The sequence below is a fragment of the Catharus ustulatus genome, chromosome 17 (assembly GCF_009819885.2).
Source record: "Catharus ustulatus isolate bCatUst1 chromosome 17, bCatUst1.pri.v2, whole genome shotgun sequence".
Taxonomy (NCBI): Eukaryota; Metazoa; Chordata; class Aves; order Passeriformes; family Turdidae; genus Catharus; species Catharus ustulatus.
Genome location: NC_046237.1, coordinates 2,876,557 through 2,946,133, shown reverse-complemented (window position 1 = coordinate 2,946,133; position 69,577 = coordinate 2,876,557). Strand labels below are relative to the sequence as shown.

The window sequence follows — 69,577 nt, the reverse complement described above, 5'->3', positions numbered from 1 at the left end:
AACAGAGGGATGGAGTTTCTGCCTCTGGTGTGTCCTGCACAGAAGCCAATGTCTCCAAAGCCAAGTACAACAGAAAAACATGGCTGTGCCAATAGCAGGGATGGTGACCTAAAGATTACAATGAGAAAAAGGCTGAAGTTCTCAAACCCTCTTTTACACTGATTTCAACAGGCACAAGCAGCTCCCAGACACCTCTGTGCCCCAATTTGACAAGGAAAAAGGCAGTGATGGAGCAGAGCAGGGAAGTGAAGCTGGACAAACTCAGATGGGGCTGGTTATACTGTGCCCATTTTTGACTCCCCCCAGTCCAAGAACAGTGTGGAGAATCAACAGGAGGTTGGGATACTTTGGGTGAAGAGCTCAGGATAGAAATGCAGGGACTGAGGGTGCTGGGCTTGCTTGTCCTGGCAAAACAGAGGCCAGGGACTGGTTTCTGCCTGCACAGCACTGACAGCCAAGTTCAGGGTAGGTAGTGTCATAACACAGAACAAGGAGCCATGGCCATAAATCACAGCGTGGGAGGTTCAGCTGAAAATTAGGAAAAAATGTTACTCATTTTTCAGGCATTCTTTGAAAAGCAAAAACAAAACCCCCTCAAAAACGACAGAAACAACACCCAAGTATGAGTACAGCTGAAAAAGCCAATGGAAAACAAAAAAATTGTCATCCTCTGGTTTCTTCTTATTTCAGATATCTCCTACCTTTAATATTACACAAATTACAGTACTAAACACGTTTAATCATTAGGCATGTTATATACACGTTACCTGATTTTGTTTAAAATTCTTTGTATGCAATTAGCAGCTGACAGAATGCCATTTTTTGTTGAGGAATGAATTCTTTTTCTAAAAACAAACCCAAGTAGTGCTTAATTTGCAATGCAATATTGGCTATCATCTCTGAATCAAAAATCAGCTCTTCACAAAGAATTCATTCAATTGTTTGAGCACTATTGCATCACTGTGTCCAATGGGATTAAAAAGAAATGTTGGAAAAAAACTCAGTTGAAAGGAAACTGCAAAACTCCATTGGCCCAAAAACCATGAGCATGCTAATTAGCCAGAAGCAGTTACTTGAATAATCAAGACAGGTTTTTTCTTGTATTTATTACCTGCACTTCCAGGTATTTGTTACCTCAGCTGTGATATTTATCTAAGCATTGGTTTAGAGCACCACATGTGTGCAGGAGTAAAGGGGTTAATTTTGATCACCCAAACTGCAGATATTCCATTTAAAGAACTTTGTGACACCAGCAAGCTTTCTTTCACCTTTCCCTCAGGATTTTAAATCCACTAGCACTTTCCAGATGGCTTATAGCAATTCTAGAGCTTCCCAAACACAGTTCCAACCATTCAGCTGTTCAGTACCCACTGAGAGAATTGGTTTCCTTCCCTTTGCAACTTTTCAGTTTCCACAGACCAACAGTTAATATTTTCAATACAGACTCTTTATTCAAGAAACACAAAATGTTTACAACATGGGTGACATAATTATCTCTACAGTGGTAAAACCCAAGACATGGATTTGCCTACAGGCAAACTAAGCCTTTCTCCACAGAAAATTTGTAATGGTAAAGATAATGTCTGGAGATATATAAATATAGATTTATGCTTTATTACACTGACTAGTGTTTGAAACTTTTCTTTCTTTAAACCCATTCCTGAGAGTTTACCCCTGTTGTGCTGAGTCCATCAGTTTGGATCTGATTTAACAATGTCTCTGTGCTTCAACATACTGCTGCAAGGACTCATGAGCCCTCACATAAATTTTCTTGATGAGAGAAGCTTTTGTATGAACTTCTTAAAACAGTTGGCAACAAAATATAAGAAACATCTACCACACTTCACTGGATTGGATTAAGGGATGAAAAAGAGGAGAGCAAACACCACAACACTTTGTAGTCCTGTTTGACAACTAAGGGATAAATTGCATCCTGCCTTCTATTCTTAATAAAAAGCATAAGACCTATTATACTTGTTAATCCAAAGTCCACCTAGACTAATATTCTCCTTCTGACAGCAAGAAATAATGGACATCAGAAGAAAAGTACAAAACCAGTGTTCAGTGACATATTCCCAACATGTTTATGACTCAAAGACTTCTGGAATAACTGGTGGGATTTCATATTCAAGGACTTTTGGTGGTGTTTTGTATTCATCAGATTTTTTTTTTTAATGGATTTCATGCACATTTTTAATATAACACTTTCTGTGACAGGGAGTTCCACAGATTAACTACTCATTCTCAAAGATGTGTGTTCTTGAACCTGCCATCTTAGGAGATGAATTCGTTATGATGCTCCTCACTTATGATGTTGGACAAGACACTGAATAATCAGCCTTTTTTCAATTTTGCCATGCCACTAGGTTGAGGTTTTGGTGGGGTTTTTTTCAGAATTTTAACTTATTTACACACTGCTTCCCCTGACTCCTATTGTCATGGATTAGGGAAAGAATGAAAAAAAAAAAAAAAAAAAAAAAAAAAGTGGGTGAAAATTGGAAAAAAGGCAGAATCACTTAGGAGCCTGAAGCAAGATGAAGGGAATTCAGTGCTCAGGATGTTTGCATCTCTGTCTAGGGCAGAGAGTGAGAGCAGGAAAATAGGCTGGGCCCAAACACAGAGGAAGGAGAGTGGAAGTCCCCAAATGCCAGGAACGGGTGACAACTTCAGGCAAAACCCTTTGTCTTGTTTCAATGATACAGGTATTGAGATTCAGAAGGAATTTTGACCAATGGAAATCAGAACTTGGCTGGAAGCCACACATTCCCTATTCCTTTCTTTCCTCCATACTTGTCAGGTCTGCAATCAAATGAAAAAAAATCCAGTTTAAAATTCCTTAACATCTGGGAGTACACAGGCAGGTTTTACCTCCTTTATATCCCTGCAGCCCCACTAATATTTCAGCCCATGAGAACCTGAGATCATAGTTTGGTTTCACAGAAATTCAGTGTGCTGAAGCACACTGAGGAGGCACACCATCTTCTCTCACCACTAGGGAACATTTTTGCCCTAGCTTGACAAAGAACTTGGGTGTCATTAAGATAAAATAGATTATGGAGAATTTGATATACGTGTAAATGCTTCCAGATATTTAATCAATGGGGAAGCAGTGGAACAGGTTTAGGCAGCCTACAGGTTGATGACCTGCTCTGATAAAACCTGGCTGGACTATTGAAGTCATTCAATATCCATCCCTGCTGCAGTTTCTCATGACCAGCTACTTACATGGAACACAGATTCCTGATTTTATTACCTCTTAACTTGCTGCCCTCATACAGGTTATTGGAATAGGATATAAGAAATTAATCTGAAAGCAACCTTGAAGTTTTACCTCTCCAAAAAGACCCTCAACAAACCTCAACAATAAAACACCCTCCCCAAAAAAATGCTCAAAAATCCTCCAACAACACAACCAAACTATTATATATATCAAGATTGGGATGGAGAGGAGGAAACTGGAGGAAATATTGGCTATGAGTCCTATTATATGCATAGACATGAAATCTTGGCTGCCCACTCCATGAGCTAAAAGGTTGGATAGTAACAATGCTCTAGAAAAGATTGAGCCCTGGGGCTTACTGCGAGGCAGTGATGGATTTAATGAGCTGGGTGTGTCTAGAGGGAATGAAGGAGATTCTTCTCAGGACGTGCCTGCACTTGAAACTCTGTGGAGTTTGTGCATCTGTGTTAAATGAGATGAAAAAATCATTGTGTGATCAATGAAACACACACACACCTCCTCAGAACACTGCCCTGCATGCATGATATTCTTATTTCTGTATTACAATCCCTCCTGCAATGCATGATATTCTTATTTCTGTATTACAATCCCTCCTGCAATGCATGATATTCTTATTTCTGTATTACAATCCCTCCTGCAATGCATGATATTCTTATTTCTGTATTACAATCCCTCCTACAATGCATGATATTCTTATTTCTGTATTACAATCCCTCCTGCAATCACAACAGGCTTCTTAGGAGCTTGGTTTAGTTTCTCATCTTGTTTAAACTCCTTTAGTGCTTTATTTCCACATGTTCAGCTGTGAACCATTTCACCCCTTTCCCGGTTACAAATAGAAAGAAACCTGGCAGATTAGCATGAAGCTAAAACAAAAATGCCCAGTGAAAAAGGCTAATGCTATGGTTTTGCCTCTGAGCAGCAGTCTGCATTAAAAAGCACATTTCCATTTACGCAACAGAAGATTTTGTTAGTCAATAAATCCCTGCAATCTCAGAGGAAAGAATTAATCTTACATAATTGGAGTTTTGTTTCAGGAAATGAATTTATACTAAGAGATTCAATCTCTTAATTAAAAAGATTTAGTGTGTTTGTGTTCCACTTAGCAGTTTTATTTGTTCTTTAATTTGCAGGAGTCCATACTGGGAAATAATTGAATGAAAATGCCGAGAGGAAAGGGATGTGCATACCAGGTCTGTGTGCAGACAAGAACCAGGATCTCTTGAACTCTGCTACTAGTTTTGACTTTTAAAGACCTCAGAAAGTCTCTGCACATGTCAGTTGTCTGTCTGTAAAATGAAATTCAGCAGTGGGTTATCTCAAAAAGCTGCTGTTAGTGCTGGAATCCAAAGGAGCAGTTGGTAAATGCACTACTGGTATTACCAATGTAACAAAATCAAAGAGAGCAGGATAAGATTTCACGGATAGGAAATACTCCCTTAACAAGAACCTTTTTCAAATGTCTTCCTCTGCTGACAAAAGATGAGGAAATTACTTGTAAATGCATTAAATTGTATTATACGAGGGGAAAAAAACCCAAGCTGCCAACTTTATATTCTGCCAGGAGGAGAAAACCAGCATTGAGCTGTACTAGGTACAAAAATGTTTGTATATTGAGAGTGATCCTGTGTAGAGTTTGTGTCCCAGTGTGGGAATTTTGTTTGCAAAAGAGCTGCTGGGATTGTTAGAACATCCAAGTCTCTGCACCCCCCTGCCCTTCCCAGGAATTCTGGCTGCTTGGTTTGCTCTTTGTAGCTGGGAAGTCTGAAAAGAGTTCACAGAGGAGCAACAGGATCAGAATTCCCCTCTCACCTTTTGTTGCAGAAAAAGAAAAGGGTTTGATCCAGTCCTCTAAAAACTGAACTGAACCACAAAGAAACTTGTTACACTCACAAAATCATTGCCCTCCTAACTACTGGAATAAAAATTTTTAAACTTGTTGTTTTCAACCAAATACAGCCAAATATCTTTTAGACCTAAGTAAAAACTACTCAGGAACTATCACTTGTTATGACTTAAGTAAGTGTTCCATAGGTTTGACTTTAGCTTCTGTTGCAAAGGGATGTGAGGCACCCTCACCCATGGACACAGGCACATATTTCATCCAACCCACCACTACCAGTTCCAGGTCATGCTGATTAATGCTTTTCACATAAACACACTTCTTATTTCAAATGTTAATGCCTTCTTAGTGCAAGGTGAAAGTCTATCCAACGATAGAATCCCTTAAGAGTGTTAATTAAACAGGACAATAATAATCCACTGGTGATTTATAGTGAGGTGGATTACTAGAGCATAGTGGTTGGTCTGATAGGCATTTATTGCCTACTTAACCATTTAAGTATAACAAAAAAAAATCATTGTGGGACAAAAGGTGATGAATGTTTCTGCTAAAACAGTCCATTAAGATGATTCATTAACATTACAAAGAGGTCTGCAGCCTGTGTGCCACTTGGAGCCTTTAAAAGTCTGGGAAAGTGAGAGGCATTACCATAGGAAATGCTTTATGCTAAAAGTGCGCTGATAGAATCTAAAGTCCACTTTCTGCAGATAACATCACTTTTTACATTTTGCACTACAAGGTCCCAGGACGCTTTGTACTTCTCAATTCCTCGAGAATGTATCTTCCTAAGAGAGGAGAGGAGCAATAAAAGTCCCGATGCTCTGGCATACCCTGGCGTCCCTCGTTTCCCTTTGAACTGATGGGCCTGGAATGCTGAATCGCTGGTTGCACCACTGCGGAATGGCATGGGAGCCGTGAGTTATAGTCACAGCAGCTCCAGCTTTATTAAATGCACACCAAATAAAGCTCCTGTAATGATCTTTTCAGGTCAAATAACAGCAGATGCCTGCTGTGTAACAGCAAGGCGGTGTACCAGCCCTGACTGCTGCAGGAGCTGATGGAGGGTTAAATCAGTGTGTAAAGGTATCCAAAACAGCAAAATAAAGCCTTCAGTATTTTCCTAACAAATTATTCCCTGAAAGTGGAGCTAATGAAGCTTGGTTCTTCATGGGTTTGTGTTGCAGCTCTCACATCTCCCTCCTGGAATAACCCGAGCTGTCCTCCACCATATCCCACCCCAATCCCTCCAGCTCCCTTCATCCCTCACATCCCCCCTGCAAGAACACATGCAGGCTCCCTTATTCCTTGGGGAATACTGCAGCATGCCTTGGCATCTTCTCCCAGCCATGCCTTGACTTTTGTTTTTGATTTGGCAGCTGAACGAAGCAGTGTTTTCACCAAGGAATATCAGAGCAATGTGCAAATCAGTCGAGAGTCTTGCTGCTGTCAAACACAATGAACAATTGCTGAACTCTCCCTTGTCCCTCAGTGGGAGAATTAATAAGGGCTCCTTCCTCTCCTTAGATGCTAATCCTTGCAAAACTGGTAAGGACAACTGGTAAGTGTCTCCAAATCATCTGCATAACCTGTGACAAATGTGTCACCATCTTGGAAACTGGGTCAGACAAATAATTGGATTGTGTAAGTGATTTCCCTAGGGAACCAGACTGAGAGGTGTGATAGGATCTGCACTGACCAGAAGTCAGTAGAATCTTGTTTACAGTGTGTGCAGCACCTGTCCAGACTACCTGCATGGTCTAAAAACAAGCTGGACCAGGTTCTAGGAGCACAACAAGACACTTGCACCAGACCTAATAAATTCTGCCTCTCAGTAGATAATTACCCTGCTTTATTTCTCAGTCAGCAAATTAGCACAGCTACACCAAATCCTGGGCTGGAGATGGCTGAGATAGATTTGTTGTGCCTGCATGGCATGAATTTTCACTTCTAGATACTTCAGTTAAAGGTGAAACACTACAGATACTGAATGTGGACAAGGGAGTGGAGCTGAGGGACACATCAAACACATCAAACATAGCTTGCCCCAATACTGTTCAATATCTTCTAACTGCCTGGGGAGTTGGGCAAGCAACATTTCATGTCTGGTGCCAAATACCCTTGATTTTTCTAGGAAACAAATCACTGACTGCATCCATGATCTGTGACCAGGTCTTATTACAGTGTCCTGTACTGCACCAACCTCACCTACAGAAATGGGATAACTGTTTCCAAGCAGGACTATTAACCCAGTAATCCAAAAACCAGTCTCAGACGTGGTAAACATCTCTCAGAGAGCTCTGCTGATGAATGAATGGAGAGTGCTGGTGGAACACACAGTCCCCACCTCTGCAAACTCCTTTGGAGTCCCCTGGGACACTTGCAAGTCTCAGCTCTGAGTCAATAATGCCCAAGGGTGCCCAGCCTGGGGAAGAGCTTTGGTGGGAGGATCAGGCCAGGGTGTCAGACAGACGCAGGGAGGAAGGAATACAAAACAGTGGGAGGCTGGCAGGAGCACAGGCTAAACCAGAAAGAGAAGCTGAACATGTGTGTCCAGTGGCTTGATGAGATTCAGAGTGGGAACAAGGATGAAAAGATTGGATTGGAAGATCTGTGTTTGCAAAGCAAAGGAGGAGGGTTGGAATTTCGACTTTCAATGCATTTTCTGACTTTTTTGCCCCACATACTGAATTTAATTTCAGTAATAACTGAGACACAGTTACCAACATCTTTTTGTATTTTGCTCTATATATTCCTTACAAAGTTTCCACAAATTTACTCACCAGATTTTATCACCCCAGACTGCACTTCACTTATGATCTCTTCTTCACCCTACAAAAATACCAAAGGTAAACACTTCCCATTTGTCAAATACAGAGCAAGATCTCACCTCAGAAAACCTTTTTGGACAAAGTGCTTTTTTCCATCAGAAAATGCTAACTTGCAAAAACATTTATATTTTTGCTGATTTCCATGGAAATATAGTTAGGTAGGTTCAGATATTTCCCTAAGAAAAATCTGTTCTGAATGAGAATGGAGAAGAAATGCGAGGGGTGATTTATTAGACTCCCAAAGTCAGAAGCATACCCAAATACATGCTAGCACCCTACCAAACTCAACAGAATAACAGTCTATTCTCCATGCAGCTCCTTTATTTTTGTTAAAAAAATAAATAAATAAAATTCCCCAGGCTGAAGAGAAACTGCCTGATGAAACAGCTGGTGACTAAGTCTCACCTACAAAGCCCAGGACTCCAAGCAAGCTCTTTTTCAACCCACTGCAGAGCCCAGATTTCAGTCTGACAAAAATAATGTTGAAAACATTATGTCAAATGTCTGCTCCAAATCCCATAAAGCACTCCTTGGACACGGCCCAAGTAAATACCCTAGCCACTGGATGTTGGCTATTCTGGGATGTCTCATTCTTTCTATTCATGTTTTGTTTTTTAAATCATTCTGTGACAAATCTAAAACAAATGTCAAAACCGTTAATTTTTTTATACACTAGATTTTTTTTTCTGTTTCTGGTCAACTCTAATTCTCAGTGCACCACCCTTAACTCTTCAATTCATTTCTTCTCTTCTGACTTGGTCCAACTTGCTGGCCTTTAGAAGAGTGAGAGATACTTAGCTCCTGCACAGGGAAAATTAATTTGATTTGTGCATTCTGTATTGTCCTATATCACTGATTTTTAAAATGACTTCACAGGCCTTTGGGGCCCATGAGCTGCTTTTACAGGGTTCCAAAAAGGTAAATAAGACACATTGCTTTGGCATGACACAAAGAATTGGCTGCCACCAAAGTCTGCAAATTAGAAAACATCAAAGATCGCTGCTTTATACAAATATACCTGTGTCCTACTGCTGTTAGGATAGTTGAAAGCTTGCAATAAGCTTTTATTTGCACTGGGATAAAAAAACTATTAACATTATTAAAAACTAAGTGAATCACAACATTTTTTGGAAGAGAGTAAGAAGAATACTTTGGCTCAGGAGATGCATGTATAACCAGATCCATCACTTTCAAGAGAAAGCAATTTTACAACAGTCAAAGTTAATATAGAGTTCACATTATTACTTTTTCCTCATGTGCCCATATGAAAACTGGATAAAATTACCTTTTGACACTCTTGTTTTTCATTATAAAGTTAGCACATCTCTAATGTGATCCTTAAGCATGAGGGTGGCTAATCAAAACACTAAATAAAATCTAAACACTCAATCTAAAATCTAAACACTAAATAAAATGGCATTAAACAGTTTAAAATCCCTTTAAATTTTTTTTCTGGTTGATTAATTAATTCCCATAACCTTATTCAGATAGATTTTTAAAAAATTGTTTTTTCTTTTGTCTATCCACTTTGACTTCTCCAAGGCAGCAAATTTTAATTAATATCTTGTTCCTATAAATTTTCAGCAAAAACTGTCTTCAAATGTGCATTTTTGAGAAAACTGTGACAAACTGAATACTGCCCTTCATCCTATCACATTGCAGTTACCATATTTAATCCTGAAAACCAGAGCTACCACACTCTGCACCATGCCTACATGCACATAAATAAGAAAAATAAATTCAGATTGATGGAAAACCAGGCATGAGCTGCTGTGCAAACAGCAGTCTCAGCTTGGGAGAGTTCTCCTCCTCAGAACTGTCCCTTAACAGGAGCATTTTCTCTGCTCCCAGCACAGTCAAGAGACAATGAGCTCTGCAGTTTATGAGCTCCCTTGATGGCCAAATGCTCTTCCATACCTACCAAATATAGCAAACAGCAAATGCTCAGCTTTTTGTTCTTGCCTCAAGGCTTAGAAACAACTTGCAAATCCTCTCAATTCGCTTTGCGTCCCCCATTCCTTCCATTAGACTTGCTAACAGCATCTTTCACAAAGATTCTTTTGTTTCTGCTGAAAATCTCTTAAAGATTTCTTTGACGTTTTTCTTTCTCTCGGTATCCTGTCACAGGGTGCTGGACCTTCATCCTGGGACTTACCCAAATCCTTCCTTTTTCCAAGACGCACTAAACCTTCCATCCCTCTCTTTTACAAAGGAGGAGTGCAGGCACTAACCCTGACCAAAAAACAAAAGCTTAGAGCTATGAACTGCTGAACTCCTCCCAAAAATGGCAGAGTGCCCTCAGACCCCCATCACATCGTCAAAGTTTTAAGATGTCCTGAATATTGTTATTTTTCTCCAAGATTTAACCTTTACTCATTATCTACTTTTTGTCTTAATGGATGTTCTCTCGTCTCCTCCCTCAATCTCTCTCTGTTTCCAAATAAAGCAGCAGCCTGTGCTTTAAGTTAGAAATACCTTTATTAAATCCAGTATTAGAACACAAACCCCGACTTCTTTCAAAAGAAACTGGCATTTCTACTTGCAGATGCAGCCAGTGTAATTCCCGAATTGTCCAAATTAGGGACTTGCTGTCTGACTCGTCATCATTTCCCAATTACAGACAGCAAGATGCTCCGTAAACAGGTTTGTGTTGAAGTGGAAGCTCTCCTGTGCTGTTCTCATGTATTCAGGACATGGAAATAGGGACAGGAATAAGCAGGAAGTGATTCAAAATCTCCATAGCCCTCATCTGTGTGAGGACACCCTGCCTGTGCTGCACGTATCCCTCGGTTACTCAGCTGGAAGAACAGGAGCTTGGTCCTGTGTGCCTTCAGTTTATCATCATAACTTCAATTTCTGTAGACATTAAACAACTGAAACCTTTCCCTTGCTCATGATAAACATGTTCACAAAGAGGATTTTTACCCCCCCCAAAATATTTGAGGATCTTTCTGGAATGTAAAAATTTTAACTTCTCTGGATTTTACGTTTTCATGAGTTTAACAGACAGCAACTTACCCCAAGGAAAAAAGTCAAATTTTTATATGCAACTCTAAATAATCTATTTTATAGCTCCATCATTTAAACAAACAAACAAACAAACATATAAACTGCTTCCTTCTGCTCTTCTCCCGACAATCCAAATATTTAGTACTCTTTATAGGATGCTAACTGTGGAAATCCATGCTTTTAAATTATGCTTTTTTGGGTGCCTCGAACAACAAAAACAACAGATTCTCTCTTGCGGTCAGACCACCAGAGCGGAGTAAAGTGCAGTAACTCTGAGAGTTTCTGCCCCATGTTCTGCTCTGCTTGTCCTTTTCAAAGGGGGCTCAATGAAGAGCCTTGTTGAGACCTCCGCTGGTGCCACTGTTTATAGAGGGGGTCATTAGGAACAGTTTAGTCAGAACAAAAGGGGTTTTGTTTCTATTGTCCCGCTTGCAGTTTGACGATGTCTTAACTGAAAAATTATCTTAATAGTCTAACAGTATATATTCGCCTATGGGGCTCAGACAACTGCAGAAAGGGCTTTGGATGAATGCTGAAAAGATGCACTTGACAAAGCCAACTCAGTGCACGCTGAGCACCATTTAGGAAGCACATTTTTTTCTGACTGAAAACTTAGAAGTGCCAGTCTCGGAGAGATAAACTCCTACAGAGCTGCACTTCCAGCTAAACCCCCTCCAGCAAAGGGGCAGCAGTGACACCAGCACTGAGCACTCAGGGAGCTCCTGGATGGGTGTGAGCACGCACACCTTCTGCTCACACACACCAGTAGAGGAATCTGGTTCTTCAGATTTAAAATCCTCCAGATTGATGATTTTGTGCTGCTGAAGGTCTGGGAGATTGGTTCATGCAGCCACTTGTAATGTGGCAAAGCTGGAACAGACCAGGAGCTGGGGCCAAGCCCTGCTACCCTGCTCTGCTTGGGAGGGGATTTTTGTGGTCAGGGAACTTTAGAGAGTCCAGTGAACCTCCAGCTTCCATCTTCTTTCAGACTGGTTCAGAAATGCTGCTGTAAATCACTGCAGATATAAAGAAAGTTATTTTAGAGGGAGAAGCAGAGATGAAAAAATGCACATTGTGTCTCTGCAGCCCCATGCAGCTTGGAATTGGCAGCTCAAAACTTCCAATTGGAGTGGCCCTGATGTGTATTCAAAATAAACTGTGAATATAATTGTTCCTATGGAAATGAAATATAAATAAAAGTGGGAGCTGAGACCATATAAGATAATGTTGGACCAGATTCTGTTTCCTGCTTATTGAAATGCACAAGATAAGCCTCAACAGGAGAGAAGCTGCAGGGTGCAGCTGTTGTATATAATCCTGCTTCCTACAGACCCGTAAAACCAGCAGTCTCCAAAGATCTCTCTGCTCCAGCAACACGAGTTTTATGATTCAGGGGCATGGTACATATGGTTTAGCATACACACCCCAATTTTCCATGCAACCTCCCCTGTTAGGATTACTAATACTTGTGGCATGAGTAGTTTGTACAGCAGCTGTGCAAGGGTTATGCAAGCATTTATGTACACATTGGAATAAAGGCACAAAATAATGGTTCTTTTGAGGTATTACTCTGCACCTGCCTGGAGAGAAAAAGCAAAGCCATCCAAATTCATCCCATTGCATTTACAGGTCAGGATCAGTTATTTTGTTCCCTTTGAAAAAAAAAAAAATGTTTTCTATGCTTTTTGTTCAGTATAAAAATAGCAAACATCTCTGCTTTTAGTGAATGCAAACAGCAGAAAACTGAAAAAGACATAAATATATGTTAATAAGAAGAATCCTGAATGTCTGTAGGAGCAAAGATCACCCATTTGTTGTAAGAAAATGTACCAACTAAGCAGATTTTCAGGGGCACATTTCCAAGGTGCTGCAGCACGGCTCAAATCCGCTCCCAACAGTGACGTCTGAGCTCGTGCCCAGCAAAGCTTTTCACAAATATAAGCCTGAGATCTCAGACTTCAGATTACAATGTTACCCACGAAGGAAATTCCTTGGGCTTGTGCCAAAAGCGTCAACCAAATCAAGTGAGCACACAATAATTTAATAGCACAAAATGAAATTCGGTTTTCTTCGAGCTGCTTTGGCAATATTGGAGCCTACATTAAACAATACTCCCATGTCTGTATCTGTGCTGCAGAAATATTTTGGTTACATAAAGTTTAAAGAGATTATTGAAGTACACTGCTGTATGCTCATACCAATATATAATCATATATAGAAAATATAGCACAGGCCAATACTCAAATTGTATATAAATGTGTGATAAATGTAACACTGCAGAAGTTTCATTGACATGAACTCATTTCTGTTGTTCTCTGAAGTCAATAGCAATAAAAGGATCCCTGTGGCAATCCATTTCTACGAAGTGAAGGGCTGAACTATGAAGGACTGAACTCTGTCCTTACTCAGTTGATGAATATTAAATTCAGTGCCATAGCCCCATTTCATAAATCCTAAAATTCTATTTTAGCTTTCACTGGCATGCTCAGAAGTAATAATGCCTTTTTCACACCCCAAAATGCAGATTTCATTTTTGCCTCTCCTCTGATCAGTAGCATTGAGAATCATCATTTAATTTTTATAACATGATCAGTACTGTCCAACAGAGCACAGCTCAACCCAGATCTGTTCAAATTTCTGGATTAGAGCTAATATAATGGCTTTATCCATAATATGATTAACTTCACGTTGGTGAATATGTTCTCAGCAATAATGCTGGAGAGATAAGTAGAAACTTTTGGTAAGAATGATCCAACGCAGCATAAAAAATTATGTGAGCTAATTATCCTTTCTTATACAAATAATAATGCCATTATTTTTTTGCTGTATAAATGTTGTTCATGCAAAGGGCATAGACAAACAGTTCAAAATTCTCCAAACACATGCTATTTTAGAGGGACTATTTGGAAGGAGAAAAAAGTTTGCTATAATTTAGGACTTGCACTTTGTTCAAGACAAATGAGAGAAGATGCAAAACAGAATGGAAAAGAACCATGGTTAAAGTTAAAAAGGGGACATCAAAGTGGCAAGACAAGGAGCTTGAAACTGAATCAGCAGAAAAGAGGACAAAATGCTTTGTGTCTGATTTTTGAAAAGTCATTAAATGAATTTCTGAGCAGAACCCACACTTTTTACTGCCCATTTGGTAAAACTGAATGCAAATGGCCAAATTCTGCCCCTGCATAAGCCTCAGATGGGCACATGAGGATGGCAAATTCACCAAGCACAAACCTGCACGTTTTTGTGCATTTCAGGTTTTCAAATCAGCCCCTTTATTTTTCTCCAAAATACATGCTTCCAAATATACTGACTTCCACAGAAACAAAACAAACAAAACAAAACTAAACTCGGGTAAGGGCATGCACACAAAGCTAACAGAAGTCAAAAAGTTACTCAGTTGGTAATGTGGCTTGTGCAGAACCCCAGAAACATTGGGAGTTTGTTTTTATAGAAATTGTCTGAAGCAGCAAGTGCCAACAAACAGGGATTACTTCATCACAAGCATTTGGTTTTCCTTCTCAAGAAGAGGAGGATACACAAAAGAGGTAGAGAAGACTAAGAGGAAAAACTGGTTCCTTAATTGATCCAGGAAGGAGGAGGAAAAAGACAGTGACATGAAGGGGCCAATATTTCAGCAACCTGTGTGGAACTGATCCTGCAGGAAGCAGGATTGGGTTTACACAGCAGGCAGGAAAGGAGGGAAGAGAGAGACATCCATGAGAAAAGGTACAAACTGGATTGCCTTTCTGTTTGAAAGGTATTTGAAATTCAAGCTCAGATCTGAGGGCTGAAGCACTGCAGTTTGACCTGCATCTTCCTTTATTGTATCCAGCAGAATAAATGCTGCTCTTTGTTGTGTCCCAAAGCAAGGTGAAGGCAAGAGCTGAGGACTTCACAGCAAAAAGTTATTCTTTAACAAATTCCCTTTCTCATCCCATGCTCTGGCCTGGTTTGTTCTGCTGTTTTAAGTACCCCCCATTACAAACTATCATGCATTTATTAAAAGGTGTACAGGTGCAGCAGGATCATAGAAAATACTGTATAAAAGAGAAAACCTTCCTGTTAGTACTACAGGATATAGTTGCAACATTGCCCCTCTTTCAAGAGTATCCTGCATTCAATCAGAATGTAGCTAAATGTGGCCTAATCCTGACAAAACAAGAAGGAAATAGTTTCAAACATCACTTTTTCAAGGAATTTGTCAAATCAAGGGTTTCAAGGTTCAGTTTTTGTCCTCTGCTCTTTCTCCAATGACACCCACAGCTCCAAGAGCATTTACCTGAGGTGTTAGCGAGTGAGCACAGAAACCTCCCACACTTTTCCTTTTTGTTCTCTCAGAGCATTCCAGAACACAACAGGAACCTGAAGTTTGGTCAGTTTTTAAGTGGGACCTACAAGCAGGTCGAGTACAAGTAATTTAGGCAGCAGAGACACCTGCTCTCCAGCCCACTGTTCCATCCTTGCAGACTTCTTAATCTCATCTCCATGCCAAAGGCAAGGCTCCTTGTCCTTCTGCTGCTTGATGAAAGGCCAACACTCACAACTCTGGAGAAACAGTCTACAAGGAACAGAAAAGGAAGAGAAATCAAGTTGTCTGCAGCTGAAAGGGAGAGCAGAGAGATCCCAAATCATCTGTCTGCTCTTCCTACTGCAGCACGACCCAGACACCCTCTCCTTGCTCCCAGCTGTGCATTCCTGTGGCCTCCCTCCTTCCACCACAACATGGAGTCAGTCAGAACAAGAAGCTGATCTGGCAGAAAATTATTCCAGAAAAAAAAAATTACACAAATGGTTAAAAAAAAAAAAAATTAAAACCAGAATCAGCTTCCTGACCGGTGTGCAAGTGTTGGTACTGTCATTGAGAGGGGTGGGGTTGCACAGCTGAAGGTCCAGGCTGGGGTGGGATGAGAATACAAAGATATTTCTCAGGGGGAGCCTGGCTTTAAATCAGCTTAAATTGATCTAGAAACCACACCCTTGGCAAGGAAAAATTTAGGCAAATATATGCGTGGTGAGGAGCAGGTTAGTGCTGCTCCTCGGGAAGTACAAAAGATGCTGGAGAGTTTGATCTTAACTGGGCAGCCCAAATTCAGCTGCTGGGGTGTTTCCAGCAGTGGGGAGCACTGGCAAGGTGGCTCCAGGGGGGAATTTTGAGCAGCCCCACCAGCACCAGTGAGTGCTCTCATGTCAGCTAAGGTGGGTATAGCTCCACAACCTCTGTCCCCTCCATCCTCCCAGAGTTTGAGCTGTTCCTAAACATGTGTTAGGTCTGAGCTGAGGGTTCCATGCTGGTTCCACCACTATTTCAATAGCACTGTGAGTCATTTCTATGTGATGCCTCAGTTTCCCTGTTATTAAGAGGTGCACATGCATGCATACAAACACATTAAATCATTCATCATGATTCCCATGAAGTTTTTTTGACTGGCTACCTGCCGTTCACGCCAAGATTTGAAACATAAAAACTAAAATAAGTGATAATAATAGTTTCCAAAAGAGTTGGGGGATCTGGTGCTGGATACTACCAGATACTGCTTGTCTGAAAATATTAAATTAACAATCTATCAAAAAACACCCCCAAAAACGCTGACCTCCTTTGTCCTCTTCTCCCTCCTTTGCCCAAGGAATTAATGTCAGGATAAACCTAATGAATATATGTATGGTTTCTGAGGTTACCTCAGGCTGGATTTCGTGACCCAAATAGACCATCCTGGCTTCCCCTTCTTTCCAAGTAGGATTTGGGAGCATTACTTTACATTTGTTATCTGATAGAATCATTATTATTATTAATTGCTGTTGTAGCAGACATCTACCTGGGCTAATTGGTGCTGGGGCTCCATTACTGTGCATGTTGCACCCACGGAGTTTACAAAGTCACTGTTTTAACAAGCTGGCAATGCATTTCAAGGCAGTATCCCAAAAATGGAGCAGGAGGAAAAGGGAAGGCAAGGGTGCAGGGTAATAGAATGGCATAAACCACCCATGTGCACAGGTTGATGGTTTCAAGTAAATGTTCGTGGTTTTACCATTCTTAGAGAATATCTCCTCTTCGGATTTCTAATGCTTCTCCATTAACTCTCCCCACTGCCAGCTGGAAAAAGTGACCCGGGGCTCTGTGCACAGACACACTTACGTGTCTATGTACGTGAATATACAATCATCACGTTTTTAATTATTTAATGGAGTCGGTTTTGTCACGGACAGTCTCTTCTAATCTGTATTTCTTTTAAGAAAAAAAAAGAGTAGGCAGGGGGAAAAAAGTGTGTACGCGTGCTTGTGCAGACAGCCGATGCACTCGCATCTCTAAAGTCTGTGGGAGTTTGGGCCCCTTCCTTGTGCATAAACCGCCCTCCCTCCCTGGGTGTCTTCTCCTTAATGACGTGCACGGTAATTTAGGCGCTCGGGACCGGCTCAGCCTCTCGCCGAGCCCGCAGCCTCCACAAACATCCTGAAAAGCAACCTGAGCAGACGTCCCTCCTCGAGGCAGTTCCAGGGATTTTCTCTCCCGAGCGGTTTGGAGCGGGCGAGCGAGAGAGAGCGCTTGGGTTTAGCCGTGCCTGCTCCTCCCACCAGAGACACCCTCCCGCCGCTCCCTGCCGAGCCGAGCCGCGCCGAGCCGAGCCGAACTGAGCCGCGCTAAGCCGAGCCGCGCAGAGCCGAGCGGAGCCAAGCCAAGCGGAGCCGCGCCGAGCCGAGCCGAGCCGAGCCGCGCCGAGCCGAGCCGAGCCGAGCCGCGCCGCTCACACGGCTCCGTGCGGGACGCGGCCGCAGCGCTCCGCCGCCGCACGGGGGAAGCGCCCGGGGCTCGTCCATGGCCCGGTGCCGCTGATCAGCCCCCGCCGCCGCCGCCGCCTCCTCGGGCCATGAGCGGGCTGCGGCGCCTCCGCGGGGGCTGAGCGCGGGCCCGCCCGTCCATCCGTCCGTCCGTCCGTCCGTCCGTCCGTCCGGCCCCCCGCGCATGCCGGCGGCGGGGCGCGTCCCGCGGCGGGGCAGCCCCGCGCCCCCCGCGCCGCCCCGCAGCCGCCGCCGCCGCGCCGCGATGCCGGTGGCGGGGCGAGGGCAGCCCGCCTCCTGGCTGCTGGTGCTGGGCGCCGCCGCGCCCGCCCTCTGGCTGCGCTGCGTGCTCGCCGACTTCACGGTGGACAACGAGGTGCACTCCAGCTTCATCCACCGGCGGCTGCGCGGCCCCGAGCGCCGCGAGATGCAGCGGGAGATCCTCTCCATCCTCGGCCTGCCGCACCGCCCGCGGCCGCACCTCCACGGCAAGCACAACTCGGCGCCCATGTTCATGCTGGACCTCTACAATGCTATGTCCGTGGAGGAGGGGGCGGCGGGGGCCGCCGCCGAGGACGGCGAGGGCTTCTCTTACCCCTACAAGCCCATCTTCAGCACCCAGGGGCCGCCTCTGGCCAGCCTGCAGGACAGCAACTTCCTCACCGAGGCTGACATGGTCATGAGCTTCGTCAACTTGGGTGAGTGCCGGTCTCGGCGGGGCTGGGTCCGGGACAAGCGGGCAGGGAACCGTGCCGGGGGGAGGCTGGAGCGGGGACGCGGCCACCGACGGCAGGACGGGGGCTGGTGGCACAGGTGGCCCCGTTGGGAGCTGTTTCCCAGCGGCTCAGGTGAGTGACAGCCCACCTGGGTAAGGAAGGGCAGGTAGCGGCCCTCGGTGACTGCTTTGCCAGGCAAATTGAGTGGCACCGACGGGCAGAGGGCTCTGATGTCCCATCACAGCATTTGGACAGCACGGGCTCTCCCCACGCTCCACACACGCCGACACACCGAGGGCTTTGTCATCTCCCTTTGATAGCTGCTGCATGTCAGAAATGGGATTTGCAGGTAGGAGTTAAAAAGAACGATTGGCAGGTCTGCTCCACATCCCACAGCGCCGAGGAAGGCAGGAGAGCCCGGCAGGAGCCGGACACGGGTCCCGCACCGCTCCCGGGGCCGCGCTGTGCCCGTGCGGGATGCGGAGCCCCCGGCGCTGCGGGGATGGATGGATGGATGGGACTGTTCCCTGCGGCATCCCAGCGCTGCAGGGATGGGTGCATGGCTGGGATGGTTCCCTGTGGGGATGGATGGCTGGGACGGGTCCCTGCAGCATCCCGGCACTGTGGGGATGGATGGATGGCTGGGACGGTTGCGGGGATGGATGGCTGGGACGGGTCCCTGCAGCATCCCAGCGCTGCGGGGATGGATGGATGTGTAATAAGGGTAAAACATAGTTTGTGATGGCTGGGACGGTTCCCTGCAGAATCCCAGCGCTGTGGGGATGAATGGATGGGACGGTTCCCTGCAGCATCCCAGCGCCGCGCTGCTCCCTCGGCCGGAGGGGCTGAGCTGCTCGCACATGTTCTCCTAATGGCTTGGGAGGGATTCCACAGTAAATCCTTATTTACTCCTGGAGCTTTTCCTGTTGACCCCAGTTTGTGCCGCTAACTCGCCTCTTTTCACAAGCACATGTGGATGGGTTTATGCAAACGATAGCAGAGTTGGCACGCTTTGTGTGCGCCTCGCTAGGCCTCTCTAATTGGATGCCACGGCCCAATCTGATTTCTATTTGCTCGCTGTAGATTGCACACCCGTGTGGACTGACTTGGCCGGATTTGAGTAAAACATTGTCAGGGTGCGTGTTCTATTTTAAATGTATAATTATAGACCTGGCTGGCTCTATCCGTTTTTAGACCTCATCATGTGCGGCTCTTAAACCACACACGTACAGATTGGGTGCCTGCAAGTTCAAGGCAGAACCTGAATTGTATTTCCAAAACAAGATCAGCTCAGACTTTATCCCAAACAAAGGGAAATGCCAAGTGCAAGAGGAGCACACCTCTGGCACAAAACCTGCTAGGAATTACAGACCCCCATCTCCAATAAATCCATTAACACCTTTAGGGATGTCACTGTTCTGGACACTTCCACTGTCTGGAACTTCAGAGGCAGCAAAGATTAAATCACCACCTAAACCACCACCTCTCTAATCCCAGCACTTTAACTAACTTGAAAAGATCAGCAGCTGTAAAGGCTCTGTGACACACGTTAATAATTATTAGACACGGTAGCCATCCCGGCACAATTCCTGCATGATAAGGAGCCACGGGACGCTGTGGGAGAGCTCCAGTTTGCATGGGCTGCACCTCCTTATTAACTGCCATAAGCTTCCCAGTGGGAAGCTGGGAATTACATCTGGCCTGGGGGCTGTGCTCTAGGAGGGCTGGTGCTTTCCATTTGGAATTACAGTGTTTGTCTAGTCACTGCTGGATACTTCAGCCGATGAGCAATGATACATTTAAAATCAAATATTTGAGCAGTCAAAAGTAGCAATGGCAGTCAAATATTTGACTTTAAAGATAAGGGTGACCTTGCTAACACTGTTCTCTGTGGTTCTCTGGTCCTACATGGAGTGCAAGGAGAGCCCTGAACAGAAGACAAAAGATGTTGAAATAACAATAGCGAAATTCACTCTTCGCTTTCCATTTCGGTAGAGAGAGGAAAGAACCTTATGAAACATGTAAGTACATAATGGGAGGGAGCTTAGCTCTGCTCCTCAGGTGCAGTAATTTACTGAATCATCAGTGAAACTGCAGCGCTCCTGTCCCACACTGCCGGTGCGAGGAAGAGGCTCCTTGTCAGCTCATGAAAGAGTTATAAGAAAGAATTTCCATAAATGTGAAATAAGTTACATTTTGGCTATGTCTGTGTCTATGTGAGAATTTATTTGGAGCAGATTTCACCTGTATAAGCCATAACCCCGATAATCAACATCCCAATGCACTTTGGTGACTGCAGTGGATATATTCATTCATTTCAACCTGTTTGTTGTCAGCTGAGCGTTCTTTATACAAAACCCTAAATGATTATTTTATTTCATTGCTGTCAGCATGGTCAGGGAGCAGTAGGAGCACAAGGAAAAGGCAGTAGTTTAAGGACAGGTGGAATTACGAGCAGCAAGGCACATTTGGGAGGTTTATCTGTGCTGTTTTGTTCCCTTGTCAACAGTGCATGCCAGGACGAGTTTAAAAAGGACACAGATCTATAATAGCTTTCTTCATCGCTGTGCACACCTTTCATCCCATTATAGTCATTGCTCTTTCATCTTTATGGGACAAAGGCAGGCTTGTTTATGGAGGTTTTAATGAATTAGAGCAGCCACTCACTCCATATATAATCAAACACAACACCTGCTTTGAGACGTACAGTTTTCTATGACGTTCAGGGAAAATTAGAAGATCTATTGTAGAACTGAATTTTTTTGGAGACTTTCTACAATGATCCCTTTTAAAGCAGAGCTGAATTCCTAAATGCAGACTGTAGTAAACTGTGTCCTACTTTTGTAAGAGATACTCTGTGAGCATTGCATTTCACAGGTAGGCTTTTATTACTATACCAGAGCCATCACAATGAGGAAGTGTCACAGCATAATAAAGTTTCATTTTAGCATGGAGGAAGTAAAAGCAGGTAAAGAAATAATACTTTGAAATTTCAGTCAATAAAAAACGTTAATTACAGGCTTCCTACAAAAGCACTTTTTTTGCCTTATTCATAGTCTTCCTCCATCTAGTTGTACAACTTTGGAGGGAATAATATTTTTTAAAAACTACATTGCAAAATTTACTGGGCTAAGCAGTAAAAAGCCCAGCAACAAACCCCACACACATTGATTTCTATGGAGATTCTGTGTGTATTTATTCCAGAGAATTTATGCTGGGTATTGGTAGGGAGGAACCAGAATACAGGTGCTCCTTTTTAGGGAGCTTTGTACTAAGCAAAGTTTTACTTACTGTAAATTCCTGACAACTAATTAGATTTAGATTTATAACCAGTTAATTTACAGGCTACATTTTGTCTTAGCTTACACCTGTGCTAAGATGAATGGGGAATGGAGTTGTGTCAAGAATGAAGTTATATGTAAATTAAAAGAGAATTTAGCCACACTGGTCTGACTAAGTTAGCCAGTTAATTACTGGCTAATTTTGTAAAATTTATTACTGCAATTTTAGCATTTGGAATTTAATTTCAGGTCCTGTCCAGCACAGTTTACAAACAGATCCATTTTAGGAACTGAAAAAACGCCAAGCATTTTCTGCACAAGTAAATTTCAAGTTTATAAAGAGCAACTAAGGAGTAAACATCCTCTAGATGACTTGGACCTTCTCTTCTAAAAATAATTGCGTTGTCCTTACGCTGGTAAACTTGCCTTGGTAAACAGACTTGCTTAGAATATTTTTAAGAGAGTCGGCACAAGTGATACGCAATTTGTTAATTTGTCTCGTGGTTGATTATAAAATGAGCAACATTGTTTAATCCTGGCAAAAAGGAAGGGGGGGGGAATTAGTCATTCTTGGAAGGAGCACTTGAAAGTGGCTTTTGTTAATATAAATCAAGAAGCTGAAGAGCCCCCAAGTTTCCTTTTATTTCATACCATCTGGCTGTCCTTTTTGTTGACAAGTGTTTGGCATACAGCACCATCTCTTTGCCCTTTAATAACAGGCTTTAACACTGTAGGGTATTAGAAAAAGATTCTATAACAGTTAAAAAATTTCCTTCGGGGAATACTTTATAAAGTGAGCACGGGCTGCAGGCATTTGCAGCTGTAACCTGGCTTGTGTTAAAATTTGGAAGGGGCTGCCTTGCATTCCAGCTCACTACAGGCCTTCATTGGTGTACAGCCAAAGGTTAATATAGATGTCACACAGTTTTTCTTTGGAGAGCCTCAGATATAAGAGTATGCGTACAGCTGTGTTTTTAGTAACCCTTTCATAATCACTTCTTTTAAACCTCATTTTCCTGCTTATATAAATCAAAGATTTTCAAGGATATTTGACCTGGATTTGAACTTATTTGATCTTCACATATTTCCCACTTGAAACAAAGCAGATTAAAAGTTAGCCCTGGATGCCTGGTCCCGATCACATGGCTTGTCCATACATTAGGCCAAGCCCTCGCTTTTTTTTTTTCCTCCCTTCCACCTAATGCTGTTAAAAGCTCTCAAGCCTGAACAGGTACATCCCATAATTGTTCTGGGCAGTGTGGATATGTGCAGCACTTGGTGGTGTAACCCTGGCTGAGGCAGAAAGCTCGCACCAGTAAAGGTGTGAAGGACACCGACCGTGCAGCGAGTGACCAGCAGGTATTCTTTGAATGTACAGAACTCAATTAATTTTCTAATTTCCAGGTGTAAAATGGCAGAGCAGGACAGGAATTATTTACCTCTGCCATGTGCTGGTAGCAGAGAAACGAGCAGCCAAGGACAGATGTCCTTACACAAGGAAAAAGGACCTGGAAGTTTTCCCCATGGGCTCACACAGAGCAGATTTATCCCAGAGCAGGGTCTTTCCTCTGTTCCCACACAGGCTGCCCTGGGGGGGTGAATCCCCCTCTGTGAGCTGCAGTTTAGAAGCCAAAACACAACAGCTCTTGAAGGGCTTTGAAGGAGACAAGCCTTGATGGCCAGGTCTTGTGATGCCGGTAACAGGAGCTGGGCACCAGTGGAGCGTGCAGGACCTGCTCCCAGTGCTCCCAGTGCTCCCCGTTGTGCCATGCCTGTGTCACTGGGAGTGTGTGTGTGTGTGTCCCAGCACTCCCCCTGCAAAGGAGCTTTAATGGCCTCTGGACAGGCAGCACAAACCCAGGCACCACATTCCCTGGAAATAAGCCTGAAACACATTTTCGGGTCGGCGGGGAGAGACGTGTGAGAGAAGGTTACACAAGTGGTTGGAAACATTAATTAAAAAAAAAGATTATAACTATTAAAGCCCAGTCAGAGCAGTTGACAGGCTCCTTTTAAATAGGACACTGTGATGTTTTAGTTTAATACATTCTGGCAGTGTCACTGGGGTTAAGGCTAATACTGGGATGTGTGGATCCTGTCATGTTATTGTCAGGAGGAATGCAGGGATTAGGTCTGAGAGTGGTGGTGGGTGAGTGCTGCAGCTGTGTACACTTATTAGAAAAGATTTAAGTCCCACTGGTAAAATCAATATATTAAATTGCAAGAGCCCCTGTTTTTAATTAGTTTAAATCAAATATATGGTTAGTGCCATTAGGGCTGCTATCCTTGAACCAAGTGAGGAAATGCTAATATTTATATGGAAACTGTTAATTTGTGGTTAAAATGATAACACATTTAGTTTTATGCCTCTAAATTGTCCTAACTGGGTGAATACCAGTGAGAAGAAGCAATGAGGGATGAAGTCTTCTGAGCAAGAACACAAGTAAGCAAATCTTGATAGCATGCCAGATAAAAGGACTACCTGTTGATATACAGCATTAGGAGACCATGATATTTTAAACCCTTTCCAGTCCTCCTCTCTAGGGCCTACATCAAAGTACTTTTATGAATTAACTACATATATATATATATCAAAAATACATACCATTACTACATATAAATAAAAAATGCTATTTTATATATCCTTATTTCTTCTCTAAATGGAAGAAACTTCTAAAGAAATGAGAGAGCCGTTTAAATTAGTTTCAGGATGAAGATTTTTCCTTCTCAACTGTTCAAAATAAACGAGACTACACACAAGGACTAATCACATGGATAAAGTTCTGCACATGCTTAAGTTTGGAAAAATGGAAACCCAAGAGAAAATTCTTGGCTAGGTATTCATTGGTGTAAATTGTCAAATTTCTACTGAAGCTGGCCCTGTGGTCTCATTTATACAACTCTACGTCCAAAGTAATTCCCATAAACTCCCTCTTGATTTACACGAGCACCACTGAGAGCAGAATTGGGCCAAAGAAATGCCCCTGTGTTGAAATAATGAGCATGCAGTAGTTTCTGCTAGAGCTTCAGAGAGTTTTCTCTCCCAATCTTGAAATTGTTTCTGAGGGAAGTTGCCTTTGCTGCAAACAATCAAAACATGAACCAGCTCCTATTAGTCACTGCTTATCATTATTAGCCTGTTCCATGTTGTTGAACTACAGCTGAATTCCCATCCTTGCAACAAACAGAATTCAGCAAATAATGTTTGGCAAAAATGTGAAACTGATATTTCTTAATACAAGACATATTTCATATGGAGAAACTTCAGTGCTGAAAGACTCCTGGTATCAAAATATCTGAATCATAGTACAAATAAACAGCGCCTTGTAAAGGCTGCGGGGCCAAATTCCGTGCTGGAGTAATTCCACTGAAACTGGTGGAATTGTGCCAGGAGATAAACTGCCATCTAGATGTTTTTGGTGTTGAAGATTTTGTCAGTAAAAATCTTTGCTGCACAAAAGGTTGCAGGTAGCAAAGATTGAATTGATTCTAATTCAAGAAGCCCCTTTGGAAATCTTTGTTTTATTGATGAGGACAACAAAGTTTGCTGAGCCCCCCCCTTTATTTGGGTGTATGTTCTACAATTCCATTATTTATACATAAATATAGCTGATTTCCAGCAGGTAACAGAGAAGGTAACACATTATGGGGTGTAATCCCCACCACACTGTGCCTTACCCTTTCTTTTAAACATTTGTGTCATCTACATCTCAGAGTCGGTGAAAATCCTGCAGAGATCCAGACTGAGTGGATTGAATTAATGGCAACTTGGAGACTACAAGTTTGAGTGTAATTGCTTTATTGTTTTGGAACCAAGATGCTTACAATCCAGTTCCTGTGCAAACATGTTTAACGTGTGTTAATGTGTTTCAAAACCAGACCCTCTCCACAAAATTCTGCTTTTCATTAATTGACATCAGTAGCATGGTACAGTATTTCAAAGCACTGGCCAAATATAAACTGTGTTTCTAATTTCCTTACTTTCCTGTGTTTGGAATGCCAATGTTAATTTGTTCCCATGGAAGAGTGAGAGCTGCCAGCCACAGTTTTATATAAATGGCTTTACAGTGCAGGGCTGCCAACATTAAATGATACTTAGGAATTTTCATGACATTTTGTATTTAATGCTGAGTGTGTGAGAGAGAGAAATTGAGGGAGATGTATGGCATGTTGAACAGCACGAGCTCTGATGATCAAGGGAAATGTTTGAAGAAGTTTATCCTTTGAGGAGCTGTTACTTAATGTTTCTACTCATTTAGGATTTTTAAATAATCTCTCAGATATTATATAGCATATTCCTGTGCCTAGAAAAAAGTTGTTTTGCAGGGAACTTTGTTGTTAACGATCTAAACAATTCCCCCCAATAATTTTAGTTATTTATTAATAGATGAGCAGGTGGACTTTAGTTTATGTTGTTGCTCTGATCATTCTGAGCTAGACTGCAAGAATGTGACATTACTCAACATGAGAAAATGCAAAAGCAAAAAAAGCTGCCACAACTAAGGAACAGGGGAATTAACTGATTCTGGTTAAACTGCCAACAGGTAATTTTTCTTTAGAAGAATAAGAGCAGCTTGATAAAATCTTTGCCTTTCTTAAAGAAAATCAAGCATTATCACAGTTTCTTTAGTGGTATGTCTGCCTTTGTACATAAACCAAATATGAAGTTCCCTTTAAACAGAGTTTATTTTAAACTGATAATGCTAAAAACAAAGTCTGTTTATGTATTTCTCCTTTTATTCCTGGAAGATATTCAAAATACAAATTGTTCATGTTTCAGTGGATTCCCCTTAATGAGTGCTATGGTTTATCTCTCCTTTTCCCCAGTTTATTGGAACAGGTGCAGTGTCTGCCATCTGTGCCAGCCCCGTGCTATACCAAACAAACAAAGTGTTGTTTTGCTTCACTGGATTTAAAAGTCTCCTGAGAGTAAAGAAATGAAAGAGAAAGAATTTAGAAAGTGCCTAGTGAAGGAAAGGCACTTCAAGTAATGTGCTTTGTCACTCAAGTCTTCCCATAAATTACCTTAAACTATTTCTAAACGGTTTGAAAAATATTGTCCGTGGGGGATTAAGTTTCTGTTGCATCTCGGAGGTTCCACACTATTCTTTATCATCTTTATCCTACCACAGTAGCTTCCAAGTTAGAGTCTTTTGTTGTCAGGTTGAATTAAATTTTGCACTAGTAAAAACTCTTATTTTCCTTCTTTTAAAGTGGAAGAACTGTGAATTTTTTTTTTTTTTTTTTCCCCCTCAGTGTTTCTGCTTCCACCTCATTTAAGAGATACTGCAAATAACCATCCAAGTTTAAACAAGATTATGTTGTAATTAGACAGACAAACTCATAATTATTTAAGGGCTAAACCAACAACAACAACCCTTTCAGGTTCATTTTGACAGTGTTTATCCAGTGTATCTGGAAAGGCTTACAATTAAAGTGCCTGAAGGGTGGGGATGAGATTTTTCAGCATGCAGTCAGTGCTATCGGGTCCACCTGGCCTGGGAAACTATGCAGGCTTTGTAGTAGAGAAAATCCCTTAACTTAGATCTTCATGGCAAGCTCTTAAAAGCTACCTTCCTTTAAAAAAAAAAAAAAAAAAAAAAACAACACAAGGAAAAGGAGGGGAGAGGAAGGCAGCGTCCCCCTGAGCAATAATTAAAGCGAGCAGGAGCTCTGTGGTGGGGGTGAGCTGACAATCAGGCAGAACATCGCTCTGCAAGGTTTTCCCTGTTGAGCACAAGCCTTTCAAATGAGCACAGAGTTTCCTCTGCTTGTCCCAGCGCTGAGTGATGCTGGGCTGAATCACACCTCTGCACAGCCCCACTGATGTCACCCCATCCCTCCGCTCCAGCCTGGCCCCAGGCCACCCCAGCAGTGAAGTCACCAGCCCTGACACCAGCCCAGGAGCTGGCACTGAGCTGTGCCCAGCCTGGGGGCTGGAAATCAGTCTGGGGGCTGGAAATCAGCCTGGGGGGTGGAAATCAGCCTGGGGGCTGGAAATCAGCCTGGGGGGTGGAAATCAGCCTGGGCTTTGGTTCTGGCACTGCAGCCCCTGGGACAAATCCTGCCTGGCCTTGGCACTGCTGGGGCTTTACCAATTGTTCTTTTAAAAAGAGAGCAGAGGAGCTCTGGGAGAAGTACTAAAAAATGCTCATGAAATAATGCAGTATCTGTAATGGGGAGTTTTAATTCTGATGGAGAGAAGGGTTTTTTCCTGGGAATGGAGCTGGTTGTGTTTCCCAATGTTGGTACCTTGAACACCCATTGACTGCAGTGAGTCCTTTGGCACCACCAGGAAAAGCCAATTCAGCTCTGCCATTTAAATGGAAGATTAAAAATTACTGTAATTTAGAAATTATGGTGCTTACATTTGAGTATTGTTCTTTTGTATCCATATTTTAACAATTTATTTACATAAGACAATTATCTGCAATGCCATGAATGATAACCAGTCATCACTAAGAGGAATCCATTCCTAATTGTATTTGTTCTTCCCACAAGCTGCTCTTCCCTTGGTTCCCAAGGTTAAAACTTATTGCTTCTTCCATCACTAAAAATATTCTGAACAATTTAATCTTGCTACTTTTATTTGTTTATTACTCTGCAGTCATTATAATCCCGCAGGGACTTTTTAGATGTTAATAAAGAGCACTGCACATCACTTTTCCTGAAGCTTGTGTGGCACTATAAACATCATGCTGAGTTTAAGTTCCCCTTTCTGACCATATCCTTAAAAAATCCAGCAATTGTTAAGAGTATGGAGGGGAGTTTTTTTTCTTTTCTTTTTAACAAAAAGAAATAAAAAGGGGGAAAAAAAAAAGGAGTAACTTTAGCCTCAATCTGCTAGGTACATAAAACAGTAAATGTTCAGTTGAGGCAGGGAAAAACCAGAACTGCTAGAGACTGGTTGTTTCCTTTTGGAGGAAACAATAAATGTGCCCACTTGTATTTTAACAACATTACTACTGGGCCCCTTAATTACACAAATATACTTGTAATAAACTGCAGGAGAGAAGAACTGGAAAAGAATCATTTATCACAGATCTTTCTCCTCAGCTCAAAAAGAAACTTTTGGGTAACCACTCTTAAATCTTGGCCCAAATCAGAAGATGAAGATATTTCAGCACTATGTGATGAATCATTTGTCTCCTGAGACAGGTGAAAAGGAGCAGCAAATCAGACATGTGGTGTAAAACTCCTCTCATTGGTGTGGACACAACTCTGACCTCTGAATACAATAGCTCCTGCAATCCATGGCATGCACTGTAATCAAATTACCAGAATATCAGAGTCCACATCCCCAGAAATCTCTGACTGCTGCACTACATTGAATCCTAACACAAGGAACACAGAAATACATGAGAGAATCCAGAACGATGCAGAAATGCATTCGAGCAAACCCCAAATATTTCTTCAGCAAACAGGAACTGTCACTCTGCTCATTAGTGAGAGGAGAGCTGCTTTACTGAAAATCCTGCAGAGGAGGGAGGAAAATCTCAGCCTAAATATAAGCCAGTCTGATACACTGAGTCTTTCCTCCCTGGGCTGGCAGCTACAGTCCAACAAGTGAGCAGTGCCTGGGAGGTAGAGAAGAGTGCTCTGAGCTCCTGCTCCTCCAGAGATGCTTTCACAAACCCCACACTCTGATTTCTGTGCTGTTTTTGCCATTGCACACAGCAGGACGAGAGCTGCTCTCTGTTCACACCAGACCCATGCGAGGACACCAGGGTGTATTTCAACAGCTGATCTTTCACCCCAGAACTGCAATTGCAAAATTGCTTTTGAAGACACAGAAAAACCAAAACAAAACAGAAAATGCTGTTGTTAGGGGCTGACTCAGGGGCTGGATGGCCCAGCCCTAGCAGAGGCTCAGAGTCAGGAATTCAGCAGGGCTATGGTATGCAGGGCTAGGTGCTGCTGATGTCACTGATGGGCTTATCTTGTACCAAAAGAAAATTCCTCTTGTATAATAGGGATCGTGGGTGGGAATTAAACTGCAAATAAATCTCTGCCTCACCTTCAGATGCCGTTATGCCTGGGGCATGGGCCACCAACGTTTAAGGGGGACAGACACACGCACATGCTCTGTATGTGAATGCACCGTGTTTATCTTCCTGAGGACATTCCTGAAATAACAGTTCGAACTTGCCATCACTCTGAGACACTAACACTTTACATCTGCAAACAGGAGTGCATGTGGATGTCAGCAGCTCACAGGTCTTTAATATTCATAGCTCTCAGGGCTGTATAGAGGTAATAAAAAACAAACAGCCGCCTGCCTATTTCTCAATAAAATAAATGTGTTGCACAGCAAATATTCCTAGAAAGCAAAAATTTCCTATGCATAAGCTGTGAGCCCCATGACAGGCTGAGGAGCAGAGAGAGGATGTGTGGAGCTGGCAGGGAGGGTCATTCCAGGCAGTGACCTCCTCTCCAGGTCTGTGTCCCAAACCCAGTGCCCCACCTGAGCTCACCTCCCTTGGCAGCACAGAGGAAACATGATGATCTCCAAGAAAAATGTGAACTAGGTCACCAAGCCACACTTGCACGAGGAAGGGCACTCCACAGTGAGCAGCAACTGAAGTTTCTAATGGTTATTTTCCAAAACATCCCTCCAAATACTTCATTTCTGTCTAATAATTATAAACTGTGTTAACACCACTGGACCTCCCACATGCAGAACACCTGAGAGAGAGGAATGGCTGTAACAGCCTGGGTGCAAGGAGAGCACTGCTCTGCAGGGATTTCCCCTCTGGGCCAGCAGGACCTTTCCCCTCCATAGTTTGTTGTCCCCTAATCTCCCTGGCCCAGAGCTGCAGATGTTTGTTAGTGCTCACACAAGCTCCAAAAGCCCAGCTGGTCTTGGGGCACAGCTCAGTGTGTACATTCCAGGCTGAGATTTTGCTGATCACAATCAAAGGCTGAGATCCTTATCTGATGGCCTGATGTGCCTGATATCTTATTTTGTAATATCCCACAAACTGCTCTTTCTACAGCAGCAGAATCTGGGATTTCAGCTGAGAAATCCAGCAAGTAGTATGGCTTCAAACCTGGGAAACTGGTTTTTCATAATTTTCCTTTTATCCCAGTAAACCACAAGAAAGGCTGGATTCCCTGAACTCCTGCCCTGCTCCTGCCAGAGCCTGTGCAGGTGTAGGCCCACACTCTGCAGTGTTTGGGGGGATGCTGGAGCTGTTGTGGCAATACAAAATTAAAGGATTAATTAGATTTATGCCATTTATTTGGGCAGCTGTTCAGTAGATGAAAGGAAGTCTAATGCAAATGAAATGAATAAGCCTTAAGAGGCCAGTGTCCATTCACTTCTCCACTCGTGTCCCTCAGCACAGCTGGTGCAGAAATGGGCACATTCCCCTGGCAAAAATGAGGCATTTGAAGATTCCATCAGCTGAGCTTTCTCTTTCAAGTGTTGCCAGTAGATGCACAATATATACATGTGCTTTAAAAAGACTTTTATTTTGAACTCAAGATGTGAATCTATGGCATTAAGAAAAGCAGAACAATCCTTTATTTTGCTGCACCTGCACCTTAATGCCTAATGAGTTTAGTCTGATGGAATCCAGACCTCAGGAAGGATTATAAATTCTCATTTGATTTCATTTACTTCTAAAATACCTTAAACCAGCTGTACCAGTCCAGAATCCAGTCCTTCTTTCTCTATCAGTTTTCCAAGTGTTGAATCTTTTGCTGTCTTAAGTAACTTTATGCTATATAATGATACTGCAGTAGTAATAAAAAACAGAGAGCAGCTTGAAAAAAGTCATGTAGTAGAATTTAATTAGATATAAGCTTAAAAGCATCAGATGATGAGCACGACTTTCATAAAATTCTTTTGGCCCTGGAGGGAAAATTTGGAACTACCTCTCCAGACACCAGAGGTGCCTTTAGTCATTTCTGTCTGTCCTGTGTAAACACATCAGAGATGCTCAGGCAGTGACCTTCCCAAAATTACTGACTCAGGCCATTTATTATTAATAGTATCTCATTTATAAATACATTTAAAGACTCTTTACTTTGCCCCAGTGTAGGTACTGGAATGCAAGGGGAAAATTTGATCTCTGCATGATCAAATCATGGCATTGAAGAGTTAGTATAACATGATTTGATTTAAATTTGCATGTCCTCTGCACATGCCAGCTGCAGATTGAGGTGTTTGTGCTCCCATCTTCCTGCAAATCCTTTCCTTGTGGGCTTTTTTCACCCATTTTAGGTTTGCCTCTAGCAATCTCTCACACTGTCTCTTATCTCCCCTGGCTGAATACTCATTATTTCTGACCAGATCTGCTCAGCCTCTTGTCTCCCCTTCCCTGGGCCTGGGGATGTTTCCATTTGCTCAGTGCTGTGTGCACAAGCAGTCAGGGCAGGCTGCTGGTTTTTGCATCAGTGATATTTTGAGACCTGCTCAGTCTCAGAGCAGGTTGCAGGAAGCACCTTGGGCCCCATTTGTCGAGTGTCTGGACTGGGGGATTATTTTTCTCAAAAAAAAAAATTACTGCCACTTAACTTTTCTCCCTCTTTGTGCTCAGCAACCTCTCCCCCCTTGAGACACTCATCACCCTCCTGCTTTCCCCTCCTCCAGACCTGCCCTTTTCTGTGCTGTGGCTGCCACCTCAACCTGATCCTCATCACAATTCCTCCCCTGGCTGCCACTATCTCTGTGACCCCTGGATGCCCTGGCAGAATGTGTGACTCTCAATTCACACCTGGGCTGGCACAGCTTTCCTGGGAAGTTGGGCTGGCCAGATGCAGCTCCCTGATTCCACAGCCTCAGGGAAGGAGCCTGGCTGTCCCCTGAGTCACAGAGAGCCCTGAGCAGTGTGCTGTAGCTCAAAGGGGAAAAGAAGAATGTGCTCCTGCATCTCCACATCCTCGCACAGCTGCGCCCAGAGGATCTGGGGGATGTGTCAGACAGCAGCGTGCCTCTGCTCTCTGGCATTCCACCCTGTGCACAGAAAGAAAGCAGGAGCAGTGATGAGCTTCTGCCTGTCATTTGGCTCACTGCTGGGTTTGGCTGCAGGGACATTTCTAGAGCAGGGTGTGGAGCAGAGCTGGGTGCTGTGCATCAATCAGCTTGCCCTGAGCACCCACAGTCCCTGCAGGAGCCCCTGGAGCTGCTGCCCAGGAGCTTCCCAGCTCCCAGGTACACCCAGACACAACAGCCCTGCTCTGGCAGGGGTAAACACCAGCCTTGGCTACATGAACCCTGCTCCCAGTGCCAGCAGGAGAGCTTGAGACATCTGTGATGGCCACAGCACTGGCCAGCTGGGAGGACACAGGAGCAGCCACAATTCACAGCACCAGCACAGTCACAGCCTGCCTCTCTGTAAAACAGCCACCCCCAGGGTTTGGGAGTGGGAGAGCTGCTGGGGTGAATCCCCAGCTCAGCACTGTCCCCTTTGCTGTGGAAGGAGGAACAAGATCTGAGAGCCTGGACAGGGAGGCCCTGCAGGAGATTTCCTTATAGTGGATTCCAGCAGGATGAAGGTAGAAATAGAGGGAGTCTGTCAAAAGGAATAACTTCATGAACTCCCATTTTTTTTCTTTTCCCTGTCACCCCTCCCTAATTCTCCATTCCCTCACACCACTGAAATCCCACAGCAATGCTCAGTGTGTTACAGCAGCTGCAGATGGATTGCAGCTCCATGTGCTGCTGTGTTTCACGTGACAGGGCTGTGAATAAGGTATTCTGCAGAAACACAACTCTTCCCTGCTTATTTAACTTTGCTTTCCCCAGATACACATGCAGACACAGCAAGCAGCACCAGGAGTCACACCACTGTTGGTCTGTTTACTATTAGGAGAGTTTTGTGTTCGCAGAGCAGTCCCACGTGTAAATTTTTCACAATACCTTTCATCTGCTCTGGCTCTGCTTTCAGCAGAGAAACCACAGCCTAAGCGGGCACCCATCAGGGCACACTAGGGAAGGAAAATGGATTACCTGTGCATAACCTGCCCAGATACCTCATGGATGTTCTTTAAAAAGAAATGGTTTTACCATCCAGCATTGCCTTAGAGTGTCTGCAGAGAAATCCCAGCAGGGAATGGCTCTGAATTCAGACTGCAGCACGCACAATTCTCTCCGTCCTTTCCTTCCCAATTTCCTCCTTTGCCATCTACCATACTTGGGAATTTTGACTTAAAAGGCTCCTGGGTGACACATGGGGCGGGAGGATGTGGTGACTCACAGCATCCTCTGGTCCCCACACACATTCCAAGCTGGGATGTGGCTCCTGGGGGAGCAGGTGGCTCCTGCACTGCGCTCCAGAGCGTGGGCACAACACCAACCCCAGCACCGGGAGAACCCCAATCCAGCAACACCAGGAAGGCAGAAACACCAATTTCTGTCCTGAGCAGCCCTTGCTAGCTGGAGTTTGACTTAGTCAGGAAGAGCTTGCTGCTGTTTGGGAGATAATTAAACCCATCTTCCCTCGCCCGGCTGTTTGCACACGCACAATGATACCATTGTTCAGAGTCATGCAACACATATGCTGACATTAAAGTGTTTAATCTTGTAGTACAGTATTCCATTATTTTTTGGACATCTGTACATGATAGAAAGGCTACGTATTAAGGGATTTGTTGACAAAGAAATGGCTAATGCTGATACATGTGTGGACTGAAAGGATCTTTCCAAGTTGTGCTCTGCAGCAGGGAGGCTGCTGCTTCCCAGGCTGAAGCCTGGCACAGATGTGATATGCACTGTTGCTATTACCACTTTTCAATTTATAACAAGGAGTCAGTGTTTAGAAGAATTTTGGAAGCTCCCTGCTGGGTTTGTGGCTAGGTGGTCTTGCTGGCAATACCAGCTCCATGCTGAAAGCTGAAAAAATGAAGTGATGGCTAAAGGGAGAATATTAACTCCAGAGGGTTTTTTTTTTCCCCTTTCGAAGCAAAAATGCTTAGCCCAGATCACTTTGCAGAGTGAGCACTGAAGAATTTCCAACCTCTGGGTTTGGGAATCAGGATTTATGGAGCCTGGTTTTCATCTTTGAAATTAGTGCATTAGCCCTGCTCTCCACCCATGGATGGGGCAGGACTTTGCCCTGGCACACACTGAATTTACCATGCAAGAAACAGTTTTATCACCTTCTCCTCCCTCCACCTGGCTGTAAAATGGGTCCATGAGCAGGGAGCAGCTGGGGGCAGGTTCCCTTCTGCTGAGCTCTGCCTTGGCTCAGAGCAACCCCTTCAGCAAAGGGCACTTGGGGACAAGGACATCAGGCAGGGCTTGGGCAGATGAGCCCAGAGCCCCCCAGATACCTGGGGGTGCTGAGCCTGTGCCTCAAGGACAGGCTATGTGTTTGGAAGTGGCAGGATGGCAGCAATCCCCGGTGATGGGATGCTTTAATGAGTTATAGAAAAACCACAGGTTATTTTTCTAGTAAGCTTATCTCACAGATCAAAATGTAGGCTGTATTTGTTTTTCCTTAGGTTTCTCCAAAAACCTGCACTAGCTTCTAGATGACTTGGAGAGCAAATATTCCATGTAAGAAGTCCTCCAAATACTGTTTTTATCACTCTTTAAAAAAAAAAAAATATATATATCCCATCACACACCCCAGGACATTTGCTCTACTCCATTTATAGAACTCCCAATTTATATTCTTCAGCTATTTCTTCAAATATTTCTGTAACTGCTGCTTTAGCTGCAGCATGTAAATCATGAAGCCGAGAGAATGAAACAAATGAAAACCAATCACAGAACTTTGCATTCCCAAATTCTTGCCATTATAAATTTCCTGTAACTCTTGCTGTCAAGCACACTGAGGAGGGAAACATGTGCCTTTGCAGGCTGTGGCCTGGCATGACATTATTGCAATAATCTTTATTATAGTCCCCCTTCTCCTCAGAAAAATATAAGGACTGACCTCACATTTCTTGCTCAATCAGGCATCCTGCTGAGCCCAGTAGGCTCTTTCAGCTGCACAGACCACTGGATCCTCCCCCTAATTGCTTTCCTCCTTCTTGAACCTCAGCAACATAAGGAGAAAAGGCCTATATTTCATAAGTGCCATGGTTTTATCCACCAATTTAGAGACAAAGAAGCGCGATTTATAGAGGGAGCTTTTAATGCCTGCTAATTAGAAGCCCATCAAGAGGTCTGGGGTTTGGCATCCCGAAAATTTACAGCCCAAGGGGTGGCCCTGGCCTCTCTCCTGCCCTGCTGGGAGGTCCCTGCTGCTCCTGCCACGCTGCCCTGGGAGCTGGGAGAGCACAGCATCCACCCAGAGCTCCTCTGGGGAAGGAAAAATCGGTTTTTGCAGTTGAATACACATCCCAAGGGGGACAGGAGGGCGAGGCAGGAGAGGGGAGTGCAGCAGTGAAGACAGGGCTGGTGGGGCCAGGTGGAGCTGGTGCCAGGGATTTTGGGGATCTCTGCACTGAAGTGATGCAACAGAGCTCCTGAAGCTTTGGCTTCCACTTCAGGGGGTGATGATGGACAGAAATAAAGGTGAATTCTCAGAAAATTAAAATGAGATTTTGCACTGCTGGGTGCACATGTGTCAGTCAGAGTTTGGTGTCTGATGGAAGCACTGAGGCTGAGATCCATCCCCTGATCTCAGGACAATCCTTGCCCCCTCTGGAGAGGCAGTGCCCATTTTCTGTAGCTTGCAGCCGTTGGAGAAAAAGCAGATAAATACTTTCCTACTCTCTAAACTCACCACACAGGTAGACTCTGAGAACCTGTTAGAGCTTAATGCCAGAGTGGGGCAGATTTTTTTGGCATCCAAATCTCTGAGGGGTTTCTCAGGCAAGTGCTGATGGCTCAGCAGCAGCCTGGCTGAGAGGCTGAGGCAGGGGGTGTTGTCTTTTGGAATCTATTTTCCTTTGACTTATCTTTCAGTCTCAGGAATTCAGGACCTTTAATCTATTTGAGATTAAAGCCCTTTAGAAATCCCTTCTGGCCTTTTTTGGGAGTGAAGAAGTTACAGACACCCTACTGCACATTCCTTCTGCTGCCTTTTTCCATTGTAAATGAGAAACAAGTAGCTCTAATTGTTCTAAGCACTGCAATAAATGAGACAACTGCTCTCAAAGTGCCTTATAAAAACAATTAACATATTATCAGGTGAAAGCGTGAACAAGAAAATTTAAGTTTTTACTTGTTTATATATTCAAAGTATATTCTAAGTGCATCACCCAAATGTGCCAAGGGAGGGAGAGGAGTGGAATTACCAAAGGTTTCCTGGTTTGGCGACCTGAGAACAGAGTCTATTCATCTGATGTTGAATTTCTTTCTGAAAAGCATTTTTTTGCATCTTCAGAAAACAAGAGAGTAAAAACACCTAACCAGGGAGATTGACCTCCCATGAAATCCATTGAAATTAATGAAAATATTTCTGTTGACTTCCCTGGCATTTAGATAACCTCTTTAATGCTTCGGTAATAATTACTTTTTAGCACAGTCATTCTTGGGGAAAAAAACAATCTTGCTAACAACAGTGCAAGCTGTGCCTCAGCAGAGTCCTCGCTGTCCTGTGTCAGATTTTGCCACCAGCAATCCCTGACACCAACAGAGCCCCAGCCAGGGCTGGCAGATTTAGCTCAGGCTGCCTTTGCTCTTGCCAGCAAGGATTTACAAAGGAGCTGCAAACAGCTGGGGTGCTTGTTTCTAATCTCAACATATTTTGCTGTGAAAATGGCCAAAGGTGGGATCAGTTTAAGTTTCCAGCTTTTTGCTTTGGAAATTTGGGCACCTGGGGTGCTAAATCCGGACCACAAGGTTTTGTGTCCAGCATTATATTTTTGGTACTGGCTTTACCTGCATTGCTCCAAGTTCTAAATATCAACAGCCACACTTTTCCATCCCTGCCTGCTAATGTTTTTGAGTTCTGTATCTCCAGCACACGTCAGAACAAGCAGCCAGTATTTGTTGACATTTCATCCCCAGCTTTCCCATATTTTTGGATCTGATACCTGGCTACTTCACACCTGAGCACATGGATCCATCCTGTTTTCTTTTAACCATCCCTGCCAGTTGCACAACCGTGTCCTGCCCCCTCTTGCATCACCAGCAGGCCACAACAGAGGCTTGGAGAGACAAAGGACTTGAGAGAGCTGGGAGCCCTCTCTGTATCTGATAGAGCAGCCTCAGATCCTGCTGATTGCAGGGCCAGGCTTTCAAAGGTGCAGATCTGACTTGCATATTTGAGACAGGTGTGGCTGAGTCACTGATAACCACCAGCCTGAGATATTCCTTGTTTTGGCTGCATCACCTTAATTGTCCCCCCACGATTTTTGGTGTCCTGCTTGTTTTCTCACGCTGGTGTCCTCCTCCATCCCACAGCTCCCAGCTCTGCACCTTTCCCAAGGACTGTGCCAGAGGGAGTGTCTGATGATCCTCATCCACCGTCCTCCAGTTAACTGCCACACTCACCATGCCAAAGGTTACTTTACACCAGCAAATTCTGAGCCCTGTGTTAAATTAGAATTTTTCTGCAGTGGTTGTGCCCCCAAAATGCAACACTGCTTCTCAGAATGAGGAGAGGCTCCTGTTGACACGTGCATCACCTGCGAGTGACTTGGGATTGTTTTGTAAGGAGAGGAAATGCACTGTTTTCCCACAGTTGAGGCACACAGCCTGTTTCACAGCAGAGTTATTTTTCAAGGGTGTTCTTCCTTTTCCTATTTTACAACCTTTGATTGCACATCCAGAGCTTTGGCTTCCTCTCCAAGCAGCTGCCTTGCCAAGGCATTTGAATTGTGAGCTGGAATTTCCAATGTTTGAAATTAGCATCTGGGCTAAAACCATTCACCAAAGCCTTTGGGTAGTAGATTTGTGAGAACTATGAGCCTGGGACAGAGATGAGTTGAAGTTCTGTGGGCAGAAGGGCTATGAAGCATATCCAGCAAATATTCAAAATGCTTGATGTCTTTAAAGGGAGCATTTAACATTAATTTAACATTAATGGCTAAAACCCAGCTGAGACTAAGTCCTTCAAGAATGACCAAAAGGTTCTTATGGTCATTGTGGCAATAGGGATCATGGATTTTATAAATCTAATGAATAAACTACAGTCACATCCAAAGAGCTGCAGCAATTCTCCAGTTTCAGCGAACATTTAAAATACCATTATTCCCCCCTGCCCTTTTTTTTTAAGCTCTCCCCCCTCTCCCCCTTCCAGCTCCTCAGGTAATTAAGTGGAAATGACCCAGATGCAGCATTGTCAAAGGTCTAACACCCATCAAACCCAGGAAACTCAGGCTCCTTGAATGCTCCCCTGCTCACCCCGTGCTGTTGTGCTTAAGGTATTACAGGGCTCTGCAAAAAGTGCTTGATCAGATCTACTGTACCATATGTTCCCAAATACCAGCACACAGCAGCATGACTTAGGGATAGGATTTCAGCCTTCATAATGAAGAGTCTTGCTTTTATGAGTTGGAGTCAGACCCTTGACGTTATTTTAACATAGATTTTGGTGTTTAATTATGTAATAAGATTTACTGCAGTCATCTAACAGATGTTGATTCAGGGTCAGTGTTTCTCATAAATTAGTTCTGAAAGGATTTGTTACTTCTGGGTCAGCAGATAGGTCCAGAGTGCAAAGAAAAAGGGGAAAAACAATAAACACTGAGTTGAAGGGTTTCTTGGGATTCTTTCTTCAGTTACATATCCACATATTTTCATGATCTTAATGACTATAGCCACAGGAATGTTTGCTTTAACACTAAAGATGGCTCAGGCCAAAACCCTATATCCAAACATCTGCAAAGCATGGGAAAGTTCAAACTTTGGGGCTCTTTATTTTATGACCCTGGCCGTTAATTTTTCATACTAACACGACACATTTTTTCTAGGGCTCAGCAGTGGGAATTGCTGCTGTGAACTTTAGCAGCACCCCAAAAAGTTTCATTGTCATGTGCTTGTTGTCAGACCTTGTGTATAAAGTGCAGCTAAAGGCCAGTGTTGGTTGATGTAGTTGTCATCACACACACACACTGAAAAACTGCACCCACCTTCCTCTGGAAATTCAGCCTTCCCATGTCTTTGTACAAATCACATTTGTACATCCTGCTGCTAACAGCTGCAGCTGAACCCACCCAGCATTATATTCATTCTTCTACATTTGTGGTTAAAGGACTGATGCCATATTAAAGTATTTTTTCATTCCCTTTTAGTTTAGGTGCGGATAAATTCCTTTAAAACTGAAATTATTCTCTTTATATCTTATTCTATTAGGAGTACTTTGGAGGAAAGGGATTGAGGCACGTTTTATAGTGTTGCTAGCACGTCCAGGGCAGTTGTAGCCTGCCAAGTCTTTTACAAACACTGGTGAATATTCACAATATTCCTCCACATCAGGGTATGAGACACTAAATGTTGTCCCTGAGATGTTTCAGTAGAGGTGCGACAGAGACTGCTCAACATATAAAACCATTTGCTAAACTTAATCACCTTTGTCTTGGAAAGTTTAGAGGTTTCATACCTAAAAAACTCCTCTAAGATGAATCCCAGCTATGAGTAAGAGCTCTGAAGCATTTCCCTGAGCAGCAATCACACAGTGGCAAACTGGACTCCTCACAGAAGGGATGTGAGAGAGGAGGAAGAGTCCATGGCCAGCGCTGAGCCTCGGCCAGCAGAGCTTTCCTGGACACAGCCCTGCTGCCAGAGCCTCCCCAGCTCTGTCCCTGCCATGGGGACACCCTGGCCAGCGCTGATCTGTGTTTGTACCACGCAGAGCTGTAAATTTAAACAGCACTTCCCAGAGCCGGGCTTGGAACTCCTCTTTTTCAGGAGTAATTCCCTTTAAGTCAATGGATTTACACAATGGATTTGCTGCTGCCAGAAGAAAATCAGGCCTGTAGAAAGACACACATTCTTTGCCAAGGAAATCTCAGAGCTAACTACTTGAATTGTGCAGTCAAGCTGCAGAGAGGTCAAGTGGACAGACGACAGGACTGTCCATATAGGAAGTCCCTGGTTCAAGCCTCAGCTCTTAAAATGTCGTGTGTTGTGACCTTGGGCGAGTCAGTTCATCCCCTCATACCTCCTTTTCCTCCTTCCCCTTTGTCTGACTTGTCTGTTTAATTTGGAATTTGTTCCCAGAAGGGTGCCTTGCCTCCTGTGTTGGGCTGGGGCACTGACACCTCTCCTCCCCCTTGCTGGAGGACTGGCTTGAAGCCTTTGTTTCCTGCCAACACTGAGCCCCCATTTCCGTCCCCACGAGCAGGGTTACAGGGACCACCAGCTGTCCATCAGGGGACAGCCAGACCTGTCACCAGACTGACCTGGGAGGCTCTGGCACTTGTTATTTCACAGTCAGGGCTGGGAGGTGGAAGGAAGTCCTCACTTTGAACAGTTGCTTCACAGCCCTGATCACTAAAGGTTTTTTAAATGAAAGTTTTGACCCTACGGAGAGGAGCCACGAGCTTGTGATGAGTTCAGCTGGCACCAAACGTGGGTCACTGGCATGAAAAGCCTCAAGGGCTGGCATTTGTGTCTGGAGTGTGTGGGTATGTGTGTGATTGTCAGAAGCTCAGCCAGGACAAGGAGCAGCACTCCTGAAAAGCCCCATCTGTTTGTCCCAGCTCCTTCCCACAGCAGCTCGGTCCTTATCGGTGGCAAATGTCCAGAGTCACTTGTCGAGCACAAAGCTGCCAAAAACCATTAAAACACAATGGCCCCCTGTACCAGCCAACTGTAAAACTGTTCCAAAGGGAGCCTGATAAACACATATATGCTATAATAGCCCAGATAGAGGCAGGCATTTCCTATGTGCTTTAATGATCTGGGCAGCCCCTGATGCTGCAATCAGATATTCCTGCCCTTTTCTGTTGTGGCAACTCGCGAGCGTGTTTGAAGGCGAGGGGAAGGGGAACAAAGCAGGTGGCTAATGGGCTGTTTTCTGTTCCAGTGGAGCATGACAGAGAGTTCCACCATCAGCGCTGCCACTACCGAGAGTTCAGGTTTGATCTGTCGCGGATCCCGGAGGGGGAGGCGGTGACGGCGGCCGAGTTCAGGATTTACAAGGATTACATCCGCGAGCGCTTCGACAACGAGACCTTCCAGATCAGCGTCTACCAGGTCCTGCAGGAGCACCCTGGAAGGTGAGGGAAAGGCCACAGGTGGTTTGTTCCTCCAGGGAGTTACACCCAGTTGTCCCATGGCTGGGTTTGGCACTGGGGCTGTGCAGGGAGTCCCAGCCAGTGCTGCTGTGGTGCTGTGTGCTGGGACATGGGGACAGTGTCCTGTGTGCTGGGACATGGGGACAGGTGTCCTGAGAGCACACAGCTCCTGTGTGCTGGGACATGGGGACAGGTGTCCTGTGTGCTATGACATGGGGACAGGTGTCCTGTGTACTGGGACAGGGGGACAGGTGTCCTGTGTGCTGGGACATGGGGACAGTGTCCTGTGTGCTGGGACATGGGGACAGGTGTCCTGTGTGCTGTGACATGGGGACAGGTGCCCTGGGAGCAGCAGGCACACAGGAGCTGTGTGCTGTGACATGGGGACAGTGTCCTGTGTGCTGTGACATGGGGACAGTGTCCTGGGGGCAGCAGGAACACAGGAGCTGTGTGCTGGGACATGGGGACAGGTGTCCTGGGAGCAGCAGGCACACAGCTCCTGTGTGCTGTGACATGGGGACAGGTGTCCTGTGTGCTGTGGCATGGGGACAGTGTCCTGGGAGCAGCAGGCACACAGGAGCTGTGTGCTGTGACATGGGGACAGTGTTCTGTGTGCTGTGACATGGGGACAGTGTCCTGGGGGCAGCAGGAACACAGGAGCTGTGTGCTGGGACATGGGGACAGGTGTCCTGTGTGCTGGGACATGGGGACAGGTCTCCTGTGTGCTGGGACATGGGGACAGGTGTCCTGGGAACACACAGCTCCTGTGTGCTGTGACATGGGGACAAGTGTCCTGGGAGCAGCAGGCACACAGCTCCTGTGTGCTGTGACATGGGGACAGTGTCCTGTCTGCTGGGACATGGGGACAGTGTCCTGAGAGCCTCCCCATGCCCCAGGGAGCATCCCCAGCACTCCTGCTCTGCCTCTGGCAGCACTCAGTAGCCTGGCCATGTGCTAGTGCACACAAACTATCATGAACCAGGAATATTTCAATATTTCTGGAAGTCCTCCCCCCTTCCTCCTGCCTCTGATGGACCCTGATGTGGCAAACCCAAATGCTTCCTTTGGAATTGTAGCTTAATTACTAGCCCTTATTATCAAAGGCATTCGAGCTCCCTAATTAACAAAGACAGATGACACCATGCTTTTTATATTGACTGATTGTTCTGCATGTGCAAAACTACAAGATGAGCTATTAAATCCCTTCCAAGCAATTATTAATGTATGCCAAGCTCCCTGACAAATCCTCCAGGGAACTTGAATAAGAACATATGTTCAATTTTCTCATCTGGTTTTAGTTCCAATTAATCAGCAATCCCAAACCACTTATCAAAGGCACTTAGTTTCATTTGCACATATTTCTTTCACATACAAATCCTACCAAAAGTGAGATTGCATTTATTTACGTGGAAAGTATTTACAGTCACATTCTAGTCAGAAGTTATTCTTCAGGACTACTAAAAATGGGCTAATAATACTACAGTCCTAATTTAGGTTTATGAAAAGAGAAACTCTAGGGATTTAAAAAGCAAAAAGTCCAAAAGGGTAAGAAAAAAAAGTATAATCAGGACTCTGGCTTTATAGTTTTATAAGAGCTAATAAAAATGCAGAAAAAAAAATTGAAATATGTCAACTTTTTTTTAATGGTGAGAATTTCTACCGGCTTTGCTGGATGGTAAAAATATTTAATCACTGGTGTGTTTTCTTCCACATCTAAAATTCTGATTTTATAGCTTAAAACTCACAGTTCTCCTGGCATTTCTGGCAATTATTTGCAGTGTTTGGGGACTGTACTAAAATTAATCTATTTCTATCAAACAGTGGTAATTCAAACTGTGCATTTTAACCAGGTCTTCCTTAAAGGAGAAGCAGAAATGTGCACAGGACCCATCAGATGTCCTATTTACCCTAAGCATTTCAGTTTATTCCCTCTTAGGCCATTCCAGAGGCAGCAGCCTCCCTTTGCTGTATTTCTCCAGTAGATTATTTGGGTACAAGCTTGCAGGGATGACTCTCTGCTCTTGGGAAGAGCAGAAACTGTAGAAGTGTTGGCAGAGGGGGAGGCACCAAGCTGTGTGCCAGGGCACTGGGGAACTGCCAGGAGCTCTGCAGTAAATGCCCTTCCCCATCAGGTGCCAGGGAAGTTTTCCCTCAGATCTGATGAGTGAGGTGCCCACTAGGAATCTCACAGAGTCAGAATGAGAGCTGATATCTCAGTTTTGCAGTGGTGCATTCAGAAGTTTGTTACAGCTTTGTTTAGAGGGGATGGGAAGGTGCTGCTGGGGATAGCTCTGTGTGCAGCAGCAAATGCTTCTGCAAACTCCTCCACTAATTCCTATTCCTAAAGGAAAAAAAATGTATGCAAAGGGCAGGCCTATACATCAAACTGTCTGGAAGAGGTGAGGGATCTTGCTAATTATACAGATGTTCCAGCCACAAGATTAGATGCAATTTTACTGTATCATATTCACCACAGGAACACTCATTAAAAATGAATGTTCATGCACATTCCCCCTTTGCATACATTTTGGCACAGGCTACGGTGAGTTTTGAACAGTTTGTCCTGAAAAAATATTCCTGTTGGTTTGGGTTGACCAAAGGTAAAAATATTGTCACTAACATTTGTAAAAATATTTGCTCTTTTTCTGCATTTTTCCACTGACATTTTCCACCCGGCTCTGTCACGGCCCAGCCATCCAAGTCAGTGTGTCATTGGGCAAGTGGAGAAAGAAAACAAACTCTGTGCAGTGTTGATCAAAAAACACCCATTGACTTTGATGCTTCCTTGGCTGTTTGTCTCATCCTGAGCCTGGAAAGTCAGCCCCATCTGACGTTGTTAGCAACGAGGGCAAAACAAAGCCAAACCCCCCCACGCAGCTGGGGAACCTCTGCTGCCTTTGGGTTTCCTTCTCCAGGGCTCTTCTGCTGACACAGAAGCACAAAAGGTTGGGATTGCCTTTGGAGACCTGGACCATGAGGGGTTCTCCAGGCTGGGGCTGCTCCTGTATAGTGCCCAAGGCTCCAGGGACAGCTCAGCATCATCTCACCCTCAGCACAGAGCAGCACAGAGAGAGCTGCAGAGCTCAAGCTGAGGGTGGCTGCAGGGATTTTGCTCTGTGAGATGTGCTGAAGGCAGGATTTTCAGTTAAACCACAGGGGAGGGAGTGATGGTGCCCTCAGTTCACTTGGAGCAGAGGTATGAGCAGTTCAGCACTTAATGACTGCACGAGTTCAGACAGGTTGGAGGTGTCTAACCAGCAACATCTTCATTGTCAGTGAGGAATACAGGCTTAGTGCTTCCAGAGCAGCAGCTGCACCCCCAGCACACCATTCCTGAAATCCTCAACAGCACCAATGTTTGCAGGGCAGAAACTCTGCCCCATCCACCCACCCAACCTAACAACCCTGGCAGTGAAAATCAGAGCCCAGCCCTGCCCTTTGCAGCAGAGGAGAATTTTGAACTACTAGAAATTATATCTGTCAGGCTGGAGGTATTATTACAGGTGTTTGTAGGAAATTAGGCTAAATGATCAAATATTCTTTCTAACTTTTCCAAATCATTGCAAGGCAAGCCCTTCAGACTGGCAACATCTCCTTGAGGAAAAGGCATGCACAGCATTCTTCAGGCACACAGCATCACTTACTCACTTTAGGCAAACAAGTACATTCATGAACAAAAATGTCCCAAATATCACAAATACTGACCATGTTTTAACTGCTATAACATGTCTCAAAGCTTCCAAGTGCATAGCTCAAAGTCCAGTGACTCATGTCCAACCTGTGTTTGGACTCTGTGGCTCGCTCACCCAAAGCCTGGGACAGGGTTTTACAAAGCCAGGGACTGCCTTGAGAAGGGTGTTTGGTGCAGTGTGTGTTTGTGGTGACAAGCCCTTGTCACTGGGAGCTGCAGGTGGCCTTTGGGGAGCCAGGGGCTGCTCAAGTCTCCTCCCTCCTGGAAAAGGAGGGAGAGCAAAGCAGATCCCAGTGCTCAGAGCATCCCCCTGTTTATTAACCTGGAGCTGAAGGAGAATTCAGACTTTAGAGCTGCCCTAAAGCTCAGAGCTCGATCCTGCTTTTCTGTCTGCACCTTTTGAAGCTGAAATACCTCATCCCAGAGTTACATCTCCTATTTCCTTGCACCCAGCACTTGCACTGCAGAGTGAATCCCAATCCCTTTGAAGTCCATGGGAGTTTTGTTACTGGAGGGAATAAAACCAGGTACTTGACCAGCCTTTGGAAATTGAAATGTAGTTGTTACATGTTCACTTTGTGGCCATTATGGATTTCAGGGCTTCAAAGGCAGTGATTTGAATGCTCATGTTACCAGCCCTACAGAAAAATCAGATCTTGCAGGATGCATTCCTGGCTTTGACTTGCAGCTGGAACGCTTTAGCCTGAGCTTCAAACTACACCACTGCTGCAGCAGATCAAACCTGAGCCCCTCTCCAGACCCCTTTCTGCCCTTCACTGGAGTCTGGTTCCATGCTGTGGGTTGAAACATGTAATTCTAGTACCAAAGAAAGGCCCACCCAGCCCATAAAGCAGATGTGCCTCCTTTCTGGAGCTTTTTTAAATACCAGTGTGATCCTTCTGAGGATGGCACAGCACAGTTTGATTTAATGGTGTGCCCCAGCACCATGACAGCATCTACAAACACTGACAATAACTTTGATTATAAATTTTTGGTGACTTATCTCAGTTGATAACCACATTTATCTCTCAGCAAGCAGCAAGGGAAGTTGAACACAGAGATCCTGCAGCTCTCCAATAATAGAGCTGTATCTGGTTTTCTCCTAAAAGCCAGTGCAGCCTGCAAAACCTCTGACAAATCTTGAACTTAGCAAGGCACAGCTCTTCACAGGCACTTGAGGAGCTGCAGGAGGCATTTTGCATACCCCAGTGGGTCCTTGCTGGGTAAGTGATGCACTAATGAACAGCCCTTCAATGCTGAGCAGAAACAGCTGTATAGAAAGTGTCTGAGATATGTGTACAGCCTCATTTCTCTCAGCACTGTTTTTACAAGAGGCTTCATATTTAGGAAACATATTGCATCTCTAACAAACTCCCATTGCCACTTTTAATCAGCATTTGAGATCTAGATCTCTCCCTTCTCCAACACTTTGGGAAAGGCAGCCCAGCCACTAAAAGCACACAAAGCAGAATTAAGAATCTGCTTCAATTTTAAAGTGAATTTAATTTTTCCCTAGATTCAACCGAATTTACACAGATGTTTCACTACCAGTACAGCAAATTTTCAGGCTGATCCTTGGAAAACACCTCCAGCAAACTGAATTCCTGCTGCGGACATCCCTTCACCTGGCAGAGCCCCTGGGCATGGGGAGAGGTTTTTTCAGTGGGCAGAGTTTTTATCAGTGGGGAGAGTGAGCTCATTTATCAGTGGGGAGAGTTTTTATCAGTGGGGAGGGAGAGGGAAGCATAAGCAGGGGATCCCAGGCACAGGGAAGGGAAGGTGTAGGAGGAGGGCTGCACCAGGTCTGTGTACAGAGGGTGTTGCAAACGTGCCAGGGAGAGGCCCAGGGAGATCCTGGGGCCCTCTCAAAGTAGGAAAGTCTGAAAAATATTTTCCTAAGCTTGTCTTTGGACAGCTGCAGCTGACTTTAAGCAATGACACCAAGCAAACTGGAATCTGGATACGGCAGGTTTTTAATCCAAACAGATGTCTCCTAACCCCACATCTCCTCTCACCCTCCCAGGATGCCCTTTCTGCCTTCTCCTCCCTCCACCTGCTCAAACCTGGAGGTGAAAAATCCCCTTCCCCCCATGCCAGCTCTGTCCTTGGGCTGCCTGCTGGAAAACTTGCAGTGCCTGTGACCCAAACAGCCCCTCTAGGGTTAGAATATGAGTCAAGAGGAGAGGATTGTGCTCCTGGCTTGGACGCCGTGGTTCACATGCTGAATCAATAAGAATTCAACATATCCATGCCTCAAGTGTTTCCTACTTTAAAACAGAAGCAGAAGGGCTTACCCACATTTGTGAAGCCATTCAAAGGCTGTTGCAAGGTGCCACTGTGTGGTTAGTGTTTAAAACTGAGAGGTTTGTGATTGCTGCAGGCAGCAGGGAGGGATCAGGACAGCCCAGCTGCCAGGTGTGCTCTTTGGGCTGAGGTTTTACCTGTCCCTGCTGCTGTCAGGACAGAGCCAGGGCTCTGGGGCTGCTCCCAGCACCTTGTCTTACTGTGTAATGGAAATCACCTTGTCTTACAGTGTAATGGAAATTGCCAAGAGTCACCTTCACTGCTGCTGCCTTTTCCCTTTTATTTTTATCCCACTTGGAAGTGCTCATTAGTGTTTACTACCACTTGTCAACCAGCAGCTTGAAATAACAGGGCTGACGAGAGGGATGGGACAGTGAGTGAAGAAAACAGACATAAAAGCAGGGACTGTTTGGCAAGAGGGCTGTCCTAAAATAATGTAGACCTTACAGCATTATAGTCTAGAAGTGCAGAGTTTTATCTCCTGTTCCCTTGCTAATGCAGAATTTCTGTCTCTCATGTTTTCATCCATGTTCTCCTCACGCCCCAACTCACCAGGCAGGTGATTGGGGCAGATGCAGCACTTCTCATTTTTGTATATATTTCTAGTCTTTATGGCTTCAAACCAAACTGCATGCCAGGGACTGAAAAAGTACCCCAGCAAAAAGCAAAGAATCCATACATACTGTTTTCACCAGGCTTCATGGTTGTTAATCCTTTCTCTTATTTTAGAATTGCCATGTTGCAACAATTTCCTTTATCCCACACCCTCCCTTCCCTGCCTTTTCTGTACTCGTGTTCTCTAATTTCTGTGCTCATCCCTGCAATCCTCACTTCTTCCAGCCCTTTTCTCTTTCACTAAATATTTGTGATCCCTTTCCTTACCACCATCTGCCCTTTGGCAGGTCAGCCCTTCCACCTCCAAAGCTCCAGCTGCTTCCCAGACACGATCTCACATGCATCCTGCCCAGCCACCCTCCACTGCAGTGCTTGTTACTCACCCTGAGCCCAGAAAACAAGTTCACTAAGGAAGTCTCATAGACCACACAGCACTTCTGTGACCTGTGGACAAGTTTTTGGGAGTGCTTTCTAACGGGAGGTGACTCTCAAAGACATCAGCAGGCAAATGCCAACCTCCTGTCTTCATCTCAGGCTCCACTGAGAGCCTGATGCTTGAGAAAACTGAGCAGAAAGCCCCAAATTTTATCATTGCTAAAAGCTCTGACACTCCCACTGATGTCAGTTCTTTGAACGCTGAGCCATTTTGATGTGGTCTCAACAGAACATACTTGTGGTCTGGATCCAGACTTTGTAATTTATGTAACTCTAATCTAGACATTAACGTTTCCATGTCCCAGCTTAATTTTTTTGTAAAAGGAGGACCATGTGCCTTTCCTATCTCTTGCTCTGGAAAAAGGCACAGTACAGTTTCTTGCATGCACTGAAAGGAATTGAATGCAGGGCCAAGGAACCAAAGGGGTTTTTGCCTCCTTGCTGCAGAGCCATCATTCACAGGGCTCCAGGAACATGCTCACAGGTGGAAGGTGAGGTGCAGGAGTGAGATGTGCACTAGAAACCTTTTCTCTTTGGGCTCAGATCAGTATCTGACAGCTAAAACCCAAAGCAGCCACATTAGTTAGATTTAACCAGCACTAGCTTCTGTGAGAAGTCATTAGATGGGAGCCCTCAGAATAAATGTTGTTTAAGTCTTAGCAGAACAACATTTCTTTGCTGTGTTTACTGTGTCTTGTCCAAAAAGGCTATCTCAAGGGCTGGCTGCCTATTAGCTGGTGATTTAATGCTGCTTGCCTGTCTTTGGAGAGCAGGATATTCCACTTAGAAGAGGTTGTTTTTTTTGAAAAGGAGAGGGTTTTTTTCATCAGAACAGGAGCCACAATCTCAGGAGCTTCTGCTTGCAACACCAGTGAGGTTTTACATCCCAGCCCTGGCCACTGCTGGTGGGCCAGGGCAGAGAGAATAATCCAGGAGTGCTTGAACTCCTCCAAAGTGCATCTGATACAGGGCTTTTTTGGGGTCCAAATGTTCCAAGTGTGTGTGGGAAGGACATTTCCCTTCAGTGGGTCCCTTTGATCTCTCTCACTTCGGGCTTCCCCTCCAGGCCTATTGTTTGCACATTGCTGTAACTACAGGAAAACAAACGCATTATACAATTTCCCAGACTGACTCACCCTGGTACTTGATGCCTCATGTTGTCTGCTTACCCTGATTGCATCATGTCAGCATGGGAAGCTTAAAACTGCTTTTTTTTTTTTTTTTCTGAGTAATACTCTTGCACTGCAGATGAGCAGGAGCTAAAAACAAAAAAATTATTATGGTTGCTACTATCATCAACCTGCAGAGTAGAAGGGGAGAAAACCAAGCAAGCCAAGTCCCTGTTAACTAAACCTTGTGTGAATCATGAGTTCCAGTCTGGGGCCATGCTTGAATAATGTACTGTGTGAATATGACAACTCTTTACTCCTGGAAACTTGGCCTCAGCCCCTGGAAAGGGCCAATCCATGCAACTCCCTCGTCCCTGGCTCCTCTGGGATGTGTTTGGGTCAGTGTGTTGTAAACAGGGAAGGGTGGGAGGTGTCCTGAGCTGTGGGAACTGCTCCTGGGTGGGGATGAAACCCCAGGAAATTGGGGAGAGTTCAGGGATCTTGCTGTAACTCATGTGAGAGGGGTTGCCCATCCTGTTTGGCTCCAGTTTCCCTGGGAGCACTCAGCAAAGCTGAGCTCCCAACACCTGCATGGAGGCTCTGCCTTGCTGCACCTCAGCCCTTCCTGAGCCAAACCCCACTGCAATATTGCCAGAGGATCCTCTGCCTTAGCAAGGAGTGCTGCAGCATTTCTGATTTAGGGCTTCTCCACAAACCAAACTTTGATTAAGAGCAAGCACTGATTGCACCCTCAGCAGCACCAGCTGAGTATTTGCCCATGGGGTATCCAAACCTGTCCTGCTTCAGGGGGGAAACACAGAACACACATTTTAGAAAACACATTTTAGTGCTCTGCTTGCACACCCTGGGCTGTGTGCTCACATGCTGGGCAGGAACTCGTTTCAGAAATTTAATTTTATGTAAGCCAGCACAGCCAGAGGTGGGTCTCAGCTCACAGAAGAAAGCATCACCTCTTACACACTCTAACCCACTAAGGTTGAAAGGAAAGCTAAATAAATAAAGTAAAAAAATGCAAAAACCCCTCCATTCCTGTTCTGTGTGGGACAAAAGTTTCTAATTTCTTGGTATGTCAAAGGGAAAGGAATCACTAAAAGCTGTGAGTCAAAAGCCCTTATGCCAACAGCTCAGATTCATTTCTGATCACTTGATGTTTCCTGCAAACAAGAGGCACTGTGCAAGCTAAGCTAAATAGATATATTTGCACTGACAAATCCATAGTGACCAAATTTATAAGGCCTTTTAAAGCTTTGAGGATGTGATTAAAGGGTTTTTCAAGGATAGTTCTTCATTCAAAAGGATATAATTACACTTGAACAAGTTATCATGTTTGTTCACTGTAGGTACAAAAGCAGCTTTTACAGGACTTGTCTAGACATTTCCACCATGTGTCTTTGTTCTTCTTTTAAAGTATTTTTTTATAAAAGAACTGCAACAGAATCCATTTTTTACATCTGAGTTTTATCTCCTTTTCTGATAAGACTCCTTCCTTTACAGAACCTATGTTTTCTCAAATTTTAAATTTTCAGAAATTTTCCAGGAAACATCTTGTAAATCTGAAATAATGTCGCCTTTTTTCAAAATAACAGAATTTCTCTATTTAGGATCCTTTAAATGTTCTATTATCATTTCTTCAGCTAGAATAACCCAGCAGTGCCCTTTAAAAATAAAATCCCAAACAATTGAATTGAAAAAAGTTTGTGACCCACAGTAGTGAGACCTGTGAGGGTTATTGCCTCAATCTGTAACCTCAGATGAGCAAATTAAAAAAATCCCTATTACATATGTTAATGTATGCACACCAGTGTTCCAGCTGGCTTGCACCAACACTACAGTTAAGCATAAAAGTCAGGAAATTATGTGTGGAAAGGCTAATGAGCAGCATTGTCTGCCCAATTACCAGGTTTGCATATGCAAACAGCAATTCTGCAAATCTGTGCCTGGCAAGCACTTTTTGGGAGTTGCATCAGGAGGTCAAGGTTAACTGTAACAGAGAAATAACCCCAAAAAAGAGAAATAATCCCAAAAAAGAGAAGGGAAGGGGAAGGGGAAGGGGAAGGGGAAGGGGAAGGGGAAGGGGAAGGGGAAGGGGAAGGGGAAGGGACTGCAGTGGGAATCCTGGCTGACTGGCAATTCTGCTCCTTTGTTCCAGGGATTCAGATTTGTTCCTGCTGGACTCCAGGACGATCTGGGCTGCAGAGGAAGGGTGGCTGGTGTTTGACATCACTGCCACCAGTAACCACTGGGTGGTGAATCCCCAGCACAACCTTGGCCTGCAGCTCTCAGTGGAAGGGGTTGATGGTGAGTGTCACACTGAACAGAAATCAGGGAATGTCACACTGAGCAGGAATCAGGGAATGTCACACTGAGCAGGAATCAGGGAATGTCTGTGGAAGGGGTTGATGGTGTCACACTGAACAGAAATCAGGGAATGTCACACTGAGCAGGAATCAGGCAATGTCTGTGGAAGGGGTTGATGGTGTCACACTGAGCAGGAATCAGGGACTCTGTCTCAGGTACACGATTCCCAGCCAGGGCAAGCACTAAGCATTCAGCAATCATATGCTGTAAACACAGCAGGATGTTGATGCAATGCTTTATGCTTGGGCAATCCTCAAGGCTTTGAGTGAAGTAAAAATCAAGATAAATCAACCCCCAGTCTTTCTTTGTAGCTGCTGTTACAAAAAAAAAAAAAAAATCATCCAAAATAAGTGAACTGAGAGCCCTTTTCCCACTCTCCTGGCCAGGCTGCCTTGCAGGGCTTCTCCAGGAAAGTGTCAGCTGTCCTTTAGCAGATTTGATTTGTGGCTGACAAGACCCTTAGCAAAAGGATCACAAAGCCATTAACATAACTTGGATTTAGCAGCAGCACTCAGCAGCTTGGGACAGAATAATCCTGGATATCACCTCTGCATTTCACAGCAGCACCCAGACATCCCTTGACAGCAACAGGGAGAAATATTAAATTTCCCACTCCTTGCCTTTTTTACAAATAATTGATTTATTTACAGAGAAACTAATTATCTTTTACCAAAAATGAAATTATTTTAAAGCCCAAAATGGAGGTGATAGTCAAAGTTTTCTATGAAGTAACCAGGTATGGTAGTGGCAGGATGCAGCAATAAGCAAAATGTCTCTAAATATTTGTTTCTCTCAGCTAAGGTATATCTGGAACTCTGTCAGCATTTCATAGAAGGCATTTTTATTTTAAGCTAATAACCTTCCAGTGGGAATTTAGTGTTCCTATGGGCTGAGTTTTATGGTTACTTTTATAGCATCACTTCAAATTATAGGTTGGTGAACTTGAGGAAACCCCTCTAAAGAATGCAGGAAAAGTCAATGCTAAGCGGATTTGGGGTAAAATAATTATAAGTAGGACTATTTAATATAACTTTTACACACAGATATAAACTGAGGTTAGCTGTGCTGCTGTCAGAAGCAGCTTTGCCCATGAAGTCCAGGTCTTTGGAGGGGGTGACCCTGACCAGCAGCTGCAGGAGTGATGGTGAGCAGGATGGTCAGGACAGGCAGAGAGATCTCTAAAGCCAGGTTTTGGAACTTGTGTTTATTACAAAAGGTGTGGGTGAGAGGGCCCTGCCTGGAGCTGCAGCCACAGCTCAGAGCAGGGCAGTGAGAGAGTGAGGAGTGCTAGAGCGAGGGGTGAGAGAAAGAGCTCAGAGAGCAAAGTTCCTGTTAAAATACAATAAATTTTCTTCTGTGTTGAATATTGTAATTTTCACTAACCAATCTAATACAAGATACAAATCCTACAGCATTTACATACAGCCTGTAAGAATTATTGCATTACCAGACTGTGTTACACTTTAAACTTCTCTTTGGACCCCTTCTGCTAAGCCAGCAGGGTCTTCTCTGACCCTTGGACCTGTCTGCAAGCAGAGGGAATTGTTCAGTCATGGGGGGATTACTTTCAGCTGGCCATTCTATTGTTTTCCAGTTATTTAGTAACTAAGGTTTGATATCTCAATGATGATTTTCATTTTAATCTTGCTTGTAGTTTCCATATTCTCAAAATCTTTTGCCAGGCAATCATATTTATAAAGTTTTCCTGTTTCACCCTCCCTAACAAGCAGCAGCTCTGCCCTGTGTCACCCTGGCAAAGCTGCTGCAGGCTCTCTGATGGCTGTGTGTGGTGTTTGCAGGGCAGAGCATCAACCCCAAGCTGGCAGGGCTGATTGGGAGGCACGGCCCCCAGAACAAGCAGCCCTTCACCGTGGCCTTCTTCAAAGCCACCGAGGTTCACCTGCGCAGCATCCGCTCCACGGGGGGCAAGCAGAGGAGCCAGAACCGCTCCAAAAGCCCCAAGAACCAGGAGGCATTCCGGGTGTCCAACATTGCAGGTGCACACAGGGGGCTGGGGATGCTTTCCTGGGCTTTGGGATGGTTTTTCTCAACTTTTCTGTTTGTTTTGTTCCTCTCGTCCGTCGCTGGTTTGAAGCGGTGGGGGGATTATTCCAAAAATGAATGGTTCTTTGAGGCAATATTAAATTGTGCTATTTCTTAAGCCAAATTTTAAAAATACCCCAAGAAGCTAAGCAGAAAAACTCATTTTCTCCCATATGAAATGAACTCTCATTTTGAAATGGAAGATAATTACATTAAAGCAATGAGGAAGTGATCAGTGGATCTGAATCCGAATGCTGTTCATTTTCAGGGCTTGTGATTTTAAGTTTAGCCCCTAAAAAGCACAGTAGTCCCAAAATTCTTGCATAGAAGAGGAAAACCCATTAATTCTCAGGATAACCATGGCTATTCTGGGGATAGCTGTGCTTCCTAATTTGGAAGAAAACTCCATCAGGTATTTGAAATAGAAATGTGGCTTAATTATGTGATACCTGAGAGTAATGGGCCCTTGGTGCTGGTCCCAGCAGGAGCCACAGCTCAGGGCTCAGCAAATTCCAGCTGCCAGTGGGAGTGCCTCTCTGAGTGGAAGGAGGTTGTGAGGAGGAGAAGGAAAAAGAGAACTGAGCTTCCAATCATATTTTTATAGAATCATTAAGGTTGGAAAAGACCTCCAGGATCATCAAGTCCAAACTTTGACCAATTCCCACCTTGTCAGCAATCCCTTGAGCACCCTTGGGGACCCCTCTGCCTTCCTGGCAGCTCCTTCCAATGCCTGACCACCCTTTCAGTGAAGAAATTCTTCCTGAACCGTTCTTTCTTCTTGAGTCTTCAGCTCAGGCTACATGTCCAGGGTGGACAAAACTTTAAAACTGCACTGATTCTCCTTTTAGGCAATAATCAGAGTGATCTGTGTGTTGCTATTAGGAGGTCAGATGAAGTCCAGGGGAAAGAAAAATAAAGATAAAAACCTACTTTCCCAGGCCTCTTATGGCTTTGCACAAAATATCCAGGAGTGCATTTCATCTATGTTGAACCCAGCCATTATAATGTGACTAAAACAGCTGAAAACAAAAGCTCTAAGTGCACCAGGTGAGCAGCAATGCCTCTCTCCCTGCTGGGGCAGCTCAGACTCACGGCCACCATTGTCCCCAACAGAGAACAGCAGCAGTGACCAGCGACAGGCCTGCAAGAAACACGAGCTCTACGTCAGCTTCAGGGACCTGGGGTGGCAGGTAAGGGCTGGGGGTGACAGGCTGGGATCATTCATCAAGTGCAGCAGTGAGATTTTTTATTTTAAATCCTAGGGAAAAAGATTATGCTGCCTTTAGCATTCTTCTATAAAGCTGGGTATGGAAATATTCAGTGTGAGGCTGGCTGGAAGCTCAACACACTCAGGTCATTCTGAGGACCTGCAGAGTCCTCTGGCAGTGCTGAAAGCTCTCCCATTTTCATCTGCCCAGTCTTTAAACCTGGTTAAAGGCATTTTCCTTTCTGAAAGCTTGTGTCTGCGTTGTGTTGCTGGGTGAAGTGATCCTTGTGGACAGCCAGGAGGACACTGCTGAAAGGATAAACAACTGAACCCAGATGTTCACTCTGTGGGCAGATGTGCAGTGTGGGATGTGTCCCTCCAGGAAGAGCAGGCACTTTGGAGACATGTAAGAGAGCTTTAGAAAGGCCAGGGGGCCAGATTTTTATTTTGCAGGTCACTGTAAGTGTGCATGGATGTATGAATGTTTAGATTTATGTGCTGGCTGGCTTTTTTGTTTCACTGCATTTCTGTCTCCACAATCTGATGGCTTCAATTCAACCAAGGACTGGATCATCGCTCCGGAGGGCTACGCTGCCTATTACTGTGAAGGAGAATGTGCTTTCCCCCTGAATTCCTACATGAATGCTACAAACCATGCCATTGTACAGACACTGGTAGGTGCACCCCATCTCCTGACACAGGCTCACATCTGACAGGGGCTCAGAAATAAATTTATACACAAAACTCACGGGGGAAGGAAGATCTGCTGTAGCTCTCGAGGTGCCTGCAGCACCTGGCTCCACGTGTCTGGCTGAGTACCTGGCCAGAAATGAGCCTGTCTCTGGTTTGGAAGGGTTTGATAGACTTTGTAATGGGGGTTTAGTCCCACTGCATGGGAAGGGAGGAGCAAGACTGTCAGCATCCCTTGGGAAAACTAAGATCCACTCTGTGCTGCCACCAGAAGTGGATTTGTGGTCAGGCTGAGGAAGGATCAGTGAATCCCAAAGTTACACAGCTCAGCTACTCTGAGTGAGGCTATGGGACAGGCAGAAGGTTGCTCAGGAAGGAAGAATATGTGGGAGGAGAGGGGAACAGTAAATCTTAACGCTCCTGTATTTTCATTCCCCAGGTTCACTTTATAAACCCAGAGACTGTGCCGAAGCCCTGCTGTGCTCCTACACAACTCAATGCCATCTCAGTGCTCTATTTTGATGACAGCTCCAATGTCATCTTAAAAAAATACAGGAACATGGTGGTACGAGCATGTGGCTGCCACTAGGTTTGTAGGAAAGAGAAAGAAGGAAGAAAAAGAAGTTATTTGTAAAGAGTGGGTTTGTGTGGCTGTGTGGGGGAGGGGGAAAGGTTGGTGCTCCAGCCATGGGTTTAAAAAAGTCCCAAACCATTTTAGGACCAGGCCTCTGAAAGTTCAGACAATGGAACAGTTTCTGGATCTGAGGAGGCATTTGAACACATTTTGTTTTAGTTTATTACAGACAATGAGCTTGTAAACTGAAACAAGCCAGAGAAACCGTTTAAAACCAAATCTGCTTACAAAATTGGCTCCTACAGTACATATTTTTGCAAATGAGTCTTTCTGGAGATTGCAAACTCACCAGTGTTGATTGTGAGCAAAACAGTAATAATCTATCCAAGGTGAGACTGTGCTGTGACTAATTAAGTGTGTGTAGTTCCTGTAACACGGTTTGCAATAAAATAAGTGAACAAAATATACCTGGAGTGAACAGGTATTTTGTTAGAGAATTATTGCTTCCATCCCTCTGCTTCAATTTCATAAGCAAAACCAAGGATGAGTTAAATGCAACTTCCAGTTTTAAACTACAGTAGCAAAAGCTGGATGTGGATTGACACAAATTCAAAGGACAGATTAGGCTAAGAAAAAAAATCAATTGGCAAGCAGAAGAACACAAGAAAAGTGCTTCAAAGAGTGAGAATTTTGGGGTGTACTTTTTTCTATCAACAAGGAAGGAAATTTCCTCTTGTAACCAGAAAGTATTTAGATTTGCTATGAATTTGAAAGAGGAAAGCAGCAAAATGCTGAGAAACAGGGATTGAACCTGACATTTAGCTGGGGTGTCCTAAGCAGTTACAGAGCTGTAAGTAAAGATCCTGAAATCCTGGATTTCCCTGAGTGAGGGAACAAATTCCAGCACTTTTTCAAGGACATGGAGACTCAAGTGCAGAAGGTGCTGTGAGCTGGGATGTACACCCAGCCCCAGATTGGGAACAAGCTGGGAAACCCTTCCTGGGACCAGTGCTTCTGATAAACCCCCTGCTCTCTTGGCTTCACCTCAAAAAATCCCAGAACAATCCCCTTCAAGGGCCACCAAGAAGCTGGAACCAGAAGCAAGAAAATGTCCCCTCAAGGCTTTTATTTTTAACTTCTTTTAAAGTCACAGGTTACACAAACATCACACTCGAGTAATTAAGGCTTAATTAAAGCTGTTGCAAAGAAGAATACAGAGTTGCAGAAACCAATCACAAACCAATTCCCCACTTTGGCACGCACCAAAGTAGGACTGGCATAAATTTCACCAGGGAGATAAAAAGAAAATAATGCCCAATAAAACACCCTGTCCAGCACACCCAGCTCTAAATCTCCAAACTTCAAAAAGCTGAACCTCCAGCAGTTGGGTCCAGGACATCATAAATCCCTGGAGATGGGTCTCTGCTCAGTGAGCAGATGGGGCCATGCAGCTGCAGTGGGGACTTGGCTCCATGGCTTGCCTTAGAGGAGAGTTAGAGAAAGAAGATAAATGAAATTCTGGACTTCACTCACTGCTCTTCTCCCTTTAAGTCACAGATCAAATCCAGACCAGATGCCCCACTTTAAAAAGAATAAGCAAAGGAAGGAAAGAAAACCCGACTGCCTATGAAATAAATTGGAAACTTGTTTCTGAGGGCCTAATTCTCATCTCATTTAAGTCAACTGGTGTTTTCCCAGCAGTTTTCTCAGTAGCAGGACTAGGCTGATGGGAAAGGGGAATTCCATCCAGTGGTAGGTTTTGGATGGGGGCCCTGGTGAGCAGCTGCTGTGTCCAGATGTGCCTGGCACCCCCCAGGCTCTCCAACATCTGCAGGGCTGCAGCAGGTACACTCCCCAGGCAGCAAACCCCACGGGGAGGCTTTGGGCAAACACAGCCAGCCACATGGCAGGACAGCAGCTGAAAACAAAAAGTCCAGCTCTCCTGGAGCCTGCAGGCAGCACCATCCACCACAAACAGCCAGACCTGCCCTGGCTGCAGCCCTGGGCAGAGCGAGGAACTGAAATCACACAGGGAAAGCATCCTGTGAGATTATAACATATATACACCAGTGCTTCTGTAACCTCCTAAGGGAAGTGAAGGTGCTGCCCAGAATTTAAAAAGCTAATCATGCCTGAACTTCCACTATTTAGTAGTCAAGGATTAGTTTTCTCTTGCGGGTGTCTCAGTGTTGGTGGTTACTGCGGTGGTGTATTGCATTTTTAACTTGGACCACGGTATCTTGCTGTATAGGATTCATATATTAAATATTATGTGGGGATTGTTTCTGTTTTGGGTTTTTTTGTTGTTGTTTTTAAGCATAATAGCAGGATTTCTGTTGCTAGGCTCAACATCAGCTTCACTGTTTGTACATTTTTATGTAAATAGTTGTCACAAGCGGAAGAAGAATTATTTATTTCCATCTCTGAATTCCTTTTCAATCACATGCAGGAAAAATGATTCTGGGTTCCTAAACACATTTGTTTCCTTATTTAAGAAGATATTTATTAACAGTTGGCAAAAATGCATACACATTTCTGGTTCTTTTCATAGAGCAGTTGTCAGAAGCCTTTTTGTACAAACTAGTAAAATAAATCATTGCAACTTTACAAAAGATATCCCAACGACACTGTGTATCTGTGTGGTTATTCTCCTTTTGTTCAAAGAACCTTTTTGGCTGGACAAGGTTTCATCTTGAGCCTCTGTTTTCATGCAGCTCAGTCTCTATGTACGGTCAAAACTGTCACATGTCATTATTTGCTGCAGCTCCTTCGGTCCAAATACAACAGGGAGGGAAGAATAGCAAAAATATGGATGTGTTTTGCAGTCTGTGCTGCAAAATCCATGATTGAATTATAGTGCAGCTGTCAGCAGCTGTTTCAAAGAAGCAGGGGGTAAATTAGTTCTGTTTACTGCTAACATAGTTCAGAGATTTAGTCATCCCAATAAAATTATAGAGGCACAAGAAAGGAAGAAAGAAACTCCAAAGGAACATCAGCCAAGAAGCTGACATTTTCTAATTTAGATTGTTTTAGCATATTTGAGAGATGCTGCTGGCATGAGGTTTCCTACTGTGGATACCACACTGCATTGCTATGGAGGCAGCTGAAAAAAATAATGGTCTAAATGTCTCTATTAACTGAGCATTGTACCTTTGGGCACAGTGGCAGTTTTGGGGTTCTTCTTTGAGCTCTGAGCAGAGTTGTGCTGGTTTATGTAGATAGATTTGCTGGCCCAGAGGATTAAATCATCAGCATTTGGGAGTTAAGCTGCCATCTTCCATGAGCAATTACAAATTCACAAGTAAATTTGCTTTGTGCACTGCTCTGACAGTCCAGTAAAGCATCAGTGGAAAGAACTTTATTGATGTGAAACAAGACCTACTCAGCTTCTGTAGGCCTGGACTAATTTTAGAAGGAGGATCCTCTGGTATTTCCCATTATGGTCCCAGCTCTCTTCATTTAGGTGTAAGGCAGGGGTGGTGGCAACAAGGGGTGAAAGAATAAAATAAATATTTTTGCTTTGCAGGGCCAGCCCTGCAGCCAGCAGCAGCTTTACCACTGACTTCAACACATCCAGCCTTATATCATGAAATATCTGCTGGTTTCCAGCTCTGCCACAAATACACACAAACTTGCTGGATGTACTTTGGAGCAGCTTTCCCAGCCTGGGAGCCAAAACTCCATTCCCAAGCTGGTTGCAGCCTCCCCTTGGTCTGCAGCCCTCCTGTGGCTTTGTCTCCTCATCTACTGTTCTGGAAGAGGAATTCTTGACATGAATACATCCTCTGCCATAAACTGGCAGGGCCATAAAACCCTGGAGAAACGAGCTTCCAAACAGCCAGATTTATCTGAGTAATGACATTTTAAAGCACATTTAAAACATTTTATAGAACAGTTATTTTAACTTCCTTTCAGGCCAAACTTTGAGGATGTTATGTTTGCTTAATTGAGCTGTTTCAGATCTGTTCCAGTACTGACAATAAGATCCTTTTGTCCCCATGCAGGAAACTGCCTCTGTGGCTGCCAGTGTTCATATAATAAAAAATAATGATTTAAATAAGCCTTAGTGCAATTTTAAGATTCCTGATTGCTGTGGAAGTGTCAGCTGTAAAGCCTAAAACCAGAGAGGGACAGCAGAGCTTGCACAAGCACAGCTCAGGGCATGGCTGGGGGCTGCAGGATTCCCTCTGCTGCTGGATTCAGTCCCTCAGCTCTGCCTGCAATGGGAACTGATACTTCTGCACAAAAAACCCCAAACACTCATCTTTTGAGTTCAGAATTCACATCCTCTGCACCTTCCACCCAAATACCCTGCCTGCTGACTTCCACTGCTGCCACAAACACATTATTCTCTGTATTCAACCTTCCTTCTGAAAAATTCTACCCAATTAAGCTAAAAGGAGCCAGTTTGAAGTTTTTATTTATCAGGTAATGATTGACAAGACCTCGAGGCAAAAACTAGGAGCACTTTATACTGCAGTCATTCATTACCCAAGTACAAAAGCAACACAAATGGGTTATTATGGCCACTTTGAGTTACTCTGTTTTAAATAAAAATATATATTCCCTTTTCCTTCTTAATGCTGTGGAATTTGTATTCCTAAATCTGCAGCTGAGAAAGATCATAAGTTTAGGATAACAGGTTTAACACACTGATTTGTTTCCTAGCTGGTTTGCCAGGGGTCCGTTTAGCAGGCAATAGGAACAGATTCTTAATTTTAATACTTGGAAAGTTGTTTCTTGGTATTGTGAGGTTTACCACTTTGGGATAAATCTGCTGTTTTCTCCAAGAGAATCCTCATGTATGAATTAATTCCATAAGTGAAGACAGCACAATCTTAGAACAGCTTCAGTTTGGCTTTGCATTTAAGAGGAAAAATGGACAAGCCTTGGACAGATTCATCAGCCTCACACTTTTCCCCCCAGTGAAAGGTGCTGGGGAATGTTGGGGGGAAAAAGGGGGGAAATCCTGGGCAAGACAACTTTGCACTTGACCAGTTTCTGCAGGCATGTTTAAGCATTTAACCATTTGCAGGCTAAAGCTCTACATGGGGCTGCTCGAATTAACCTCACCCTCAAAGAATTGCCTTGCTTGTCTGCAATAAAACCCAATCCCAGGCCAGTCAGCAGTCATTTGGGGAATGGAGCATTTGTGTCTGGGGCTGGGTGAGTGGCTGGATCCACTGCAGCCTCTGTGCCTGTAATTAAAACCACGCTCAGACCTTTCCCCAGGAGCTGAAGTGACTCCTGAGAGAGCAGCTCTGTGCTGCTGATAACTTGGGGCTAATGGTCTTATTTTAAGAAGCTCTTAAGGAGAAAGGAGGGGATGCCAGGAGCTCAGAGGGTCTGTTGTGCTTTAGTGTGTCAGCACCTGGGGCTCCAGCCCAGGACGTTGGGGTTGTGCTGAATTTCCAGAGCAGCACTAGAGCTTTGGGATGGCACTGTGGTTGTGCAGGGCTAAAAGGGCCACAGAACCTTTTCCGACCTGGTTCCCCACCTCCCTTTCCATTCATGATCTCTCCTCTGAGGTCCAGAGAGGACAACAGCCCCAGTAGTGGCCAGACACTGATGGTGACACCAGCAAGGTGACCTTTGCCTTGGCTAATGAAGGAGAACTGCTGGATTTATTCCCATGCTATTTGCTGCTGCTGTGTCAGGTGCTTCATATAAAATATGTGGAAGCAGAGACATTGAGTGTCTGGATTCAGTTATGAAGGGTCAGAGCTCAAAGATATCATTTCTCAGGTCCCAACAATTTATGCCATTTTGCTCAGTGTTTAAAACAAGCTGTAGACAAGAGCAGAGCAGCCAGTGGCTCTACATCTCCCTGCCTCAGGCAGAAGCACTACTCAGATTCTTTAAAAAAAGAGATTTGGGCAATTGCTGAATGAGAATAAATCCCTCATTTTAGCTTCTATCTCAGGATACATACCAAGCACACAAGGAAGGAGAACAAATCAGCTGATCCAAAACTGACTTGTGAGGAGTTTTCTCCCAGTTTGTTGATACATTTCTCACAGTGATCTGCTGTCACTGCTGACCTGTATTTGGCTCCTGAAGTGAGAAACCATCTCCTAAATCCATTGAAATGAGTTCAGGGAATGACCTGGCTGAACTGCAGTTTTAGGAGTTGGTTAATTACTCCAAGGATGCATTTCATGACACCTCAGGGCTGAGTTTTAGAGCAGACAGCAAGTAGAGGTAGGGCCAGGCCTTTGTGAGAAGAAGGAATGCAGCTACTGCCTCTGCAATTGTACAATTCTGAAATGCTTCTTGCAGGGTTCCCTGGAAACCCAGCCAGTGGTTTTGGGGAGAAGGAACCCAACACTCACAGAGGTTGGGCCACCACCAACTTGGAGCAACTTAAATCAGGAGATCTTTTTCCCTAACACCAAGGCAGGCTTTTTTTTTATTCTAAATCAGAAAAATGCATGAGTGATTCCAAGCTCAGCCCATCAGTTGTTTTGGTTTCACATGACTACTGAGAAATCAACTGTAAAGGCTGGTGCAGTTATATACACACATACCATGCACAGAATGTGAACTGTAAATACTGGCAGGGAGTCTGGTTTAAGAAGCTGCAGTTAATGTTGTGTCAGAAGAGCCCTTGGAACCCCCATTTCCAGAGACTTACAGTGCAGGGGGTGGGGAGGGAATAAATCTGATTTTGCTGGAGCTTTGCCTACAACTTCTCAGCCATAAAGCTTTTATTTATGGCTGTTACACAGCGTGAAGGATTCAATTTGTCCTTTGTTATGAATTTCAGTGGATCATGTAACTGTTTATTTCCAGATATTTAAAAAAAAATAAAAAGAGTTGGTATTTTTGGTTTGCAGGAAAAAAACAAAGCTCCTCACAGTCTACATTAGTGGGGATGTGCTTAGACCACACTTGATAGAGACAGGGGGTCCCAAAGCACTGAAATTTCTCCCTTGGTCAGGAATGGCAGCAGCCCCCTCCAAGAGCTGCTGGAGGCAATTCTTCACAGGAGTAGGTGGAAAAGCACAACCAGTTCAAGGCACAGACTGGATCAGCTCTTCACAGCTTTGAGAGATTTCCTGCTCCTAGTAGCAGCTGAGAACAAGATGCTCAATAAAGAGAAATCCCAGCCAGAAAGAGATGTGTGTCTCCATGACTCAGTGCACTCTGCAGTGGCAATGGGGAGCACAGTGACAGTCCTGTTCATTAACACTTGCTGAGCATTCCCTCTTCAAAGAGTTTTTATTGATGTCACTTAGAAAGGAAGACGCTTGTGTCTTGCATTCATTCATTGCATGTTTCTCATCTGGCTCTAGAGCAAGCCTTGAGAAACCTGTTTTTTGGGCAAGAGGTAACAGCCTCAAGCTGAAAAGAGGTGGAGGCTCCTTCCTGGGAGCTGGGGGAGACTGACAGCAAATGAAGCCCACGGGTCAGATATTGTGTTCTCCAGATGGGAGTGGCACTCTTTGAGGAAGCAGATCTGGTTTTCTGCTGCAGCACCTCCCAGAAAATGAAAAGAAAAACACCTCCTCTGGCTCTGCAGGGTGCTGGAGTGGCTTTTGCTTCATTTGCAGCCCATGTGTCAGACATGCCCTGGTGTCTCCTCAAGTGTCCTCGTTCCCTTTGTCCACAGAGGGAGGAGAACAGGGAGGCACCAAGTCTGTGATTCACCTGCCTCCTCTTGAATATTCTCAGCAAATGGAGAGCTGGACACATCACAAGGAGTGTCACCATCTAGGTCACACCCTGGAGCATCACAGACTGCTTTTACTGCTCCTACAGCTTAAAAAACAAATGATTTGGGGTGATTTATTGCCAGTATGAGAATGGTGATCTCAAGGACATGTTCTAGGCTCAGGATTCCCCAGTTTTGTCAGGCTTTGGTTGAAAATAAACAGGTTGATTGGATAGAAGCATGGCAAACCCTCCCCAGCTCTATTCCCTGCCTCTGAGGGGAGTGTAAATGCACAACATGCCAGGGGTCACACACACATTTGCAGAGAAGTTTACATTTAATCAACATCTGTCCCTCCCACCTGGCACATATGAGGATCTTCTGGGAAAAATAACAGTTAATCAATTTACAAAAATACTGAGCTGCAGCTCTTCCCTCCTCAAATTAAAGACCTTTTCTGTGCAGTGACAGCTGACAAACACTGTGCCCTGTACTTTAGGTCCTCGTTGCTGGTGTCTACCTTAATTGCTGCTTCCCATTTGCTTTGGCCCCTTCTCAAAGGAGGCAGCACATCTAATTGCACACACAAGGAGATGTCTGCCTCTGATCTGGCTGAGCAGTTTCTCCCTCAAGTAATTTAGAAGTGTCTCTGTTACTCTAAACCAGTAAATGAGAGCAGCTTTGGGATTCAGCCATCTTCCCCAAACTAAAGGATTTTCCCTGTTCAATAGGATGTTGTCACATTTGGCTGCCAAATCTGCTTATTGTGCTGTGAGTTGTCAGCCAAGATGAAGCTCCAGTGCTGCCTGAAGTTGTATTTGTTGAGGTCTCCTCATCTTTGAGAGGAAACTGCCATTTCCCCCTCCCACCCCATTTTTTTCTACCATTTACTCAATTGCATTAACAGCAGCAGCAACATCAGAAAGTTTGTGGCTGTGGGACTGGAATTCCTCAGTGGAGTTTGTTTTCACACATCTACAGCACCAGATATCTACTGAGCTATATATAGAGATAGCCCTACATCTCTGAAGAATTAAAAAAAAAAAGGCCTATACTTCTGAAAGCCACAAGGCCACAAAGATAGATTATGTGAATTACTGTCATTACCAAAATTGCTGGTTAAAGAAGAACTTCTAAGCACCCTGCATTGCTCCAGCAGTTTGACTATAGGAACCACTGTAATTACAAAGTATTTTAAATCATGCCAGTACAAACACGATCTGGAAATGGAAAATACCGTGCTAGTCATTGCATCTGGAAATTAATGGCTGGCATGGAAATGCGTGGAACTGGTTACTCATGCTGAGCAGTGGGCACAGTGAAGTCATGTCCACCACCACTCCTGACTACCTTTGACTGCAGGCAAAGGTTATTTCCAGTCTCACCCACTCTCCTGGCAGCCCCCAGATCCAAGGGCTGCTGCTGCAGAGAGCTGGCATCGCTGACAGGGGGCTGAGCTGGCAGCTCACAATGTCCCCAAGGGTCCAGAGAGGTGACACACAAAGGCCAAAGGGCTACACAAGCCACATCAACCTCTGTCTTAAGAACAAATCAACATTAAAGTCAGGTCATGCACAGAGAAGCATTTCAGTGAGTCTATTTGGAATAATAAATGATAGGAACTTCTTACTAAAAACCTGTGAGAGAGGAGTTTGTAACCAAGCAATTTCCACTAAAGAGAGTGAAAAAACAACCAACCAAAAAAAAAAAAAATCTTTACAGCAACTTCCAGATCCAGCTCACAGGTTTTACTGGCAGGAACAGCTTTTCTCCCCAGCCTCTGCACAAGGAAGGAGCTGTGGGTGGACAGAAGCTCATCCTTGTACATCACACCTGAGCCCTGGTACTCAGCAGACAGGGCCCTTCCCCAACACCCTGTCCCAGCTGCAGGTGGGAGACCTGGCCTCTTGCACAACATCCTGGGGACTAATCTCCAAACACCATCAGCCTGGAGAGCCCTGTCCTCATCCACTGCAGAGCAGCTGTTGTGGGCTTCTGTCTGCCAGATCAAAGGAGAGCCTGTTCCAATAATCCAGCATTGCTCAGAGAGCTGGAGCCAGCCTGCCCTGGGATGGAGCTCACCCAGGGCTGGGTGCAGAGCAGCAGCATCCCTGAGCCAGAGCTGCAGGCTGAGCTCTGCTGCCCTGAGAACAAGACCAGCCCAGATTTCAAAGGCAGAGCATCTCTTCATCCTTTGTTTCTGCAGCCCTGGCTCCCAGCACTGTTTTTGGCCCCCTACATGGATAGAGCGACATCCCCTCTTCCCTACAGCAGCAAAATTCACAATTTCAACATTATTTTGTCTGCAAAGTGTGAAGGACTTGCAGGAACTGCCCCCAGCTCTGTGCTGGACTCACCCCTGTCAGTGTGGAGCAGAGAGAGCAGCAACAGAACAAGGCACAGCACAAAGAGTTAACAGAGAAATTTTGCCAGCTACAGCAAGTGAGACCACTGCCTAAATTGCTTCAACCAGCCCCAGCCCTCATCAGGACCAAAAAGAAGGTGAAACCAGAGCAAATAAATCATTGGAATATTAATTTAAATAACATTACTCTAAAAATGCTACAAAGAACCCCCTGCAGCAGGATTCACACACTATTTCAAGCTGCAGCCTGTTCAGTGATAATCCAAACACCTGTTTCTCAGTCACTGCAAGCTAGTGCATCGTTTTATTTAGGAGTACAAAATAGAAATCTTTCCTCTCCAGTATCAGGGCCACCTTTTCCATTTCCTCCATGCACTCTTCTCAAGAGAAGCAGGCTGTGGCATTGAGGTAGCCCCAGCACTTTGTCCTTGAACTCACATCTTTCTGAAGTGACCAAAACACCAGAGCCCACAAGAGCTTTCCCTCCTTAGGACAACCTCTGACCTCTGTAACCAAGCTCCCAGCTCAACTTCTCAGTGTCTGCTTCAAAACCCTGCAACTCAGTCCTCTCTGGGAACTTCTGATTTTCACCTCATTCTGTGATAGTTTACACATCAGTTTTTTCACTTAGGAGGCACCATGGTCTCTCCCTGAAGGGTTAAGTATGGAGAAGCCTCTCTGCCCTTCTCCCAGGCTCTAATCCCAAAACCCTCACTAATTAATCAATCACCTTCACCCCATGTTCTCACACAGCCTCTCAGAGTCCTTTGCTGGCCACAAGAAGCCACCCACACACCTGGCCCCTCTGCCAGGGACTCCCTCCCCTCTGTCCCTGCAGGAAGAACCTGCCTCTGTCCTGTCTCCCTCTCCCTGGGCTCCCACAGCCAGGCTGAGAGATAATCAGGATGTCCAAGCATGTTTTGGGCTGTTGTACACATCCAGCTGGCCGGTGGGGAGCTCCCAGTGAAATCACTGCTTCCCTGGAAAGCCTGCTGGAACAAAGGCAAATTTTTCACATCTCATGGCTCATTTTAGCAAGGGTTGCTCCCCAAAGAGTTCTCTCCCAAGCTGGTCTCAGAGGTTGGGGGGCCCCACATCTGCAGAGGGGTTGGGAGCCCTGCCCACGTGTGTGGGTGTGCAGGCATGTCTCAGTGCCCAAGGCTGCACACAAGGAGGTTTGCTGGAGGCACAGGAACCTTTTCCCCCTCACATGTGCCTTGCAAAAGCGATTTCAGGCTGTGCTATCTGTCCCCAGCCCTGTGTCAGCCTCCCAGGCACTTCTGCATCTTCCTCAGAGCCACAGCTCGCTGATCAGCACCACTTTCATGTGGTCTTTGTTCTTTCTGCATCTGGGGCCCACATTTAGGAATCCAGCACTCTGCAATGCAGCAGGGATTGAGTGACAGTGCCCCAGCCACTTAACTGGTTGTTTACCAGTTCCCCCATTCTCTGCAGAGCCCTTCCTCCAGTTCAGATGGGTGGGCAGCACTTCCCACACCTGCTCAGGGCTGCCTTAACAGGGGAGTGAGTCTTAACATTGTGAGTCTAAGGATTGCAGCAAGGTCTTAACACAGCCCTTGCTGCAACTTGAGTGATTTACACACCAGAGAATCTCAGCAAAGTTCCTGTATTGAATATTGATAATTTCCACTCTATTTTCTGTCTTTTAACTCAGCACAATGTGGAAGGAGCTGGACCTGGAGTCCTGATTTCTGTTTCACATCATCCACTGCACAACTCTGTGCAGGAGACCTCACCCATCAGTGTCGCAGTCTCCCCATCTGTAAAATTTGAGTTTTGCAGAATTTTGGAAGGAATGGCTACGATGGGATGGGATGTAAAGGATATCAAGCTGTGCATGCAGGGGGCAGAGGTTGTGGTGAGGAGTCTGGAGTGACCACAATGAGGAATGAGGGCAAGCAGAGTGGCCACAGGTCCTGCCTGGAATGGGTCCCTTCCAAAGCAGCAACTGGGAAATCACACAGCAAGTCAAAAAATTGGGAAATGTCCGACCCCCACCTGTCCTCATGCAGGCAATACAGGGCATTCTCTGGTACTTTATTCAATGGAAACTTCATCCTCTCCTCATATTTGTGATGTGTCACATCTCTGCACAGGCAGATCTGCCAGCTGAGGGTTTTATAGGCCCTGCAGGGAGAGGAACAGAGCGAGCTGATCCCATCGCCATGGAGAAATAATTAAGAGGTTTTGTTGAGTAAGGCTTGGAAAAGAAAAAACACTGGAAATGACTAAGGGTCTTAATTGAAATGTATTTCAAATTTACAGTTTTATCAATGATTTCCTTTTTCTCCACTGAAACCGTGTCTGGAATAATAATTAACAAACCTCTATGAAAAAAGGTGTTGTATAAATAATGTGCAGATGTCAGACATGGGGAAGAATTATTTTAGGTTTAAACTTGCAGCAGAATTTGAAGGAAAGCTGTGTGAAGAATTTTTAGAAATACATTCATTTTTATTAGAACTTTATGTTTGACATTTTTCAGCCTGTTCCTCATAAAAAAAGCAAATTTGAACTTCTCTAGAGCTGTGGTTTCCATAAGCCAGGTTTAAGTGTAGGCACGAGGCAATCCCTACAAGGGGAGGGAGCTGGGAAAGGCTCACACAGCACCTCTTGCAAACTAAGGTCAGTTTAACACCAAAATGCGTATTTGTCTGACTTTAGGGATGGAGATTTTGGCTCTGTCATGAGCTGTTTAAAGCATCCACAGAAA

General features: G+C 44.6%; 1 protein-coding gene across 1 annotated transcript; it reads left to right on the top strand.

The window, feature by feature from the left end:
* Positions 1 to 17,879: 17,879 nt before the first annotated feature.
* BMP7 (bone morphogenetic protein 7) lies at positions 17,880 to 59,444 on the top strand. Its single transcript, XM_033075159.1, has 7 exons — positions 17,880 to 18,393; positions 41,567 to 41,759; positions 52,102 to 52,250; positions 54,110 to 54,307; positions 55,467 to 55,543; positions 56,124 to 56,234; positions 56,690 to 59,444. Exons 1-7 carry the CDS (start codon positions 17,880 to 17,882, stop codon positions 56,837 to 56,839), a joined length of 1,392 nt encoding a protein of 463 aa, XP_032931050.1. The 3' UTR covers positions 56,840 to 59,444.
* The last annotated feature ends 10,133 nt before the right edge of the window (positions 59,445 to 69,577 follow it).

Bases quoted from the DNA above. Each gene is read 5' to 3' on its own strand.
- BMP7 (XM_033075159.1), top strand. From the start codon at position 17,880: ATGCCGGCGGCGGGGCGCGTCCCGCGGCGGGGCAGCCCCGCGCCCCCC. The intron at 18,394-41,566 runs GTGAGTGCCGGT...TTTCTGTTCCAG, and splicing joins CATGAGCTTCGTCAACTTGG to TGGAGCATGACAGAGAGTTC. The intron at 52,251-54,109 runs GTGAGTGTCACA...TGGTGTTTGCAG, and splicing joins CTCAGTGGAAGGGGTTGATG to GGCAGAGCATCAACCCCAAG.